The 72,089-nt window shown below is 38.9% G+C and overlaps 2 protein-coding genes across 2 annotated transcripts in view; one reads left to right on the top strand and one right to left on the bottom strand.

Annotated features, from left to right (window-relative positions):
• Nucleotides 1–4,586: 4,586 nt before the first annotated feature.
• ATP6V0D2 (ATPase H+ transporting V0 subunit d2) lies at nucleotides 4,587–46,819 on the bottom strand. Its single transcript, XM_077876376.1, has 8 exons — nucleotides 46,458–46,819; nucleotides 35,733–35,904; nucleotides 17,876–18,054; nucleotides 16,604–16,683; nucleotides 14,903–14,980; nucleotides 8,009–8,185; nucleotides 6,779–6,856; nucleotides 4,587–5,077 (listed from the first exon to the last, which is right to left on the bottom strand). Exons 1-8 carry the CDS (start codon nucleotides 46,585–46,587, stop codon nucleotides 4,916–4,918), a joined length of 1,056 nt encoding a protein of 351 aa, XP_077732502.1. The 5' UTR covers nucleotides 46,588–46,819; the 3' UTR covers nucleotides 4,587–4,915.
• A 19,991-nt stretch (nucleotides 46,820–66,810) lies between these two features.
• Nucleotides 66,811–72,089, top strand: part of PSKH2 (protein serine kinase H2) — a 22,779-nt gene continuing 17,500 nt past the window's right edge. The window contains exons 1-2 of the mRNA XM_077876132.1: nucleotides 66,811–66,989; nucleotides 71,439–72,089. The exon at nucleotides 71,439–72,089 is cut by the window's right edge and continues 16 nt beyond it. Of these exons, the coding sequence (XP_077732258.1) occupies nucleotides 66,811–66,989; nucleotides 71,439–72,089 (830 nt within the window). The remainder of the gene's footprint in view (nucleotides 66,990–71,438) is intronic.

The raw sequence follows: 72,089 nt of genomic DNA on the forward strand, positions 1-72,089 counted from the left end.
TCGACAGAGAGCTAATTTTGAAAGAAGTCATTTTCTCTGAATTAAGTGCTGACGTTTGCTTTATTTTTACAGGCATCCCTTTTCTCCTTGTTGCTGCCCTCCCATATTTTACAATTACTCCAGTCTTAAGTCAATTTATGCTTTCCATGTGGCTCAGGAGGGGGTTAGCCCATGCCCAGCTGTTTTTGATTTAAATACAACCCATCTCTCTCCGAAGTCTTGCCTGAAAATGGCCTCATCAGTGCAGGATAGCACAGGCTACTTCCTGAACATAAAGATATATATTTCCTTCCAGGAAATACACCGATTTAAATTTCCACCTGCACTTTCCGGATTTATAATATTTACCAAGGAGGTTATGCATCTGTCCTGCCCACTCGTTACTATTCCACTTGACTTACTTTTATTTGGCTTTAAGCAATAAAAGGTGACCAAGAAGATAGAAATGATTCATTTCTAGGTGCCATGAAGAAATGTGAGAGTACAGTTTTCTTCTATTTCACCAAAGATGAAGGCTTAAAAGTAATTTTTCCCATTTGATCATTCAATCCTGAAGATAAAACTTCAGGAAATATCAGCTGGTCAGAATTTATTTATTTATTTATTTATTTATTTATTTATTTATTTATTTTTAAAGATTTATTTATTCATGAGAGACACAGAGAGAGAGAGAGGCAGAGACACAGGCAGGAGATGCAGGCTCCATGCAGGGAGCCCGATGCGGGACTCGATCCTAGGACTCCAGGATCAGGCTCTGGGCTGAAAGCGGCGCTAAACCACTGAGCCACCCAGGCTGCCCAGAATTTATTTCTTTAAGATTTTTTTTTTTTTAGAGCAGTTTTAGGTTTACAATAAAATTGAGAGGGAGGCACAGAGATTTCTAACTTACTCCCTGCTCCCACTCATGCATAGATGGCCTCCCCCATTACCAACATCACTCATCAGAGTGGTACATTTTTTTTTCCTTTTTAACCTAGTGTGAACCTATACTAACACATCATAATCCCCCAACATCCATAGTTTACCTTAAAATTCATTCTTGGTGTTGTATATGACCGGTGTGTAGACAAATGCATAATGGCATATATCTGTTACTATAACATATAGAGTATTTCCACTGCCCTGAAAATCCTGTTTTGCCTCTTCATCTCCTCCCTCTCTCCTCTCCACCCCTGGTAACCACTAATTTTTTCTTGTCTCCATATTTTTGTTTTTTTCAAAATGTAATATAGTTGAAATCAGACAATATGTAGACTTTCAGATGCATTAAGGGTTTCTTTGTGTCTTTTCTTTTTTTAAGCTTTTATTTATTTATTCGTGAAAGACACTGAGAGAGAGAGAGAGAGGCAGAGACATAGGCAGAGGGAGAAGCGGGCTCCCTGAGATGAGCCCAATGCAGGACTCGATTCCAGGACCTCGGGATCATGACCTGAGCCAAAGGCAGATGCTCAACCACTGAACCACCCAGGCATTCCCCTCTGTGTCTTTTCATGGCTTGATAGCTCATTTACTTTCAGAGCTAAATTATATTCCGTTGTTTGGATCTACCACTGTTTATCCATTTATCTACTAAAGGGCATTCAGTTTCTTCCAAATTTTGGCAATTATGGATAAAGCTGACATAAGGATTTATGTGCAGGCTTTTGTGTGAACGTAAGTTTCAACTCCTTTTGAAACTTACAAACAGGTGTGATTGCCAGATTATATGGTAAGAGTATGTTTAGCTTTTTAGGAAATCACTAAACTGTCTTCCAAAGTAGCTGTACTATTTTACATTCCTACCAGCAATGAATGAGAGTTCCTGTTGCTTCACACCCTTGCCAGCTTTGGGAGTTGCCCATGTTCTGGACTTTGGCCCTTCTAATAGGTGTGTAATAGTATCTTATTGCTGTTTTAATTTTTATTTCCCTACGACATATGACATGGAACATTTTTTCATGTTTCTTTGCCACCTACATATCTTTATTGTTGAACTGGTCTGTAAAAAGTCTTTGGCTCATGCATTAATCAGGTTGTTTGCTTTCTTATTGTTGAGTTTTAAGAGTTTTTTCTAAATATATTTTGGATAGCAATATTTTACCAGATGTCTCTTTTGCAACTATTTTCTCCTAGTCTATAGCTTGTCTTGCAATTCTCTTGATATTGTCTTTTGCACAGCAGAGTATTTTATTTTATTTTATTTTAAAAAGATTTTATTTATTATTCATGAAAGACACAGAGAGAGAGAGAGGAGAGACACAGGCAGAGGGAGAAGCAGGCTCCGTGCAGGGAGCCCGACGTGGGACTCGATCCCAGGTCTCCAGGATCACACCCTGGGCTAAAGGCAACACTAAACCGCTGGGCCACCGGGGCTGTCCCCAGCAGAATATTTCAATTTTAACAAAGTCTAGCTTATCAATTATTTCTTTCCTGGATTGTGTTTTTGGTGTTATATCAAAAAAGTCATCACCATACCCAAGGTCATAAAGGTTTTCTCCTCTCTTAGCTTCTAGAAGCTTTATAGTTTCATGTTTTATATTTAGGTTATTACATAGGTCATATATTTAAATCATAATCCATTTGGGTTATTTTTGTGAAAGGTATAAGGTCTATGTCTAGTGTCTTTTTTTTTTTTTTTTTGCATATGGATGCCTAGTTGTTCTAGCACCATTTGTTGAAGGAACCATCTTTGGTCTATTGTATTGCTTTTACTTCTTTGTCAAAGATTAGTTGACTGTATTTATGGATCAGAATTTATTTTTAACCAATCTGCAGAGTTTTCATCCACTCTTCTTGCAAAAAATAGTAACATTGGTTAATGCATCAGATGAATATGGACATCATTTCAAAAAGTAGAGTTGGATGCTTTGGAGCATAATTTCAATTTAGTATGACAGCAAACTGATTGTGACCTCTGTCCCTCTGTCATCTCCATGATTGACATGACTGACCTTGCTGGCCAGATGAGGAGCCCTTTCTACCAAAGCTCATGGGCCTCCATCCTGAAAATGCTTGCTCAGCCAAACAGGATGCCCTTTCAAGAGATGGAAGGGTATACAAGTACTTCTATTTTATTTTATTTTTTAATTTTTTAAAAAGATTTTTTAAATTTATTTATGGGAGACAGAGAGAGAGAGAGAGAGAGAGGCAGAGATGCAGGCAGAGGGAGAAGCAGGCTCCATGCAAGGAGCCTGACATGGGACTCGATTCCAGGTCTCCAAGAACACACCCTGGGATGAAGGTGGCGCTAAACCGCTGAGCCACCTGGGCTGCCCCCTTCTATTTTATTTCTTAAATCAAATCCTTTCTCATCCATGACTTTCTAACCTGTTGTATTCTTTTATTCCTTGGCCTGTGCAATGGAGTTTTTTAACCTGGAGTCTTTGGACTTCTAGGTTGCACATGAATGGACTTTAGAGGATCCATAGTCTTTTCAAAAACTATGTAAAATTTGGGATGAATATGCAGATGTCTATTATTCTCAGGGAAAGTATCCATAGAGCTCATCATATTCTTAAAGGGTTATGTGAACTCGAATGATTAAAGCCACTGTTAGCATCTCATGTTAAATTCTATGACTCAGATAATCCTGATATTTCACAGTTATATCTAGCACAAGGGACAATTAATCTGCAAAACAGTAATTCTCTAAAATATGATTTACGTCTATGTATTTGCATTGTGGATATTGCATAACTTTCCTCTGATCTTTCTACTGAAAAGCCTTTGAGGCTTTGAAAATTTTATTCGATATCAATCACTGTCACCACACCAACAAGATGAAGCTTGTGTACAACCACGTGGTCTAGACACTGATAGCTGAGAGTCATGATTATCTACTCTTCCATGTCTCCATAAATCTTAAGAAAAATATTATTGAATTAAAAAATCTAATCATAAAGATTATTAAAATCTTAGCTATACACTTCCTTTTAATTTTCACTTATGTGTGGAATCTAAAAAAAGTAAAAAATTTAACTCCTAGAAATAGTGAGTAGAAAAATGGTTGCCAGAGGCTGGGGGATGGGGAAATATGGAAGAGTTAGTAAAAGAGGACAAGCTTTCAGTTATAGATGAATAAGGTTTGAGGATCTAATGTATAACATGGTGACTATAGTTGATGACATTATAGTATAACTGAAATTTACCAAGACAGTAGAACTTAAATATTCTCACAGGGGGTGGGGGTGGGGGGCTGGAAGACTACTACCTGAAGTGATGGATGTATAACTAACTTGATGAGGGGAATTCTTTCACAATGTATATGTGTATCAAATCATCACACTGTATACTTTAAATTCTTTCAATTTTGGGGTGCCTGGGTGGCTCAGGTGTCTCGGGATTGAGCCTTATATTGGGCTCCATGCTCAGCTGGGAATTTGCTTGAAGATTCTCTCCCTCTGCCCCACCCCCTACTTGCGTGGGACCACACTCTCTCTTTTTCAAAAAAAAAAAAAAGAAATAAAATCAATCTTGAAAAATAAAAAAAAGAAAAAATACAGTATTTTCATCACATGTGATCGATGCTAGCCTCATACAATCCTGGGTTTTTGTGGACCTAGGTGAGGAAAAAATAAAGTAGACAATATTGGGCCTGTGGAGAAGCATGGGAAAGCAAAAGTAAAACATTTTAATTAGATCTGATTGTTAATACAACCAAACAAGAATAGGAAAAGTACCATACAGTTAGTTAGAATTAATGTCTAAAGTCTGGTAAAGAGGAAGACATAAATGTGGAAACAAAATTTAAGGCTACTGGAAAAAAAAAAAAAACCACTTTGTTGGTTTACTATATTTCTGGTGGGTCTGCAGCTTGTGAAGGTGTAGTGTGAATTATTTTTGTGTAACCCAGATAATTGTAACACAATTCTTTTTATTTTCCTCAGAACCTCTTCTTCATATTGAAGATTTTCTACATTTGAGGCCCCACAATGAGTTATAAAATTGGAATGTAGCTGTTAATTTTAGTTCGATGTCTTTGTGAAATGCATTCTGCTATCCATACGATATTTCTCATTTCTTGTTCCTTCAGCTTTGTGTATGCGTAAAACACACCATAGTGGAATTGCCTGTTGAATGCCAGCACATTCATTTGTACCTGAGGAAGGAAAAGAAAAAAAAAAAACAAAAAAACTGACCGTCACTTATTGGGAACATACTACATTTTTGAAATAATATTAAATTGCAGACTGGCTTGCGCTTGTATAGTGATTATTTGTATTTAAATAGGCAATGTCCAAATTTGGTCAAATAAAAGAAAGCGGTGACAACTCATCAAGTTCTAAAGGGAACTTTAGAGTCATTCTACAGATAGACCATAGTAGTTTTAAAAGTAAGTTTATAAAAATATAAAGAAATAAAATAAAGGAGGTTTATAGAATCACAAGACAAACTCCAAATCTTCTCAGCACTGCTAGTGAAAAGATTCCTGGGAAAATCTTGGTGTTTGTATGTGAATGTAAGTGCGGAACTTTGTAGTAATACACAGAGTTGGTTTCTAGCTAGTGGGCACATCTCATTTAGGTAGACTATTCATTCTTGGCCACAACTTTGAAAATTCTAAAAAGTTTGTAGGCTGCCTAACTCTCCTCCAGGGCAATGCCACAGGCCTCTGGAATTTGGAATGAGTGACATTTTGAGCTTTCTTAGGATACTCTACAGCAACTTGACATATGGTTGATTTTTTTTTTTTTTCTGCAGAAGGTATATCAGTAAAAGAAAATTAAAAAAAATCATTCAACTGGGGTAAAGTCTGAACAATGGAACAATTCTTTTATTCTTTTCCATTTTGAAAAAAGTATGAGAGGTACTGAGTCCCTCATGCAGCTCTGAAAACGTCAAGCTAAATATTCAGGAAGTGGAGGTCCTTGCTTTCAGGAACAGATACTTCTTTTTCCTGCCAAGGGCAGCTTTCTTAACAGCCTTCTTTGAAGCAGTTGTGCAATAGTGTGGAATTTTAAAAACATCCCTAATATATGGGAATAACTTGCATTGTTTTTACTCTTTTTGTGACAGGCAGTAGAGAGCTGTTGGAAAATATTTAGAGTAGGACTTACAGGAAGGGGCCCAAACTGCTTTCCGGAGTCAGTCCTACCCTAAAATTTGGATAGATTTCAGGGTTCTCTGTCAATCAATTGAAGGGGAAGGGCCAGTGGTTTTAGAGAAATGAATAGAATATATTAGAAAAATTCTCTAGATTTGAGATACCTTATCTGGTATCCCCATCCACCTCAAAAAAAAAAAGCCCTTTTGTTGAATACTTTGGTAGCCCAGGAATTCACTATAAATGGAATAAGTACTCTTCTGCTTTTTAAGGAAAGAGAATAGTCTAGATGCTCCAGATGGATTTCCATACAAATAATTCCTAAGTGAGATAATTGTATTCCTAAATTATAATTGTAGACAAAGGCTTCTTAAGGAAGGGATGGATTAGAGAGTGAGAGAGGCACCTAATAGAGCATACACCTTGAAGATAGTCAATATATGATCATGAGAATGTCCTAGTTCTGATTCTTCAGTTAACTATGGAATAGCTGCATTCTTTCCAGAGCTTCACTATATGTACTATGGGTTTCTGGGTAGGACAATTCAGCAGAAAGCCATCATATGTGAACCCTGGGCCTCCAAGGCAGAGATATTAATACCCATTTGTTTGTCAAATTCTGTGCTTAATTACTGGAACTGATCAACTGTAAAAAGAAGCCCCCCAAAAGAAACCCCAAAGTAAGAAAACATCTAAAACCTAGAGCAAGAGAAAAAAAACATATATAAGCTAATAACATTTCCATGTATATCATACCTCACGCTCATAAAACACATCCTCCAATGTCTTTCCTCCATTGCCATCACCCACAGCCTCAAACAAAGGCTTGTATACCTAAAAAACAGAGACTATTTTTAAACAAATTCTCATTTCTTATAAACATAAAGATATTTTCCTAGCAATACAGAAATGATGTGTCTGTTCTTTAAAAAAACCTGTCCAAAAAGACTGAATGTTTTTTGTAGGCTCTTGGTCTCCTAAAAAAAATACCCAAAAATCCAGATAAAAGAGTACGGATGGATTTCTAGTCTAGTAGCTTATTCAGGCTTACAGGGCAAGAGGCAAAAGCAATTCTACTCTCAATGTACATTGTATGAGCTAATTTCTACATTAGGTTCTTAGGGCTAGTTGGGCACCTTACTGAGGATAAATGGATGCTCATGGCTTAAGCAGCATGGGTTTATGGGCTCTTTGAAATGACAGTTGGTAAAATTCATATGGAATTTCAAGTATGGAAGAGGTGGAAATTGAGAAGCTCAAAATTTAATATTATGCTAAAAATAGCCTCTTGTGATGACATGAGCTACTGCAAAGGTTTATGCAGATTTCTGATTTCTCTTTCCCCGAAGACTTCAGAAACCCATAAGAAAAGGTAAGAGTGTCACTTCAGTTCTGAAAAAGTTACCTGGAAGGCATATGTTACCATAAATCAGGAGGAATGGAATCAGGGGATGAGCTGAGAAGCTGCAGGCTCTTCAGAGAGCATTTGGATGTGGAATAAGGGAAGGACACAGTAGCCCTCCTTCCATTCCTTATTTCTGGCCACTGATTAAAGGGAATGGTAGAAACCAATATGTTCATATTCTCTCTTGTATTTCAAGTAGACATTCTGTACCTAAGCCGGTTTACCCAATGCGCACTTGAAAAGACTGCTGGGCCAGGCTATTTTATATAACTTTGCCATGAGCTCACATATCCAGAACACTGCACCAGTTCCTTGGGGAACTTGCTTTATCAAGCACTTCAAAAGACGTGCTCAGATGACTGTCCCTTGGAGATTTAAACAAGTACTTGCTTGGCAGGAACGTCCAAAAAAAAAAAAAAAAAAGAAAGAGAGAGAGAGAGAGACAGTTCTAGAATGACATTGCTTTCTACCTTACAAACCTAACTGTTTTAGAGAAGACATGTAAATTTGATGTGTGAACTTCTAAAGTCCATGTGATGAAGTAACGTGAGATGTTCAGGGCCCCTGGTCTAGTCACGTACTCCATAATGGTCTGCTACTCTTCTCATCTGATCAAAGTCTTCTGCTTGAGCCAACAGGCGCAATCCTTCAGGATAGAGCTTGCCACAGGTCGGGTAGAGGGTCTCCCGGTCATCCTTGCTCAGTTCGGTGCCAAAGGAGTTGAGAGTGATGATAAAAGCCCGTCTGTCAGCCTCAAACTGAATTGGCAAGACATAAAATCAGTGAAATCTAACCATGTACTAAATGCTATGAACAGAACATTTATAAGTAGACGAATTCATTTCCAGAGCGATTTGCTTTCCTTTCCGGATTTATGTCTAATTATAATATAAACATGTGTTATTAATGTTCCCTTAGCCTCTTCTTATAATGGAGTAACTTTGTTTGCCAGAGAAGGATCACACAGTGATAATGGCCCATGACTCTTGAAACCCCACTAAACTTCAGTTCCCAGGCACTCTGGGAACTCATGTGACTCTGTCACGTAGGTCCCTAGAGTCTCAAATGTCTCTTCCATAAAAATGGGAATAATACCTACTTGTCGGGGTCTGTTCAGGGATAGGACGAGATAATGTAAGCGGAAGTGCCTGTCAGGGTGTTCAGAATACAGAGTGCATGTCATAGATGTTAAACATCTCTTTCTGGTTATTGATGTTGGTCTGATTTCTTCTACATAATGAGATTTCATACTACTTGCCATTTGTTTGTACTTTGATGGTTGGGGTTTTCTTCTTGAAAGTCCCAGATTGGATATCAATAAATCTAACCCTGTAGCTCAGGATTATATGGCTCAGGACAAATTATCTTGCTTTGAGGACTGTTTCCTCACTTGTAAGATCATAGAGCTTGATCTCATGATCTTTCAAGTGGGTCACATATACTCACGTCCTGTCTTTGTGCTGAGTACCACTAGGCACTGGAGCAAACAGCTCCACGCCAGACCTATTTCCTCTAACCACTCAGTTTTTCTGGAAATTTCTTACTATTCCTTTGGTCTCCATATATATTCTGTCTCTTGGTTCTTCTCCTATCTTTTCTGCTCATTCCTTCTCAGTCTGTCCTTCATGGGATCCTCTCTGCCTTTCGTAGGAGTTTGTCACAGTGTCCTTGAGCTGAGAAACTCTTCTCTATATACCTGATACACCCTGCACTTACATTATTTTCAAATCTGGAAATTTTTTTTTTCCTACACTGTAAAATCTGAGGGAAATCGTGCCATTCTTGTTTTTATTTTTTAATATCTAGTACCTGACATGTAGGAAGATACATAACTGTTTTCTGAATCCAACAGAATGGCCTGTGATTCTACTATTGGAGAATGTTTTTCAATATTCTCTAATATTCTCTACAACGTTGCTACTCAAGGTGTGTTTCAAAGGTCAGTAGCTTTGATGTAACCCAGAAGCTTATTAGAAATGCAGAGTCTCCCAGTGCCTGGGTGGTTCAGTTCATTAAGTGTCCTACTCTTGGTTTCGCCTCAGGTCATGAAAAAAAAAGAAATGCAGAGTTTCAGGCCATAGCCCCGCCCTACTAAACCAGGGCTTGCATTTTAACAGGATTCCAAGATTATTTGTACACACACAATAGCTAAAATAAACTGCTCTGCGATATCCTTTGAGCAGCTTACTTTTGACTAATTAACAAATCCAGACTTGCCACAGATTTTACTGGAACTCTTGTTAGAACAGGTGTTTCCTATCAGGAGGGTGAGAGTTAGTTCCTTCTGATCCTTTTGATTGATCTCATGGAAAGTATGGGTGACCCAGAAGTCCGGAGTGGCCTCATTTGGAAACAAAGGCAGCTGCCTCTGGCTACTGAACGTAACCAGTACTGTCAGGAATTTTAGACTTTCCAGGGACAGAAGAAATGCAAGAGGGAGATTTCCTGGTGATCAGAAACCTTGAAATGAAAATTAGAGTGGGGGAGCAATAATAGAGTTAATTGTCCCACATGCCCTTTTATGTGTTTTCTAGCTCTAAAATGTTTTATTTTTTTCACTGCCCCCACTCCGCCCAGTTTTATTGAGAAATAATTGACATACATTGCTCTATAAGATGTTAGGATTTTCAGGAGAGAAGCAGGGTGGAATCAGCAGCATCACAGATATACCGGGCAGCAGAGGCCGTTCTGGAGGAGGATGATGCATGAAGTTATAAAGCATGATATTTTGGAGGAATGGTCAAGGCTCAAGACTAGGAAAATATATGAAGAAGTAGGCTGGACAGGTAGCTGTGAAGAGCACAGGACAGGCTTCACAGGCCATGCCAGGAGAGGACTTTGATACAATCAGGGATCTGAACATCCCCACACAACAGGTTATCTGAACACTCCAACTTCTTGTTCTTGTAAATACTTCTTCCTTTTGCCTACGTGTGTACTTCATTCCAGAACTCTCCATGTTGATATCTTACCTGCATTGGAGGCTCCATTAAATGCTTTTTTTTTTTTTTTTACAAGTAGCCCCTCTATTTCTTCCCTAGTTGAATATGATTTCCTTTGATTCCCTACTATACCTTAATTTCCCTTTTATTATAATCGTGTGTCTTAGTACTTTTTTCTAGTCTAGATGTTCTTTGTGTATGAGTATGTCTATTTATTTATTTATTTATTTATTTATTTATGAAAGACACAATGAGAGAGAGAGAGAGAGAGAGGCAGAGACATAGGCTAAGGGAGAAGCAGGCTCCCTGCAAGGAGCCCAATGTGGGACTCGATCCCGGATCCAGGGATCACGTCCTGGGTCAAAGGCAGACGCTCGACTTCTGAGCCACCCAGGCATCCCGAGTATGTCTATTCTTAGTGAAAACAGTTATACGGGGAGCTTGGGTGGCTCAGTCTCAAGTGTCTGCCTTCGGCTCAGGTCATGATCCAGGGTCCTGGGATCAAGCCTGGAGTTCGGCTCCCTAGCCTGCTTCTCCCTCTCCCTCTGCCACTCCCCTGCTTGTGCTCATGGTCTTGCTCTCTCTCTCTGTCAAATAAATAAAATCTTAATTAAAAAAAAAAGAACTATAATCTTGAAATTGTGTAAAGGGCTATATTTTGTTTGACCCCCAGGCAGACAGTTTGACATAACAACTGATTATGGAAGATAGTGAATGGGGTGGTATTAGATTTCACTTAAGCTCCCTCTATCATTTATAGAGGGTTGGCATCCTGTGTGGCACAGATGATGCCAAATGTCCCATGTCCTTTCCCTCTTCCTTACACTCATTCATTTTAAAACCATGACTTATTTTTGGGTGTTGTTGCAAAAGGTAATAGTGTACTGTTGACTTACTCAAAATCATTATCAGTTGCACATGATAGAATTGGGCTGATTAGGTCACACATTCTTGCTGGTTCATTATTAGAGGAAAGGAATACCTTGTGGGGGCAGTGTGTGGAGGGGTCAATGGCAGTGCAAGAGAGTGGAGTGAACTGGAATAGAGTCCAGGCTTGCTAGTCAGGAAGATAAAACAACTGTATTCTGTGCTTGTTTTCACTGTTTTTTTTTTTAAATTTTTATTTATTTATGATAGTCACAGAGAGAGAGAGACAGAGAGACAGAGACACAGGCAGAGGGAGAAGCAGGCTCCATGCACTGGGAGCCCGACGTGGGATTCGATCCCGGGTCTCCAGGATCGCGCCCTGGGCCAAAGGCAGGCGCCAAACCGCTGCGCCACCCAGGGATCCCTGTTTTCACTGTTTGATTAAACATATAGATTGTCAGAGGAGCAAAGACAAAACAAATAATACAAGGCATAAAAGCAAACAGTACGCTGCAGTGAACATAAGTCAATTTCTTTTTATTTCCTTATAAAGTCCCAATCTTGTAATTACGTCAAATTTTTGCATGCAAGGCCAGGTCAATGCTCTCTTTTACCATATTAAGTCTTTTGAAGTCAATTGAGATTAAATAAGAACATATATGGAAGAACTTTATGACTGCAAGTGCTCTGTTGCACAAATAAAATGGGGGGGTAATTACATGGTCTGATATATTTACATAAACTTGACAAATCTCTTCTGATCATATCATTAGAATCATTATAATTGCATGCTATGTGTAACTAATACCTCTATATAATGTATAAAGATAATGAAATGGACTTTTATCTTTAACACAGCTTGAATAAAATCTAATCTAATGTGGTAATATCATGGGCATAGGAAAGGGATAATGGGAACACTGGATATATAGCAGTTTGAGCAAACCCTTAGAGTGATAAGGATTCTTTTAATACTATGCTGTCCTTTCTCATTACTGAAGATTACAGATATAATTCTTACCTATTTCTGATTTTTATAGCACACACAATATGATCTTGCTTATAAATTAGCATTTACTTTTTAAAAAAATCTTATTTTTTTGAGAGAGCACAAGCAGGAGCAGCAGCAGAAGGAAAGGGAGGAGAAGGCTCCCTGCTGAGCAAGGAGCCCAAGGCGGGGCTCCATCCCAGGACCCCGGGATCATAACCTGAGCACAAGGTAGACACTTACCCGATTGAGACACCCAGGTGCCCTGAATTAGAACTTGCTTTTGCGAACGGCGAATTTAATGTAGAAGTAATATTGTGGATAAACATTGAGGATCTGGAGCTAGGCTATGTGGGTTCAAATTCTGACATAACCCCTTCTTAGCTGTGTGTCATCAGGTAAGTTACTAGACTCCTTTGTGCCCCAGTTGCCTGTTCTGAAAAATAGATACTAATCTCCCATGTTGTTGTGCTGGTTTTTTATTTTCACTGTGCTGTTTTGAAGTCCAAGTGAATTTAAGTATATAAGCACTTAGGATAGTATCTGGCACATAATAAATGTTAACTATTAATAGTGTCATTGTAGATCTTTTGTAAGGTTATGAGCTTTGCCATAGCTCTTATTTCACATATTTTGTGGGTATAAAGCACACAAGCCATTTCTAAACCACAGGAATTATGCCAGTAGAAATCACACTTTCGAGCCATAGATAATGTGGCTTCTTATAGTGTGGCTAGTAGTTAAAAATTTATGAGAAGGAAGGAGAGGGCTTCATAGGGCCAGCAGGTTACTTATGTTATGTGATCAGAATGAAAGAGACCAGCTCACTTTCTGACGTTTACTATACCATAAAAAATGTTATTTATTTATCAATGCCTACTTCCTGTGTAATAAAGCAAAAATGGTTTTTTTTAGAGTTTTCCAGTGATAAATTTTTACTTCAAGGACTGCTTTTGCTTGAAGAGTTAACAAAGGATAGCAAAGTGTCTTTAATTGTACAATTTTAATGATCAGATGTTTTGAGGGGAACTAATTTTATCATATGCAGTTTCAGAACATTAAAATATGTGCATATAAAAAAGGCTAGGAAAGAATGAAAATAAAATAAAATAAATAAAATAAAATAAAATATATGCATATGAAGTTATCCAGGTTTTTTGTTTTCCTTTTTGCCAAAAGGGCAGTTCTTTTCAGGCTTTTCTTGAAATCAGAAGTCATTGAATTATTTAATCTACCTACCAATGAAGTCACCGTGACAGTCTAATGTTTAAAGATATTCTTTAGACAAAACTTCGTATCACAGGACAAAGCAAAGGGCTTTTCTGTCTAGAATGGTATCTGCCCCTGCCCCCTTTTTAAATTCAAGTTGAAGCCAGCAAAAGAGATCTATATGAAACACAATACAAACTATGCCCAGGATGTCCCTAGGTTCTTCTGAACTCTGGCCTAATCTCTGAGATCGACATGTGCAAGCAAGAGGATCTCTGAGCACAGATGAAATCTGTGATGATAAAGAGGAATTAAAAAGATTACAGCATCATTTAGACAGGTAGAAAGCAGTAGTGGCATTTGATATATAACTAAGTAAGCATGCCAACTGTGAATCATCTCACCCAAAGTCTTCCTACCCAGAGATGGAATGCTCAAGGACTGTTTTGTTTTAGTGTCCTTTATTTTGGGATTATATTAGGAACAAGGCCCATAGTGGACTTTGGTTCCATGTTGTGAGAATTCCCAACTTGCCCCATGTTCCTTGTTGGATGGAAGTTGGGTTATTATTACAAGTACTCATAGTCTACCAATTGCTCATCGTATACCAAATTTTTAACTAATTATACTGTACTTTGTTCATATTATATCAAAATGAATCATGACCAAAATTTTATTTATTTATTTATTCATTTATTTTTAAAGATTTTATTTATTTATTCACGAGAGACAGAGAGACAGAGAGACAGAGAAACAGAGAGAGTGGCAGAGACACAGGCAGAGGGAACCCAACATGGGACCCGATCCCTGGTCCCCAGGATCAGGCCCTGGGCTGAAGGCTGCGCTAAACCACTGAGCCACCCAGGCCACCCAGCATTGTTCTTTTCGAATTCCAAAATAACTCTTTTATGTAGGAAACTTGGAAAATATCACTCTTAACTGAAGGCATCAAATGATATGTATGATTAAATATGTTTTGGTTATTTTTAGATAAAGGAGCTTTTCTCCTGCTATCTTTCTCTCTCAAACAAATAAATATTTTATTTAGACAGGTAGAAAGCAGTAGTGGCATAAAATATAAATAATTATATTATTTATAATAAATATAAAAATATATAAGTAATATAATATAATAATATAATATAAAATAAATTTTATTATAATAAATAATATAAAATAAATATTTTATTTATTTGTGTGAGAGAGACACAGAGCATGAGCAGGGAAGAAGGGGAGAAGGAAATGGAGAAGCAGGCTCCCTGCTAAGCAAGGAGCCTGACTCAGAGCTTGATTCCAGGACCGCAGGATCATGACCTGAGACAAAGGCAGACACTTAAACCACTGAACCACCCAGGCACCCAGCTCCTAGATAAAGGAGCTTCTAACTTAAAGAAATAAAAGTAAGATTATATAAATGAGAAGTATGTAAGCACGTTATTTGACATAAAGAAATTGAAAGACTTTCTTACCTCAAGAATGGGACACATGATTTCTGCAGTGACATCACCATGATTCTTACAAAATTTATAGAATGCCTCGAGGTAAGACTTAAAAAGAAGAAAGATCATAAAACAATAAAATGAAGATATTTTCCTTTGGAAATTTCTAGATCAGCTCTTCATGGCTTATTAAATACTTTAATGGTGGTTGAATTACTTGTCCCGTAGGGCAATATTTTATTAAAAATTTGATACAAACTTTTGCATTGAAGCATGTTGCACAGGTTTAAAAAAGAACAAAATTGTACTTATCATACCTTATGATTCCTTAACAAGCAAGTGCTTTTTGCAAGCACTCTTTGCATGGTTCTTGTGTTTATTTCACATGATTAATTTTTGATATTCTAATAAAAGTGCCAAACTCTTTCATGAACTCAACAAATAATTCTAGATTTGTTCCTGTGCTGACATTTAATTTCTCTTGGTGCCCCGGAGACATGTTTGGGATGGCTTTGAATGCAGAGGACATACTGGGAAGGCAGAGCTTGGGCTGAACAATTGGAATGATTGTGTTTGAATGTCAACTCAGTTACTTACTAGCTAAGTGACTTCTCATCTGAGAAATGAGGATAGCACATAGTTTTGCTGGCTGGATTAAGTGAACTAATGCCTATAATTTGCTTAGAAAGGTGCCTTCTGTTAGCTATACCTCAAGGATGCCTCCTCTAAGTCCATACATCTCTTTATAAAAAGGAAAATTGCCTGCAACACAGTGCTCTTGGAAGGACCATACTTTTAGCATAAATATTTATATATACACATATGGCATGACACTATATTCTCCATATATACAGTATACAGTATGTATTCCTTCAGTTACTCAGTGAGAGTATCAAAGATGCTATGGTTGTATGAGTGAAAATGGGCAGATTTTGCTCAGCCCCCAGGACACAGAGCTACTCAAATGGTGGTGGCATAGTACAGATAGCTGGCCAGGTTATGCAAGATGAAATTTAAGGACAGGGATAGATACTACGTAACACAAGGATCATTATGTATACTGGTTGGTTTTTATTTTTAAATTTTTTTTAAGTTCTTGTTTTTAAGTAATTTCTATACCCAACACAGTTCTCGAAATTACAACCCCGAGATCAAGAGTTCCATGCTCTACTGACTGAACCAGCCAGGCAGTGTTTTAAAAATGGATATGGTTCACCTTATTCATCTGTCCACCCACCATCCATCTATCCAGTTGCAACCTTTTTTGTCCCAGGCACACCAAGGCAAGGAGCTAGAAATGCAGAGAAGAATGAGAAGTGTAACTTCCTCTTAAGGATCTTGCTGCTTCAGGGGAAGCGGACACATATGTATTGAACTAGAAGACTAGGACTGTAAAAGCTGTATTCCAAGTATGCCAACCTTCATAATTGTAGGAGTTGGCTAATGGGCAAAGTAACTTTTTTTTTAATTTTTATTTTTTAAAAGATTTTACTTATTTATTCATGAGAGACACAGAGATAGAGAGGCAGAGACATAGGCAGAGGGAGAAGCAGACTCCCTGAGAGGAGCTTGATGTAGGACTTGATCCTAGGACCCCAGGATCATGACCTGAACCAAAGGCTCAACCACTGAGCCCCCCAGGTTTCCCCAAAGTAACTTTTAACAAAGGACTCTGGTTAGGATGTATTATGTAATAAAGAAAAAAAACATAATGGTTTGGGAAATACTTACTTTGTACAATTTATTGCGCAGTAATTCAATATTCAGTTCATCAAGGGTATTTTCAGACATACAGTCTTGAAAGAATGGAGCTGAAAGCAGAAATTATCACATAAAATAAATAAATGAAAAGCATGATTATAAACTGTAGAAAAGATTTCCTGAACACGTCGCCCTGTGCTCACTCCTGACTAGAGCATTAGAGTGGCAATCCACAGACTGGATAATGACAGAAAGAGTGATTATTTATTGAGCATTTACTGTGTGCAAGCTGTTCACTAAACATTGCTTATATTTCAACTTACTTGATCCTCACAACACCTTGGAACTGTTCACTTTATGGCTTCCTTTTTGAAGACCCTCTACCCCTCATCTAATTGTAGTATTTGTCATTTGCAACCCTACTATGTGCTAAGCATTGAGTTGTACTCAAACTGTGTCTTATTTAGTTTTCAAAGCTCTGTTATACTAAGATGCCATTATTTTTCAAATGAGGAAACTGAGGGGAACTGCACTGGCTCAAGTCACCAGGCTGAGCCTGGAATCAAACATCCATGATTATAAACTTACCCTCTTCCTACCATGCTCCCTTAGCATCACACATTTAATGATGACACAATTTGTTTTTTCTTTTTAAAATTTCTGCTTTCAACGGCAACTATTTTGACATATGATCAACTGCGAATTGCTATGAATTGCTACTACCCAGGTTTCCTGACAATAACGTGGATAAAACTATTCCATTAGCATTTTGAATGCTAGAACTATTATCGGTGCTAAATTATTATGGAATTAGCATTTATTTCATCATTGCTCCAGGTCATTTGACAGGCACCCCTGAGTGTCTCAGAAAAATGGCATTCCTACACTTCCTAAACCAAAATGCTGTCCATATGCAGCCTTATTTAGATAGAAGTTTAAAACAAAAGGATAAGAAATTAATCATATAAAACTGAGCTAGAAAATTAATTTTTTGAAAAATTACAAGTTCTATCATTTATTTACTATGATCTGTACAATGTACCAAGGTTTGGAGGTTGAGAGATGAGCTCCAGCTCCTACCTGGCTACAAATGGTTCTTATGTGACTCTGGGAAGTTTACTTTCATTTGTTGTCATCTGAAAAATGAGGGAGCTGGACTAGATTTCTTAATGTGTCTTCTGCACCTAGGAAGCTGTATAGTATGATGTTGTATCCATGGGGAAAACTATGAATTAAATGTACATTTTCTGATGACTATGATAACAAGCACAGGGAGCTATATGATTGCTTATGCTTTCATACCTAATGGTGTTTCAACCAGAACAGCATTAAAGAGATCAGAAGGTGTCTCCGCAATGTTGACAGCTTCCATTTCTGTGAAACGGCCCAATGGGTGGCACTTGACCAGAATTTCTTTCACCGATTTTTTTTGCAAGGCACCATTCATCAGTAGAATCACATTGTCTATCATGTAACTGCACCTGATTTAGAAGAAGTCTCAATCATTAGGAAATCAACTGTATGAGAATAAGAAGCATACCACAAGTGAAAAAAAGTATGTATAGTTCAGGCACATACACTCTTTCATTAAGGAAATATATGAGTCTTCTTTTAAACTCTGGGATTTGAGAGATGTGAATGGAGTAAAATGTCTCTCTGGGGACATCATAGTTTGAAAATCAATGTTGTAATAACTAGGCTGTAACCTTGGCTGGTGGGATAGGCAGAAGATGACCCCTACATTGTAACTGTCAAATGCCGTAAGGTGAGGATGAGTATGAAGTTGTGTGGTTTCTCAGAATGGACTATGGACTTCAAAAGTTGAGAAACACAGAGCTGGAGCATTTCATGCAATCTTCAAAACTGACTTTTTAAACCTATAATAAAGCTCATCATTGATTCAACATTTAAAATATTTTAAAATAAATATTTATTAAATTTAATATTAAAATATTTACTATTTAATTTATTAAAAAATTAAAATATTCTCTATTCTTTTCCTGCTATGAGCCCAAGTAGTGGACTTCCTAGCAGTTTCCCCCCTCCCCAGGTCCCCAAGAGTCCATAGGTCCATATTATATGTGATTATGTTGCACCCAGGATAGTCCAAGCAATGAGGCTGAAAAGTAAAAGAAACAATCCCTTACTTCACAGAGAATGTAGTTTGAGGGAGAAACTGGACAAAGAATCCATTACAACATAATGTAATGAAGCACCGATGCTAGGCAAATTATAAGATGGTGTGGGGATTCCGAGCTGGGCACCAAAGCAAAGATCGGACTTCCTAGGGGAGTGATATTCAGGCTGAAACTTGCAGAATGAGTAGTAGCTGTTCAGGCAAAGTGGTGGGAAATTGAGGGAAAGAAGGCTTCAAGGCAGAAAGAAGAGCATGCAAAAAGCCCCAGACAAGAGAATACAAGGAATTTTCTGCCAGAGACTGGGCCATGGAGGTGGGGCCCAGGCTAAGCATGCAGGGTTCTGATGGGCAAAATGAGTAATTTGGGCCTGGAGGGTGATGGAAGATATTAGATGCCTTTAAACAGAAAGGCGTGTTACAATCTATGTAGAATAATGATTAAAACAGAAGGAGTAAACAAACAGTGAGGTGCTCTACAGAAGTTTCTTTTTTTTTTAAAGATTTTATTTATTCATGAGAGACACAGAGAGAGAGGCAGAGACACAGGCAGAGGGAGAAGCAGGCTCCCTGTGGGGAGCCTGATGTGGGATGTGATCCCAGGACCAGGACCACAACCTGAGCCAAAGGCAAGCGCTCAACCACTGAGTCACCCAGGTGCCTCTACAGAAGTTATTATTATTATTTAATGAGGATAACAACTCTGTGATGACAATAAATACTGCTTTTATCTCCAGCGGGGCACACAATAACACAGCTAACAAATGAGAGAGCTGAGAAACTCAAGCAGTCTGCCTCTGGAATCTTTCTCTTCGCCTTTATACTATGATGTGTTTAGCTGTCAAGGATGATACATAGGTTTCTAGGTTTAACAGATTGTGAAACCCAAATTTATTGAGATGAGAGCATTGGAAAAAGAGCGGGTTGTCATGGGAGCAGATGCTTGAGACAGGATGAGTTTTGATGCCTGGGAAATATCTAAGAAGAGATGTTAAGTAGGCTTCAGAAGTCTGAGTCCAGAGGACAGCCAGGACCAGACATCTGGGGGGTCTAAAGGGGAAAGTTAATGGTGGAAGCAGAAGTCTTGGGGAATGGTTGGGATCACATTCTAGAGTGCACATAGAGAGTTCTGCCCTGAGAACCCTGGGTTAACCTCACCATTTGAGGACCTTGATGGAACCTGAGAAGGAATGACAAGATAATAGGAAGAAAACCAGGGGAGATAATTGTAGAAGTTCTAGGAAGAAGCGGTCAGAGCATCAAAGGCCACAAGAAAGTCAAGGTAGACAATGAAGTGTCCATAGGATGCAGTAACTAACAGGCCATCTGACAACAGTGAAAACACTTCCAGTGGAGTTTAGTGGAGGAGAAAGGGGAGACGGTGGCAGAAACATGATCTCATGTTTAAAGTGAGAGGGAAGTAAGGAAGTTTAAAAAGAAAAACAGAGTTCAAGCTACAAGCTGACCTTAAAAGAAAGGGAAGACAGTTCTATGGAGACCCAGGGGCCAAGGAGCTTTGGACTTCAGTTTTTTTTTTTTTTTTCAAATGGGAGAGAAGAGAACATGCTCCAGAGCTGAGAGGAAAGAGGGAGCCAGGAAGGTGAGGTTTTGGATCAAGGAGAGCGAAGAGGCAGCCAACTGAAGAGCTGAGGTCCTTCAGGTCTGACTGTGATGGGACTAACTGCTCCACAATTCAGGCTTGAAAAATAACTGGATAAAAATTAGCCCAGCCAGTTAGAAGCCATTATCACTAGAGCCTGGCTGCATGGGTCACAGACTTCGTTTGCAAGAGAACATATCCAGCAGGAAGAGAGTCTCCTTCATTGTGGAGCTTCTACAATTTACTTCAATAAAAGTTCTATCTGAAGAAGTTGAGAAGCAGGCAATTATCCCCTTTTAAAAGGCACATGACTCTAAAGTTTCTTCACCTCCCAAACAGCAGTACCAAATTTAGACATTATAGAATTTTAGACTCCTTTTTATCTCTTGAAAATGATATTAAAATGGAAGTGCTTATTTAACTGTCCCTTTATGGCTCAAAAGCTATTACCTGAGAGGGGAATTGCTAGCACTTAATAATCCTTAGCAGGCTCCAGACATTTAATTGTTCCCCACAGCACCTCGGCAATGTAAAAGCATATGAGCTGCCAACACTCCCAACTCGCAGAAGACTGTTAAGACTAAACGTTGACGGGCAACCAATGTCAATGCTGTGAGGAGTTAGCCCACATGGAACACTCAAGCCTATGTCTCTGCAGTGTGTGCATGTGGGTGTGCACATGCATACATGTGTACGTGTATGTATTGAGTTAAAAATTCTTTTTAGGGGTGCCTGGCTGGCTTAGTCGGTGTGGCAGGAGACTGATCTTGGGGTCATAAGTATGAGCCCATGTTAAGGGTAGAGTTTACTAAAAAAGAAAAGAAAAATTAAACCTTTTTTTTTTTTTTTTTTTTTTTACTATTAGTCTAGACTCTAAATTGTAAAGAGCAAGGACTATAACAACTGGATTCTGTTTTATTTCAACCCACTGTTTAAACGGCCTTGTTTCTACAATGGAGCAGTAACACCAGTTCTCATAGTGTTGTTCAGGAAATGAAATGAAAACCCAGGACAGCCCATGGCAGGAGGCCGAAGGGAGGGGTCTTTTTCCTGCCCCCTTCCTCATCCCCATCACACATATGCACTAGGTATATAATTATCATTGACTATCTTGGGTGCCAAGGGAATGATGTGCCCAGAAAACAGGTTACTTTCTCCAGGCTATAATCTTTATAGATCCTCAGGGCCACACATATAGTAGTTAGGAATAAAATCACTGCTGATATTGCTTGAGTAATTTTTGAGCTTAAAGACACTGGGGTATTCATCTAGTTCAAAGTCCTTATGTTTTAGATAATTGCATTCACATGTAGTGACAGAGCCAGGATGAGTTGGGTTAATTTTTCTCTTACTAGTGGCCTAGACAAACATTTTCATTTAATAGCCCCTTCTAAACATTTTATTCTATAACTCTAATATTGGCACCTGTGAAAATCACTTCAGTCACCTAGAATTTTGAGTGAATAACTCAATTAAAAAATTAGGTTGTAAAAATTATAGTTTTTAAAATGCTAGCCTTCTTTGAGGTTTTTTCTGTCAGGTATTACGTGCGTGTTCTTATTCAAGCCTCATGATTCAAGGCTCTAAGGACCATTATTATCATCACTATTTATTTAAATACCTTGACCGAGGTCACCCTGCTAGAAAGAGGCAGAGTTGGCACCCCAAAGCCAGAAGTCTTGCTCCGATTAGATTCAGAAAAAAAACAAAAACAAAACAAAAAAACAGCTCAAGGCAGATGATATTTTAATATTTCCTTTTGGTCTTAGTGCTATTCTTTCCCTTTTTGTTCCCAAACTTATTTAAGGATCTTGAAGCTAACTAAAACACATTTCTTGTATGCTAACTATCAAATTCTAAGCTGATACAACAGTTGCAGAGGTCAATTAGAGCCCTCACTGGTGAGTTAGAGGCATGATTCTTCAGCTCTAGTCAAAATCTCTCTGCCCAGCCTCAGATCCACTCTTTTACTTCCTTTTTGTGGCTATCACTGCCTGGTTTTCTCATACAACTCAGGCCCATGATCTGAAAGCCTGAATGTCTCCAGTATTTCTCCTTCTTCTGTAATCTCTATCTCTATCAGCAACATCACCACTTTCATTCCTAAAATCCTGTCATTCCTAAAAATCTGTCAATGGCTTCCTTTGGCCTCTGGAATAAAGCACATATTTCTCACCGTTGTATACAAAGCTTTTGATTACCTGGCTTCTGGTTACTTCTCCAGCTATGGATGTGAATAATATCATTTTTAAAAAAAGTATGCATTTTAGACAAGTGAATAGAACAGACCCCCTAAAAGCTCTTAAAAGGCAGGAAGAGACTTTGCAAGTTCGACTGAGGTAGGGCCAGGATGGAAAAAGGAGCACAAAGAGAAAGTGTCATCACAGAATGCATGGGACGAAGACATCGACAACTAAATACCATAGCAAGTTGTGAAAGGGCAGAAAATATATCCGTTAGACCTAGCAATTAGAGTGGGGGGGTACAATGGGGTAGGAAACTTTTTTAAAAAAGAAGTTTAGCATCAAGGTGTGGAAAAGGGTAGAGAATATCACCATCTTCATACAGTCGTTGTGTAAACTGACTCAAATCATACAACATTTTGTCAATTGTTAAATTGTCGCAGTAGAAGGACATCAAGCTTTGAAACAGAGAAACCTAATTCTTTTTTTTTAAAAATTATTTTATTTATTTATTCATGAGAGACACAGAGAGAGAGAGGCAGAGACACAGGCAGAGGGAGAAGCAGGCTCCCCGCAGGGAGCCCGATGTGGGACTCGATCCAAGGACCCTGGGGTCACGACCTGAGCCAAAGGGAGACACTCAACTGCTGAGCCACCCAGGCGTCCTGAGAAACCTAATTCTAAACCCAACTGTGTTACCTAAAAACCAGTTTAACAAGAGCTCCATTTCCTGTGGCTTAACATGGAAATATTTCTTCAACTTTCAATGTTTGGCATTTGGATTAGTAACACATATGAGAGCACTAGTAGAGGGCCTCAGATAAAGAAGGCGTGTGCAATCGTACACTCTTAGAAAAAGATAATAAACCAGACTTTGGAAGAAGGGGAACAGGAAATTATAAGCTACATAATCTTTGATATAAAAAATGTACAGTGTTTAAATTCTTGTATTTTCCAAGATTTCTACACCTCTGTAGTTTTACACCAAGTTCTAGCCAATAGAACCTTTTCTAAATTTACCCATTGCTCTTAGAAGCTAAGAGGCTATCAACTCTTTTGTGGTCTAGAGACAAGGAATTGAATGGTAGTCATGTGGAAGACCGGATCATCCACAAGACCATAAATTATGTTACTTGCTAGGATATTAAATATTAAATCTGACTTATACTTATTTTAGAAAACCTGTTACCATCCTGTTCCGTACATGAACTTTGTGTGGCCATTACTTCATGATGTTTCCTTTAAGATAGCTGGACTTCAAATAGTTTAATGTTTATCTCTTTGGGAATGTAATCCTTAATCTCAAACTATGTCTGTTAACTAGTTGTCATAAATGATAACTTTTTTTTATATATTAAAAGGCCTGAGTCCCTTTGTTTGATGGAGGCTCTTCAAGACTCAGTCTGAACTTCCCCATTGGGTGCGTCTGTATGTCTGGATAGTAGATAACTTGGTGAACTTGGCGATTACAACAGATTCATTATCTGAAAGCATTATGACTTGGATTTGGCTTTATCACAAGACCATATCCTGAGATCAGGACTTGATTGCTATGGGTTCCTATAGCAAGAGGCAACCAAGAGGCTGGGTCAGCATCCTTTCATCTGCAACACATAATATATAGCATTCTTGATACCAACAATTCTGTTTTAGGTGACCAGAACTGTGATATGTTTGCTAGGCCACACTTGTACAGAAGGAAAATACAGGGACAGGGACATGAAATACATAATCAATACAAAAACAATACGTAATTGTTCATGGAAAGGATTGGGCTATGCGTGAAATAGACTTGGTGTATTGGTGTATGCTAAGTTATTTCATTCCTCATGAAAGGAGCTGATCCACCCTTGACAGGCCCAACAGTATTTATTGTGACGAACAATACAGCCATGTTGGAAGTGTTTTCCAAAGTATTAATTTTCAAATGAAAATTTTCCCTGATCACATTGGTAAACATTTCTGTTACTACAGATTTATTTAATCCAATGCTAACTCCATTATCCTCACATGGGCAGTTCTGCTATTTAGTCTGACTTGCTAAATAGACTGTTGAGATTTAGAATATCCCCTATAAACATCTGCTGCCTCTTGAAATTTGGCTTTTTTGGGTAGCATTTCTTACTTCCCTAAAGTTTCCCTTTTTTAAATAGAAGAAGTGAAAATTAAAATAATTTTTAAAAGCAATTAATTTTGCTGTCATGCTCATTTTTCCTTCTCACAAAATAAAATACTGAAAGAAGTCAGCATTGCCTATAATAGCATGTTTTAGAACAAGAAAGCTGATCACTATGCATTTCCCAAAACTTTGGTAGCTCTGGAATCTTTAGAAAACTCTTTTCTCAATATTGTACTTCTCTACAATATTGATTTAACCCATCTATTTGGATTTAAAAATTCCTCAAACTTGTTTATCCTTTTCCAGTGTCTTTGTTTCTATTACTCTCTAGATGTATAAAACCTTCCTTCCCCACCAATTGCTAGAAATGGAATCCTTCCCATCTTTTAATGGTCATATTCAAATATCACATTTTTCATTAAGCTTTTAAAATATCTCCAGCTAGAAGTGATATCTTTTTTTTGTCTAAGTTTTGCATTTATATTTATCCTGGGGTGAAATTAATTATCAATGTATACTGGCAGTATTGATGGTGAACATGAATAGTTAGCTCATTCATTCACCAATATTTATTGCATATTTGAGGAAATAAGACCTGGACTCAAATATTAATTCTGCCTTTATTCAACTGTGTGCTTTTAGGTAAGTCATTTTGCATATTCATTTCAAACGTAGTTATTTACAGATAATTCCTACCAATCTTTATTATTTTTTGTGGCCTTCTAGAAGCCTAACCATACGTGTACAGAATAGGAACACAATGATGATGTTTTTCAATCAATGAATAAATTTTTCTTTATGTTCATTCAAGTACATTGACTCTGATACTGGTAAATAGAAGTGAAGGAGATAACTGGCTACCTCGTGTCTTAGCCTGAGGTCCCTTTCTAGAGGTCATAGCTGCCTATTCCTTGCTTTTTCTGTACTTTTCCATTGAGGAGAATTAGAACATAAGGGAGAGTACTCAACTGTCACCTCCTCTTTAGCCATACATGTAAATATTATGATAATTCCTAGGAAAACATCAGTGGAGTGGTTCTTCTTTCCAGTTACGTGGGTTTAAACAAGCTGTGTCTAGTAGAGCCTGTTCATTTGGTGAAGAACAGTTAACAGGCAGATCTCATCTTTATTAGATTCAAGACACCAGTAACAATAGATATTGGAGAATCTCATATCTTCTGATGAGGAAAGAAAAAAAAAGTGAGAGACTAGGAAAGTAACAAAACTTTCAGATATTGTTGGAATATGAGAGAGCAGTCTGCTAATATCTATCAAAATCTAAGACTGGCATATCTATTGACAATTTCACTTCTGGGAAACCATGCAAAAGAATTTCTGGCATGAGGAAGCAAAGATATATGTACAATGATGTTTGTTGCAGCATTACTTGGGATAGCAAGGAAATGAAATAACCTAGATGGACAAAGGGGAAATGGTTAAATAAATGATGGTAGACACGACACAATGGGATATAATATATGTGCTTCAAATAAAATCTTGTGTGCTTATGTAGAAAATTCTGATGAGATTATGTAAAAAAGACAAAGTGCAGACAATACATACATGATCTTGCTGTTCTAAAACAATAAAACCAGCTATGTGTACTTATATTTGTTTACATATAAACATATGCATACATATAAAACTTTTTTCACATAGAAAAAAATTATGCATCAAGCATGAGAGTTGGAGCACCTGGCTGGCTCAGTCAGCAGAGCATGCAAGTCTTGAACTTAGGGTTGAAAGTTGGAGCCCCACCTTGGGTGTAGAGATTATTTAAATTTGTTTCCTTATTTCTAAAATGCCAATAATATTAGTGCCACTCATACGGTTGTCATGAGAATTAAAAACGAATTTAATACATGTATAGTGATTATGTAAATGCTGGCTCGTAATGAGCACTAAATAAAATTTAATTTAAAAAACTCTTAAGAAACACAGGCATAGGCTTTTTTTTCAATTAAAAAATAGAAAATAAACATGATAAAACAAAATACAAGTAAGGCAGTGAATATCTGGACCAGTAGCACGGTGAATTTCAATCTTTCCAGGTTGGGAGACAGTCTCAAATTTCTTTCACTCAACAGTTGTTGGGGAAGGAACAGTGCTTTGGAAAACAGGCTACTGGGCTCAATCATGACCCCTGGTGGTTGATTATCATCCCCACCTGGAATGTGGACGAAGAACCAGGGAAAAAATGTCTACCATGGCCCTGATATATTTCTCTTCGAGAAGAACTGCTGTAGGGACAGCATCCTAAGCTCTTTTACATCCATTGCCTTGACATCCCTAACTGGCAGACACTAATTTGCTGATGTCCCGTGGCATCGGCAACGCAATAGTAGTGCTGGGTAAGCAGCACCATGTTTCTGCACCGGTTGCTTTGCCTCTTCCCAGCCACATCCACTTACAAACAGGGTCTCATCCTTCAAGTCTTTGGCTTTGGCATCACCTCCTTTATGCAATCTTTTCTTGCTTTCACCAGAGGTTATACTCTAATGCAAAAAAAAAAAAAATAGCAGCATTTTTTGGGAGTATGTGTATGTGGATATGTTCTAAGTGTAGATATATTCATACATTATGTATATATATTCATATATTATATATGTATATCAGCCAATTTCATGGGCCTGCAATCTATATAGTCACACAGGGTCCAACACAGAGAAGGGCCCCACACTTAGTTTAATTCTCTGCTGTTGCTCTCTTGAAATTACTAAACATTTTTTTTTTTTTTTTCTAACAAGGGCCCTGTATTTTCATTTGCACTAGTTCTCGCAACATCCTTAGCCGGCCCTGTTTTCAAATTATGCTCACAATTTTATATTGACTATAATTATTACTATTCTAGATGAGGAAACTAAGGCTTTGAATGATTAAGGAACTTTTGTTTTCAAAATCCCACAACTGATGTATTGTAGACTCAGGTTAGAGTCTACAAATGGTTACAAAAATTTCTCACCTGCAGCAGTGTCCCCTGGAGGGCTTATAAAAAGTGCAGATTCACAGACCACATTCCAGGACCTAATTAAACATAAGTTTTAGAGGCATGGTCTTGGGATCTGCACTTTAAGTAACTCTTCCATTGGCTCAGAGAACAAGTTTATGTTCAGTCACTCTCTAATTTTAGAACCTAGCATAGACCTTCTCTCCTAGCAGTCACTTAGTATATGGTATGCTGATTAAGTGAATGTCATCCAGTTCTAGACAGATCAAGTATTGCTATTGCAGGATAGCACCAGGGTTTTTCAACTCTCAAAGTGCTTGAGGCTTTTAAATGCTGGAGGCTTTATCAGCTTCTACAACTGAGACATTTTTGCTTCCTACTTGCTTTTGCCTTTGAACATCCACATGGAATCTGGCTATAAAACCTTAAAGATGCTGCAGTCCTTAAGATTTCGGAAGGATTTTTCTGGCCAAAGATTTAGAATCACAAATGCAAAGTGGTGTCCAATGGTCGATTATATAATATTATTGGGAATTTTATTGCTAAAATCGAAATTTAATAAATTAAATACTATGGGGACGTTGAGGTCAGGAAGACACAAAACTCGGCCCTTCTAAAATGTTCATGACTTTCCTGGAAGGCTATATAGTCATTTACAAATGTTAGAAACATTTTTGACCTAGAAAAAATTGCTGATATTATATATGGAAAAGTTAAGATTCAAAATTATATTTAGAGTGATTTTTGTTCTTTTAAAATGTATGAAAATAATGCCAAATGATGATGAGATTAAGGGTAATTTGTATACCTGTCTCTAATTTAGTAGGCTTCCTATTCTTTTTGGTTAGAAACAAAACCAAAATCCTTTATCTTACTGGCAGATTCTTTCTGTAGCTTAGAATTTCTAGAAATCATTGCCTATTTTCTCTCACTGATCATAAGTCAAGATGCTAAATTCTGTTAACACCTAATTCCCAAATGTATCTAACCACTGTCCACTCCTTTCTATCTTGGCTGCTCTTTCCAGTCCAGACTTTAAAAATATCTTCCTCTGGTTTCTGTTTCCAGTTCCACTCCATCAACGCACCTTTCACAGTATCAACAGAATCATCTTTCTAAATATGTAAGATCAGTCCCCTCACTTTTCAAGGCAGTGTAAGAGTTGAAAAGAAAAAACAAATGAACAAACAAAAAAGAGAAAGTAACCCCTGTGGCATGCTATCCAGTGATCTGATGTCACATATGAGCTTCTCTGCTTACCAGCTACAAGGCTCTTAAAATATGCTCCAGGAAATGGGCATAATAAAAAAGTTACCAATTATTGAACAAACACTCTGTACACTATAAGAACAGATACTGTCCCATTGGTTAGAGGAGAAACTAATGCCGCATTACATTGCCGTAGGCAGAGGGCCTGTAAGTGTTCAACCACTCTTCCAAATGATTCCCAGCAGAATATGCTCCACCTTATAAGATGGTGACTACTTGGTGAGGAGTATAGTCAACAGCACATAGGAAGCATGTCAGCTGGAAACCTTTCTGAAAAGCCTTGCTTTATTGACTTTAAATCATAGAGACAAAGTCGGAGCCCTAAGAATGTGCCTGGGAATTATATTACTAATTTTGTGACTGTAAGTGACGGGGCAACCAATTCATCCAGTTTTAGTAGTAGAAGACCTGAGAAACCCCTCCAGGTAAACCAAGGTGTACAGTCTCCTAATATATAGTGCAGTGACAAGCCTGTGGAAGGTTTATAATGCATCATCAAGATAGTCAAGAACTTTGATTAGCCTTTCTGAACCAATCTTGGAAGATTTCTTCAATGTGTGGTCCTTAACCAAGTAGTTCTTGGCTACTATTAGTCCAAGTACTTAAAGGCTATGTTTGACCTCGCTCTTGATTTTCCTGTATTCAGAAAATTTACATCCCCTGAGGTGAAATATTTTGAATATTGAAATATTATTTTTAAAAGATGGCTAGCCTCAAAAGGGATGAGAAGTTGAAATGCTGCCAGGAAGTGTTAAGTAGGAGGGAAGAAAAATAAAACAATTCAGTCCTATATTAAATAGTCTCTTCATTAAAATGCTATGGATTCATTCCTTTGTTTCACACAACTGTGTATAATTATAGTATACAAAACCCCCAGATCTTCCTGCTATTAAGCATTTAAAAATATCCATTCCAGATTTTCAAAATAAGTTTCACATATACGGTAATTATATCACACAAATGTGCAATGCTTAGACTGTATTTATTATAACAACTTAAATTTAGACCATCTACTAAGGTTGACTTCACATCTTCATAAGGATGCCTTGGGCAAATTCCTGATAGAATAGTAATCCTATTTGATGGAAGTTTGTGGGTGCTAGACACCTGACTTCACAAAACGTTCCAGAGAAAAATTAGAAAAGTAGTTTTAGAACTGTTTTTCAGGGATCCCTGGGTGGCGCAGCAGTTTGGCGCCTGCCTTTGGCCCAGGGCGCGATCCTGGAGACCCGGGATCGAATCCCACATCGGGCTCCCGGTGTATGGAGCCTGCTTCTCCATCTGCCTGTGTCTCTGCCTCTCTCTATCATAATAAATAAATAAAAAAAAAAGAACTGTTTTTCATATGTATACATCTTGTTAGAGTAACACAACTCTAGGTCCTGCACAGAGTATCTGGATGCTGCCTGGACTGGCAACTCACAGGATATGGTGGGACAAATTATGGACTGACATTTAGAAGACCTTGGTTTTGGTGCAGTTGAGCTATTAGGTCTCTGACAAGGAGGTAATGCTCATGAGAATAATTGTGAAAGCGACTTCCAAGTCATAAAGTTGAGGCACCATGATGAGACATTTTTAATCAGAGGTGCATATCAGAATAACCTGGGTGTCTTCCAAAAGGGTGCCTGCCTCACTCCAAGGCCAATAAGCTCAGAATTTCCTGGAATATGAATCAGGAACATACAAACTTTTTAAATGCCCACAGATGATTCTGAATTACTTGCTTTTTTATAAACTACCAGGGCAGTGCAAGATCTTTAGCTTTCTAGATTGATGGACCTGGAATCAAATCCATTCCAAATCTCTTAATTATAGTGTGACTTTAGAAAATTCATTATTTTATTGACCCTCAGTTTCTCTAATTTAAAAAAAATGGAGATGTAAACATCTTCTTTGCAGGGTTCCTGTGTGGAGATGTAAATAAAACATTCAAGTAAAAGTGAATATCTTTGGGGGTCTAATAAGTAACCTAAGATTGTAAGACAAGACAGATCAGAAGATCATAAAAGACAATAGCGAGTGTTAGAGACCATGGCCACTGAAGAATGCAAGCCTAGACTAAATATATTTTTAAAAATTATTTTAAACGCTGACCTTATTATACAAAATGTATCTGCAGGCATGACATCTAACCAATATTCAAGTGCTATATAAAATATAATATCCTGAGTTGTTTGGAAGTATCTACTCACTCTGTGTAAGGTTCTGCTAAATACAGAATTACATATTGAATCAACAAATATTCAGTGCCCATTACATACTAGCAAGTATAGATAGAGATACTAAAAGAAGTAATTCAAATAATTTATAGCCAAGAGAGTAGATAAATTAAAACATGTCCATGACTAACACCATTAATAGTACCAATACTACCTAGACCATCTTTTCATTTTCAGCTTTGTGTTAATATTCTATGAAAGGCTTTGTGACCACCTGTATTCTTAGTATATAGTTTTTAAACATTGCTAATGACCAAAAATATTTAGAATTTTAAGTAATTATGTTTTATTTTATTTATTTTTTAAAAAATTTTATTTATTTATTCATGAGAGACACAGAGAGAAAGAGAGGCAGAGACACAGGCAGAGGGAGGGAGAAGCAGGCTCCATGCAGAGAGCCTGACGTGGGACTCGATCCCAGGTCTCCAGGATCACACCCGGGGCTGAAGGCAGCGCTAAACCACTCAGCCATCCGGGCTGCCCAATGATTTTGTTTTAGAAACAGAGTACATTTTATCTTTTCAGTCTTATGTAGTTAATTTTTTAAAAGTGGAGCCCCACACGGAGTTTGAACTCAAAACACCACGATCAAGACCAGAGCGGAGACCAAGAGTCAGATGCTTACCTGACTGAGCCACCCAGGCACCCCTAGAAACAGAGTACATTTTATTTAACTAGATCAACATGGTTGTTTGCTGTGGAATAAACATGTTTGCTTAATTAATGCTAAGGCTTCCTCCAAGTTTAAGATTCTTTAGTTAAAACACTAACCGTGGAGTCATCGCATAAGAGGAAACATTGACCAAGTGACTCAGAGTCATTCTTAGAGCTAAAGTACTTCCTAATACATTTTGAGCATGTTTCTGTCCTAGGAGACCTGTCTATCAACCCAAAAAGTATGAAATCTGGCAGCCTTTTGACTCCATTAAAATTCAACTGTCCTCTGTCATTACCATGGGTCAGGTTTTCTGAACTCATCTAAAATCTGAGCAAAATATGTATACAAAGCCTACTGCCAACATTTGCCTTATTTTAATTTTAAAGCATGACTCCTCCATCTGTTGATCTGTGACTCAGGCAAGTTACTGCACTTAACTTTAGTTTCCTCGTTCTTAAAATGGTGATGATAAGAACTAAGATTTGTCAGGTTTAAAGGAGACAATGTTTGTAAAGCACTCAGCAGAGTCCTGGCATATAGTAATATTCCATAAATATTGTCTAGTATTTTGATTGTCATTTCTACTTCCACACAGATAGGGCCATCTTGTCTTCCCACTGAGGAATCTTTAATGATGTTTCCATAACTACCCTTGTCAGGGTAATTTTTTGGCAGGAGGCATCGCTGCTTAGAAAGCCTCTCTCCCAGGCAGCCACTGAAGATCTGATATGAACCTGGAGCTGACCCAGTCCAAGCCCAAGCACTTTGTTCCTCACCTCAGCCATACAGGGAGGTAAGAGTCCTATGAGCAAACCTGGCCTCTTCTTTTGTCTCTTTTACATTTTAGATTTCTGCTTCAGATTTTTATTTAAGAATATATATATTTAAAAAAAAAAGAATATATATATTTTTAAGTTGGCTCCACACCCAACATGGGGCTCTAACTCACAACCCCAAGATCAAGAGTCACATGCTCTACTGACTGAGCCAGTCAGGTGCCCCTTCAGATTTTTATTTTATTTTCTTTTTTTCAGATTTTTATTTTTAAGGAAGGGTCTTGCAGATACTAACACACACATGAAAAATACTCTTCAGTGTGATAAAGCCCAACTTCCTAAGCCTGCCATTGAAGACTGCATTTTCTGGTGGGCACCTACTTTTCTAACCTCCCTTCTCCATTTCTCCCTTCCCCTTTTGGCATGGCTCACTCCCACCAAAACTGACCTGTTATTCATCATGCATGCAGCGTCCTTCCCATCTACATACTTCAACCTCAGATGCTCCACCTTCTCCCTCTCTCCAAATTCTACTATTTTTCCAGGTTCAGCAACAATGTCAGATCTTTGGAAGGCTTCTCAAAGAAACTTCTTCTCAAAGAAAGTGCTTGGGCTTTGGATTGAGTCAGACCCAAACTTTCATCTCTGACTAGCTGTGTATTTGCAAATTCTTTAAGAAATCAGCACCTGGGGTCTTGTCTTTAAATAAAATCCTAACCTATATAGCACTGATGGGAGGTCTGATTGCACAAACAATGTATATCGGCACTAACCACATGTCTCAGGTATACCAACCATTACTTCCTGCCTCAAACCCATGGTCATCTCTTCTACTTGCTTATTTATGGACATGGAATCAGAACAACTGGATAGCTATTGGGGAAAAACAATTTGAGCTGGATCCCTAGTCTCATTCCTTACATTAAAATAAATTCTAGATGAACCAAGGTTTTAAATGTAAAAAACAAAACAAAACAAAAAGAGAAAAGAAAAAAGAAACATCAACAATAACAAATAAATGAAATAAAAGACAGGCAAATTTGCTATAAATTTGGAGTAGAGGGACACCTGGGTGGCTCAGCGATTGGGTGCCTGCCTTTGGCTCAGGTTGTGATCCCGAGATCCGGAATCGAGTCCTGCACGGGGCTCCCTGTGAGGAGCCTGCTTCTCCCTCTGCTTGTGTCTCTGCCTCTCTCTCGCAGTCTGTGTCTCTCATGAATAAATAAATAAATGTTTAAAAAAAATTTGGAGTGGAGGAGGGCTTTCTAAGCAGGATACGACAATCAGAAGCCAACGAATGAAAGGACTGATGATTATAGCTAATTTAAAAATTCCAATGTTTCTACAGGAAAAGAAAAGCTATAAAAATTAAATTATATCACACTGAGAAAATAATTTTGCCACATATATTAGGAAGAGCTAGCTTTCTTACGTTACCAAGAGCCGTTCCATAGCAACAAAAACTGCTGAATACTCCAATAAAAAAATTGGACAAAGTATTTGGTCAGGTAGCAAACACACATGATTAATAAGTGCAAAATGATGTTCAATTCTGCTAACTCAATTCTGCTAACAAAGAAATAGAAGTCAAAGCAAAAGATACAACTTCTAACTTATTGGATGGGCAAAAACTAAAAAGATAATATCCAATGTTGGTGATGGTGTAAGGACACAGGCTTTCTCATGCACTGTTTTGGGGGGTGCAAATTGGTGATACTTATATTAAGTACAACTTAGCAAAATTTATAAAAATTTAAAAAATTCCTTTGATTCACTATTTCTACTGCTAAAAATTTAGCTTAAAAATAAATTCAAGACCTACACAGTAATAAGCTAGTTGCAAAACTTTTTGCAATGGAAAAAAAATAGTTCTTTGTTAATAGATGCCTGGTGAATCGAGTCATGATATATACCAAACATGGAATTCTAGGCAATTATAAAGAGAATGATGCTGACAAGGATATTTCTAAGAAATATTAGGTGGTGGGGCGCCTGGGTGGCTCAGTGGTTGAGCATCTGCCTTCGGCCCAGGGTGTATTCCCAGGGTCTTGGGATCGAGTTCCGCATCAGGCTCTCTGCATGGAGCCTGCTTCTCCCTCTGCCTGTCTCTCTGCCTCTCTCTGTGTGTGTCTCTCATGATAAATAAATAAATATATATTAAAAAAGAAATATTAGGTGGGGTAAAAAGTGCAGAAGGAATATGATCCATTTGCATAAATTTGAATTATGAATTGAGGTCAGTTGAGTGTGTATCAATAAATATACTCAACTGTAAGTATTTTTCTAGAAAATACATATGAAATGGAGAAGCATTTACTTTTGTAGAAAGGAACTGAGTGGGGAAGAAAGGGGCATGTGGAATAGAGGAATATTTTAATTTTATACCTTTCTAAACCAGTCTAAGGCCTGAATCTAATATTCTCGACTTCGTATATTACATTGAAATGGTATATTCATAATAATCAGCTCATCTATTGTGGACATTTGTTCCCAGCTTCTCTGTTAGAACTGGAGAGGCCCAAAGTATTGAACACTGGATAAAATGTATTAACTGGATTACTAAAGGTACAATTTATTATTGTGTAGAAATTCAAACACTGTTTAGAATGAAAAGCCTTCATAGTGAAAAATTGCAACTACTGGTGATGGAAAGGAATAAAAATAAAACATGTGACTATGATGGGAGCTACTTCTGCTTGTTGCAAAGGGAATCAGGAAAGGGTAGTTGTAGCCTTAATAATAATTTGTGATGCTTCAGCTCCACCCTGACAAGTGATCCAAAAATGTCACATAATATTTACCTTCAGTATCAGCAGCCAGAATGTTTTAAATCAGCATGCTTACAATTTTTCTTAAAATGTAAACTGAAAACAGTGCCTTTAAACAAAAAAACAAACAATAAACAACAACAAACTAAACTTTACGCCCAACTTGGGGCTTGAACTCATGACCCTGAGATCAAAAGTTGCGTGCTCTACCGACTGAGCCTTCTAGGCAGCCCTGAAAACATGGCTTTTTGTGGAGGCTACCACCACCTACAAAATTATGTTTATAAATAAATGAAGTCTATCTTCTAACAATGAATATGAGGCTCGGTGAGCTTATCAGTTGCCAAAATTTGAATGTATTCAAATTTACAAACAAGAGAAAAAGGTTTTAAGCCTCATGCCAACCTAATGCCCCCCGACCTATAACTATTACGGGTTGTTTGCACTAATAGGGGATCAATAGGGCTTCCTGCTACCACTTACGTCATGTATGTAAAAAATGTGCTCAGCGGTTCCAGGGAATGATTCCGGAAATATTCAAATTCTCTGCATAGCTTTTTCCTCATCTCCGTGTCAATTTTGGAAACAGTAAGAGGATTTGTTTGATTAGCCAAGAAGTTGCCATAATCAGTGGTCTGGAGATGAATTTTCACATCTGAAATTAAATGAAACCTCAAATCAGATTAAATTTTGAACATGCGTTAAGTAGCTTTTACAACATTAATTGAATTTATTGTGACTTTATGATAATTTGCATATTAATTATCTTATTAGACCTTAACATAAAGTCTACGTATGAGTTAGCTTTGAGTGTTACTATCTAAAGCAATAGAAAATCAATGTTAGTACAGATATTCTAGTACAACAAAAAAATTCAATTAGTCAAGTAATCTAGAATTATTTAACACAGGTGAAAGCATTAACAACCACCTAGTCCTAAGTTTACCTGAGCCAGTTGTAGTCATTTGGAAAGAGCTGCTCAGAAAACTGTTGAGAAGGAGTCTAAAGCTTCATCTTGGTTTGATGGAAAAAAGAAGTTTCTTAGTAATATTCACCATGGGTATGGGAGGTGGAATGGGCAGTCTTCAACAATATCCTTTTATTATAGATGAAGAAATTGAGTCTCAATGAGGCTAAGTGGTGGGGTTTTATAGTAGTAAGGCTTGAATTAGGAGATGGATCTCCTTACTCTTGAAATTGAACATCATTTCCAGAAGACCATGCCAGGCATCCTGTAAATGGCAATGTTTTTGAATGCCAGGTAATTGCTGAAGCATTAAGTGGGAGAGAAGGAGAGGTTAAGAAATGAAGCCAGAGAAACAAGCAGGGGTTGTCTCAAGAAAGGCTTGGTATGACTTCCTTTATCCCGAGGATAACCGGATTTCATTGTTGGCTATGAACTTATTGCTGTGGTAGCTGATGAGAGAGTGGATTTGCAATTAGGCCTCAAGCGACTCTTATGTATCTGAGATTCAGTGGACAGGCATTCTTTCTTACTATCTGGAGGAGATTATGTGCCGGAAATATTCTTTACCTGACTGCAGAATTTATTTGCTCAATTAGCTATTTAGTTAACTTGGTTTTTAAAAATTATACTTTTTTTTTGGCGGGGGGACACGTCTTACTTGGCTTTTATTTTGGCAGCTTGGATTTTTATACAATTTGACAGGTTGCGTTCTCAACACTGAGGAATATTTGCCAACAGAAGAAATACAAATGTTATTTCTTTCAAAACCATGATATTTTGCTCATGTGGCATATGTTTCTTTTAAGCAAAATAACTTCCAAACCTTTTAGCTGCCAATGATATCCTGAAATTCAACATCTCAAGTATTTCAGATCCCACAGGAATCGTGTAATACTGTTGTCAATGGAGAGGCAAATGAAATAAGAGGAACCTTTTTTTCCCCAGCACCAAAACAATCCAAGGGACGCTTGCAGGGAGATTCTAAGAACATCTCAAAATCTGAAATGTTTGCTCTGAGCTGATGATAGACTGCTAACAATATCAGCAACGCTTATCGTTTTATAGTTTTCAAAATGGGTTCACATAATTTTTTTTCTCCATTTCCCCAACTGCTTATTTAAATAGGTACGTGATAAAAAGGACTTTGTGGTCAAATAAATTTGAAATAAACAGGCTTCTCAGCTGTAGGAATGGAAAGCCTTTAACACATTACTTTGAGTGATTTTTGAAAAGAGTATGGTACAGAACCTCCCGAGCCCACTAGAAAACAATGGAGCCACCCACGGAGCTCGCTTTGGAAAATTAGACTGCTTTTTCATCCAGAGAAGTGACGTTTTTTTTTTTTTCTTTTTCATTCAAATGAGGAAATGGAAATGTTTTCCAAACTGGGATCACTACAAACTAAATCAATTTAATAGGTCCCAAATGGCAAAGAATAAAAGTATTGGATTAGGCTTTTATAACAAACATGAGTGTATAACACAGAACAGCATATACATATGTGTGCACACAGGGTCATAGTGTAAAAATGTGTCTTCTGTGGGTTGCAGTCACTGGGTTCAGTGGAGTGATCTACTTGGCTCCTGAGGCAGGATAGTGATCTGGGACGTCATGATCACCTTCCATTAATTTGTTGGTCAGATCAGTTTTTAAAAATGAGAATTTTTTTTTCCCTGTGCAGCTTCCTGTTCGGGGCTCTCTAATAAAGTGAATGTCCAGACCTTTCACACTTCATGTAAGTTTTATGCCAAGGAAGCACCTGCAGAGGTACCTGCAGGGGGTGCTATCCTTGAGGCATCCCCTGCCTTTTCCCTACACTCTGCTGGCATTGAACTTAATAAGACGTAATCTGACCTTTCTGAGCCCAGTTTCTTCACCTACAAAATGGATATAGAACCCATGCTTTGGGGTTGTTGAGGGAATTAAACAAGATGATGTAGGTGAAGAGCCAGCATGTGGAAGCTACTACATAATACTACCTTTTTTTTTTTTCTTCTCATGTGTACCCACCCACTTCAGCAATAATTTATTTCTGTTGGCTAAAGACTTTGGTATTTTTTCTCTAAATCAGAATATTCTCAGCTGATGTATTGGCATTGGCCATCAGATCTTATAATTACTCAGATATTAATATATATACCAGTAACTATAAAACCGGAACTTCTCCCTCCATTTTTGCTAATTTACTGCCATCCTTACAGTGATAAAACTTCAAGTCCTTTTTGGTGCTTTCTTAAGCCAAATCCCCTGCCTTGTTCCTTCATGTCTTCTCTGGTTTCCACTCTTCATGCCCTTGGTTTAGAATGGCCACCTGACATCAAGATTACTGCTGTGAGCTCTAAATTGATTTTCCCAAGCTCATTTCTCCTCAGGTACTTACTCCCTGCCTCCAGTTTCATCTTTCCTAAGAATTCTTTTGAGTTAGTAATGACCCTATATGAATCTTGGAGTCATTGACAGTTGTAGGCAGATCAAAAAGGACTTTCCTAATATTTGTACTGTTTTACCACTGACAGAGTGGTTCTAATGGACATCATCTCTTAACCTTAACAAATATTCCTATTTTATAGATGAAGACACTGAGGCTCAGAAAAATAGCATGTTCATGTTTTCTATGCTTATGAGTATTTGACCAACGATCTAAACAGGTCCCTTGACTTCACTCATTTTCCTAAAGCTCCATAATCAGGTCTCCAAGGTCCTTCAAAGTTTTTCCCAGCTGAAATTCCAGCCTTATCTCCATGTATTCTAGTATTGCAGCCAAACTGGTTTACTCCTCATCCATGTTTTTATTAAGTACAGGAATCTGTAGTTCATTAATTTTCCCTGCTGGCCCAGAATGCCCAGCCACCTCAACCCTGCTTGCCCGCATTTCATTGGCATTTTTCTAGCCTTTAGTCCTGAAGATCTGCTTCCCTTTTGAATATATCTGCCATCTACAGGTTCAACTCATTCTTGTATTTTATTTATTTTTTTAAAGATTTTATTTATTTATTAGAGATACACAGAGAGATAGAGAGAGAGAGAGGCAGAGACCCAGGCAGAGGGAGAAGCAGGCCCCATGCAGGGAGCCTGACGTGGGACTCGATCCCCAGTCTCCAGGATCACAACCTAGGCTGAAGGCGGTGCTAAACCACTGAGCCACCCGGGCTGCCCCTCATTCTTGCATTTTAAAACTTGGATTGTTTTTACTTATTTATGAGATCCTCAACTAGAGAACTGTTTAGAGAGTGAATAATATCTTACTGCTTATCATATTCTCTACTATCACCTAATACGATTTTTATCACATAAACTACAAATATTGGTAGATTTATTTTGTGCTAAAAACTTAGGACCACATAGTACTTCATTATACAATTCCATGCATGTTAACCAGGGTTGAAACTCCTCATTTTGGTTCTTATTCACCAAACAAACTGGTGCTCTCTGAAGAACAGAATCAGCTACATAGAACCATATATATATACACAAAACACCACTAATCATAACCATGAGATGGGAAGAATTATTCCAGGAATTCAAAAGTCCAGCAAAACAGGGGAAACTAGTTCTTGTTGTACACACACTGTAGTTGAGGGAGGTACTTATGGTTTCCTAGGAATTCTTATGATTTAAAGTTTACAAAACATTTTCAGAATTTTCTGATGCTCCTGATCACTGGGAGTTAGGCCAGGGAGATATTATCTAAGTATCAGATAAGAAAGCCTCATGCTAAAAGTTAAGCAACCTGGCTTAATATCCTAGAGCCAGAAAGTAGAAATGCTAGGACTTGAACCCAAACATGCAGGCATTTCTAAGGTGAATTTTCAGATTCTTACCATGTGCAAAACACAGCTGTAGGCTAGGGGAACTAGCACAGTAAAGCATATAGCCTCTGCTCCTTTTAAAAAAATGGATATTTCTTTTTAAAATTTCAGGTTCATCGAAGTACAACTGACAAACAAGACTGTAAGGTATTTAAAGTGTACATTTGATATACATATACATTGTAAAAGTATCCCCCCCACCACCTATCTGGTTCCTTGGTGGCCTCACATATTGATAGTTTCTGTCCTTGAGAAACTTATAGTATAGGAGGCGATAGATTCATTTATTCATTTATGAGTTAAGCCCTTAACTGTTACTTCCAGGGGCTAGATAGTCAAGCGAGACAAGTGTCCTCCCAGCATGACGCATCTATGCATGTCAGAGAATCAGGTCCATTTCAAGGTACAATAGAGTACGAAGGTAAGGCCTGTCGACTGTACCCCAACAGGGCTGCAGTCGAAAGATTTACAGAGGAAGTAACTCGAGTGGAGACTGTAAAGAGGAATGAGTGTTCTCCAGGCAGACAGATTAGAGAATGGAATTTGTCACCGAAGGAATAAACTTCACAAAAGGTAGAAGAGTTTTGAGAAAATGCTTGCAAAGTAGAGATCAGCAAGACTGCTCCAGCCTTTTGAACCAAGGGTAAAGTTTATCCTGCCTGATGAAAGCCACTGAAGTATTTTTGAACAGGGACGTGATGGCATTAGATATGCATTTTTAATACAAGGTGGAAAAACTAAGTGCTATAATTGGAGGTTCAAATAGCATTTAAGGGAGCATGAAGAAAGCCCTTTGAATGAAGTCCTCCTCCTATATATATTTTTTCATTTAAAAATAGATAGTAGGTATAAATATAGATAGAAAGTGAAAGGTTGCCTGTGCTTGTCATCTACCACCACCCCCGCCCACTCATTCCTAGATGCAGGTAACTACTATTTTTAGTTTTGCTGGAACCTTTTAGTTTCTTTGTATCTAGACCAGCATATAGAAAAAATATTTTTAAATTTATCTGCCCTTTTACTAAAGAGTACTATGCCACACATAGTTCTTCCCCTTAATAGAATTTCCATATCAGTCCTCTTAAAGGGGTGTCGTCGTGTTGTTGTTTTTTTTAATAGCTACAGAATATTCTGTTATGTGAATGTTACATAAGTAGTTTAATCAGTTCCCTGCAGATGGACATTTGATTTGCTTCCATCTTTTGCTATTCTAAACAATGCTATATGAGGTCCCAGGCCAAGCATGTATGCATTTGGAATTTTGATAGGTCCTGCCCAACTGCCCACATTAAGAGTTCTTATTTTTTAATATTTTTATTCTTCAGAGTGGGAACCCTTGTAGGGCAGAGACTCTATCTTATTTAGTTTTACTTCCTCGACTCTGGCCAGAAATGATTAATATATTGTTGTTAAAATAATTCCTATTGGAAAGGAAGGAAGGTCATGTCCCCTAAAAGGGACATAATTGTTGGTGAGATATAATTAGATTTCCTCATTCCCTTAAAAGAAAATATATGGCAAGAGAGGACAAAGTGAAGTTTCAATCCACAAGGCCAGTGGACACTTCTCACCATATATTTTAGAAAAGATCAATGACTAAATTCTAGAGCTCTCAAGTATTAGTTTTACCACCTTGTCTTCTTTGAAGAGGAGAGAATATTTACCGCAGTCTTATTTGTAATTTTAAAAATTCTAATGAAAACAGCAATGTTGCCATGAAAAGAAATGAAGAGAACTTAAATGCATGTGATTGAGTGAGAGAAGCCAATCTGAAAGGGCTGCACGCTGTATAATTCTAACTATATCACATTCTGGAAAAGGCAAAACTATGAGACAGCAAAAAGATTGGTGGTCGCCAGAAGTGGGGTTGCGGGCCGGGAATGAACAGGTGCAACAGAGGATTTTTAGGGCAGTGAAAATACTTTGTATGACACCATAATGACGGATACATGTCATTATATATTTGTCCAAGCCCATAATGTATAGCACCGAGAGTGAACCATAACATAAACTATGGACTCTGGGTATTAAGATGCATCAGTGTAGGTTCATCAGTTATAACAAGTGTACTGTGGGCTGCAGTGGGGAATGCTGGCGGTGGCGAGGCTGCGTGTGGAGGCAGGAGCTATATGGGAAATCTCTCTACTTTCTCCTCAATTTTGCTGCTAACAACAGCAACAACAAAAATTGCTGCTAACTTAAAAGCTGCTCTAAGAAACAGAGTCTTAATATTTTTTTTTAAAAAGTGTTAATTCTTTAAAAGAGTATTTCATGTCCCTTTAGCAGTATTATTTTGCTGCAAAATCACTTTTAAAGACTTTAAAGTTTCCATGTGATACAGCCTCCCAGCACTACCAGTGGGACCAGGCCATGTGAACTAGCTTTGCTCCTTTGTTTCTGGGAAAGACTGAGTCACGGAGTGTTCTAGCAACTGATTCAGGTCGCTGTTAGTCAGGGGCAGACCTTGGAACAGATGAGTATTTCTGATCACACTGGCACAATTATATACCCAGTTAAGCAGTTATGAATTCTAGGATTTTTCAAAAAGCTTTTCTAGACAATCTTCATTTTCTCTTCTAAATTTACCTGAAACCTTATGTGTTCTCTCTAAGTAATTCTAAAGCAATTTGTTGGCGTCAGAACCCCTTTGAAGCCCAGAGAACTTGAAAAGACTAAAGGCAAATTTAATATTTGCCAAGTTAGCTTTTCTTTACCTACTCTTCTTCACCCATTGTTGGTACAGTGCACATTTTATGCAAACGGAAACAGAAACCCTGAAGTCCTTACCAGCTAGCCCCCCCAAAAAAATGACCTTGATTTTTTTTTTTTGACCTTGATTTCTTCTCTTCAACTCCTCCCCCCTTTTTTGGTAAGGAATAACTCCTTTTTTTTTTATTTTAAAGATTTTATTTCTTTATTCATGAGAGACACACACACACACAGAGAAAGAGAGAGGGGCAGAGATACAGGCAGAGGGAGGAGCAGACTCCATGCAGGGAGCCCAATGTGGAACTCGATCCCGGGACCCCAGGATCAATCACGCCCTGGGCCGAAGGCAGACGCTCAACCACTGAGCCACCCAGGCGTCCCTCAACTCCTTTTTTTAAAATTTTATTTTTAAGTGATCTCTATACCCAGTATTGGGCTTGAACTTATAACCCCAAGATCAAAGAGTCACATGCTGTACTGACTGAGCCAGCCAGGCTCCCCTCTTCTCAATTGGTAATCCAGCTCAGAAGATAGTTGAGTTTCTCTCCGTACATGTGCAGATGCAAACAGTGCATTGCTTTTCACAAATTATCTCCCAGCAGCCTATGAAATAATCGGGTAGGGCAGGCCTTATTATTTTCTATATCAAAATGGAACTAGCATCAACACAGACAATCATTTAGCTCCAGTTCATGCTCAGGAGGCACAGACATTTTAGTAGGAAAAGAGATGCAGATACGTCTATACTCCCTGACAAGAGTGTCAGACTAGACACAGTCATTCTAAGCCTCAGTATCCTCAACTGTTAACTGCAGACATGAAGTCCTCATTTAGATTTACTTTCTCAGCAGCCATTATAACCCGCAGTTTATTGACTCACACTTGATATTCCTGGGAGTCTCCAAACAGATTGGTACACAGATTCAAACAGGGGTGTGAAATGACTGGCTGAAAAAATATATTATTAGGAGGAAAGAAGGATAGAAACCTGAGGTATGGGGACAATAAACAATTGGTGTATGTGCCAGGGTTTCTTAACCATGACCCCTGATACTCCATGGAAAATTTTGTATGTTATGCATTTGTGTGTATTTTTCTAAAAAGATTCTTGCTTCAGGTCTTCAAAAGGGTCTGAAAACCTTTTTCCACTCCCAAATTGAAGCTGAGGGTGGTTTCTCTGGATTCTTTGGTGAGCAGGCTAAACCAGATTTTGTATCACGTTTTATGTATTGTTTGTGTTAAATTTGCATTCCTAAATTCGTTTAAAAGCTTGTCTGGTGGCGCTAGGCTGGCTCGGTTGGAGGAGAGCTGGCTCTTGACCTTGGGGTCCTGAGTTCGAGCTCCACATTAGGTGTAGAGATTACTTAAATTTAAAAAAATAAAAGCTTGACTGACAACTAAATACAAATCATTCTAGTGGCTTCTGTTAAAAAACACTCATTCTTCCCTGCATTCATTCACTTTTTCTTCTTTAAGCACATTCCCTCTCTCTTTTTTTTTTTACATTCTCTCTTTTTTTATTCAAGTAGAGTTGACATATATTATATTAGTTTCAGGTTATGACAATGATTCAACAACTGTATACATTATGGAATGCTCACCATGATAAGTATTAGTTACGCTCTATCACTCTACAGTTATCGCAATATTTATGTAGATTTTCTGTACATGATTAATATTCTCTAGTCATTAAGCTTCTAATTTAATATGTTGAAATGATTTAGGATTTGGGATTATATTGCAATTATTTGTAGACCACAGAATTATTTATCATCTGAAAGATTTTTTAGCTGTCTCCATTGCTAATGAAAGGAGAGCATCTATCTCCATTTGAACAGCTCCACCTTAATTAACTCTGGCTTTAACAAGTCAAAACCACAAGCAAATGACCCAGGACCTTCAGCCTCAGCAAAGTCACCTTCAGGTTTTTTGTTTTGTTTTTTGCTTTCAACACACTTTCTAGCAGTTTGATCCTTCTTACTTTGTTTCTTCTAGAATAATCTGGAAGTTTTAAAGCACCTTACTATTGACATATATCGATTTTATAAGTACATTTCAAAATGAACTAGTGTAGATATTTTTATAATAAAAATGCTGTATTATAGATGCAAAATGTTTGATAGAGTTTTGAAAAAACCATAGCTTAAAGATCATTTCCAAAGTAAAGGGAGAAATGAGGAGGTTTTAGTCAATGGGTACAAAGTTTTGGAAACACAGATTAATAAGTTCTAGAGATCTACTGTACAGCATAGAGAATGCAGTTGACACACACACACAAATAATAGAGGGCAGGAAGAAACTTTTGGAGGTAGTGGATAGATTTGTGGCATAGATTGTGGTGATGATTTCATGGATGCATACTTACCCCTAATCTCATCAGGTTGTAATACATTAAATATACACAGTTTTATGTATGTCAATCACACCTCAATAAAGTGCTTAAAAAAAGATAATTTCCATTCACATGTGCTTCACATTTTCTAACATATCTCTCAAGTATTACTTCATTTATTTCTCCAAACAAAGCAGGCAAAGCAGGCATCACCACTGCATTCTACAAGTGAGGACTCTGAGGCTCAGAGGTGGTGAGCCTTAGGCCACCTGTCTCCACTTAGCAGAAGTCAAGGTTAGTACTTTTGAATACAGGGCTTGGCCTCACCACCCACCCATCTCTTTTTTCTCAAGCTTCAGTTAGAGATAAACCTCAAATAAATCTTATTATCAATATATACTGAAAAACTACATATAGAATAAAATTCTCTAGACCAAATTTCTTAGCATTTTGAGGGGCAGGGGGAGCATGTGTCGTTGAGCAGTTTGATGAAGTCCTTCTCCAGATATTATTTATAAATATGTAGGATGAAAATACATAGGATTGCAAAGTGAACAAAATGTGTTAACTATAGTGATCAAGATGTTTTAAAATGTGTCACACTCTGTAACGCCTGGGTGGCCCAATTGTTTGAGTGTCCCACTCTTGATTTCAACTCAGGTCATGATCTCAGGGTGGTGAGAGTGAGCTCCACCCAGGGTCAGCTTAAAATTCTCTCCCTTTTGGGACACCTGGGTGGCTCAGTGGTTGAGCGCCTGCCTTTGGCTCAGGTCGTGATCCCGGGGTCCTGGGATCGAGTCCCACATGGGGCTCCCTGCAGCGAGCCTACTTCTCCCTTTTCCTATGTCTCTGCCTCTCTCTCTGCATCTCTCATGAATAAAAAAATAAAATCTTAAAAAAAAATTATCTCTCTCTGCCCCTCCCCCTTCTAGCATGTGTGCTCTCTCTCTAAAAAAAATTAAAAAATAAAACAGGCGTAACACTGTACTTTATTAAGACATTAAATATCAAGATTAAAGAATAAGTGCAATGCCAAGTTTAATTGTGAAATCATGAAAATATAAATATTTCAAAATATCTGTGAGAATCGTAGAGGGATATGAAAATATTGCATTTCTGTTGGTGACAAAGTACTAACTGACCACTGTGACTTGTTGCCTACATTCACAATAAAAGGAAATGCTAAATTTCACTTAGAGAAAATGGAAAAGAAAGATGTGATTTTTTTTTTCCCTTCCTCCAAGTGCATGGGCCGCTGAAATCTGGGCCCTGGGAATAAGAACCTGTTTTGGACTCTCAGGCCATAGGAGCACAGTCCCTTCCCCAGGCTTCCAATGGGCAGCATCATTTCCTTTTTCTCTTTTTTAAATGGTGGGAAGAGCAGGGCTTACCTTCCAGGGTCTCGCACTGGACCAGGTTGATGTAGTCCTGCTGGGTCAGGAGGCTGGCCTTGCACCCACGCACCAGGCCTTCCAGGTAGCCATGGTCCACGTTGAAGTACAGCTCGGCTCCCTCAAGCATGGGGAAAGAGATCACTGCCAAGTGGGGCTGACACAGCTCTGGATCCTGGTCGGCTCCTGAAGATTTGCTCTAGTCTGGAAAAAAGTGTGAGCTGTTATGAGGCGCTATCAGGAAGAGATCTATCAGCTGATAGTCAGTACTCAGGGTTTTTATGACTAGTTTCCTCTGGTTTCTGTGGATCTCAACAGCATGCTCAGCCCTGTTTTCACAGCAACAGTGAATCAGCAAGACAAGCCAAGGAAACCTCGACAGGGAGAAGTAGAGTAGGAGGGAGGGAGGGTCAGGGCTCTGCTCTTTCCCTCCCAGAGCAACTGGCCCCCTCCCAGCTTTGCCACTGGAAGGCCTGAGACACCTCTGTGTTTTGGGAACATTCCTCCCTCCATCTGAGTGCCTGAGCTTTCCATTGTGAATTGCATTTGTCCTAAATTTCTTGAGGATTGTTAATATGAAAGAAGGGAGGGCTTTTCTTCTTTTTTTAAAAATTAAGTTTTGTAAATAGATCGGTTGTGAGCCGGCAATTTGAAGAATCCTGAGAAGCAAATTCAGCAATGCAGTTGTTTGTAAAGCAAATGTTTAGGAGCTCTTAACCCTTGCAAAGGCAGATAGTTGTTTACCCCCCAGCCCACCCCTCCCCCTGCCCCCGCCCCTTGTCCCCTGCCCCCAGCCCCAAGTCTGGGAGCAGAGCCCAGAAAGCAATCCTGAAGGCAAATACACAGAGCTGGGATCCTATAATAAGCCACTACCTTTGCAAAATGGGACCGTTTATAAGACACTCTTTATTTTCTTTTTCCCATTTAAACCTCACAGTCAATGGAACATATATCTGGGCAGATAGTATTATCACCCAAATCACAGATAAGAAATCAGATCTCAACATCCATGAGGCACCTCAAAATGCACAGGTGGTAATACAGTACGTACTTAATTAAGCCAGGACTTAATTATTGAGTTTCATGCTCCAAAAAGTAGTGCTTGTTCTTTTCTATACTTAGCTCAAAAACTGTGTCAAATACCTTGAACACTATTTTACATATATTGTAATTCACTTTCATATATATTGTGTTAAATTCTTAGCTGAATTTAAAGTGCCAGAAATTCTCTAGTCTGTCTCCGTATTTTCTTTTCTTTTTTTAAAAAAAATATTTTATTTATTCATAAGAGACAGAGAGAGAGAGGCAGAGACACAGGCAGAGGGAGAAGCAGGCTCCATGTAGGGAGCCCGACATGAGACTTGATCCCGGGACTCCAGGATCACGCCCTGGTCCAAAGGCAGATAGATGCTCAACCACTGAGCCACCCAGGCGTCCCTCTGTCTCCATATTTTCAAACTGGGATAAGCTACATAAGATTGAATCACAATCACAAATTCTGCTTTAGTTGTTGAAAATCACAGAGAGTCAGACTTGAGTTAGTACAGTGCTCAGCACTTGAGAGCATTTAATAAATAGTAGAAGTCCTTTTGACTACCATCCATCATTATCCAACCCTACCCCCAACATTTCCAGCATCTCCAAGCTCCCTGAGTATGTTTTAGGTTGAATCCTATGAACTTCTAACTCTTGTAGCTCAAAAAAGTGGTTGTCTGTCAGTAATTTTATACAGTTCAGTTTAATACAAACCCACAATTAAATAAATTATAAATCAAACTCATCATCCTCTGATTATTTTATTATTATTTATGCACTTGAGATTAAGTCTACTGTATATATTTGGTAGATAACCTATATAATCGTTTGCTGCTGTGTATTCCTTTTCAAGCAAGGTTTAATGGTGTCATTATTGTAGCTTGAAGTTGACCATGGTGGGAGTGATTAGAACATGGAAATAGGCAAATGGTACAAATCAGGGCTTGGTGATTTGTTGGTTGTGAGTAAAGGAGAGGCAAGGTTAGGTAGGGAGAGATAAATAGGGGGCTATGTGATCAAGCTCATGGAAATCCCCAAAATACTGAGGTGTAAGGAAACCAGAGATAAGGGAACAGAACAGGCTAGACCACCTGCCCTGGGTGGTGGGGTGGGGAGGGTGTCTTTTTTATGACAGTCTTCTGTGACCAACAAAGAATGCCCAGACCTTAAAGAAGTAAGCCATTAGGGATCCCTGGGTGGCTCAGTGGGTTAGCGCCTGCCTTCAGCCCAGGGCGTGATCCTGGAGTTCCGGGATCGAGTCCCACATCAGGCTCCCTGCATGGAGCCTGCTTCTCCCTCTGCCTGTGTCTCTGCCTCTCATGAGTAAATAAATAAATTAATTAATTAAAAAAAAAGAAGTAAGCCATTAAGGACGTTATCATGTGTTCTTAATCAAACCAAGACAACACAAGAATGGTAAGACCACAAGATCTCTAAATAAATAAAAGACTTGTCAGTGGAGGCCCACGTTGCTAACCCTGTCAGGATCTCTCTCACTCCTGAGAACTTTCTCTGTATTCTTGCTTAATAAACTTCTATCACTTTACTTGCTCTGCTTTGTCCTTGAGATTCATTCTTTGACTCCGTGAGACAAGAACCTCGCTCTCCCACTTCATTTGTTTGTCCAGGCTTGAGAAAATGTTAGTAATGCAAACTAAACTTTAAAGTATGTGGTACCTCTAGACATTACATTGTGAATTGTAAAATTTGGAGACATAAGTCTTTCAGTTTTCAAAGATGATTTTCTGATTTAACAAAGATAGCCCTCATGTAATAAGGAACAAGTGTAGTTCGGATACATGTCTTTACTGATTCACTTTCATCCTACTCTTTAATGTAAATAAAAATATCCAGCACCATTCATGTTGGAACTACATTTATTTTGTCAAACCAAAGATTGGCTACAGATACTCGAGTTGAACAAAGATCAAGGAAAGCATTCTGTGAAAATCAATCGATTATATGGAATTTACAACATGCAGCATTATTTCATTGTTATTTGTAGATCGGGTGGTACGCATCCTTTATATTAGTAAAATTTATAATAAACATATACACACATATTTTGGAGGGAGAGCCAATTGTTAAAACATTTATAGTACAACATACAATCCTCATAGTTTTGCCCAGAGCTATCTTTGCATGTCAACATGCTCAAAAAAGACTTTTGTGTATGTGTGTGTGTAAAAAGACTTTTACATTTATATGTAGAGCCAAGTTCCAATGACAGATACCGGGGGCTGTTCGTTGGCTGTAGAGCATGCGACCCTTCATCTCAGGGTTGTGGGTTTGAGCTCCATGTCCGGTATAGAGGTTACTTAAAAAAATATATTTTAAGGACTAAAAAACAATAAAAAAAAATGATATATGTCAACTTCCTTTTCAACTGCAAAATTCATGAATGAGGCAGGCCAAGTACTTCTTCACATTATCCTTCAAACTTGGCACAAACAAAAATGTCTCATTCCTGCTAAAGGTACTTGTCAAAGATGAAATCCAACTTGTGAGAGATGAGAGGGAACCCAGCACAGTGACATGTATCTGGAGTTTCTTTATAAATCTGTCCCCATGGTGCAAACAAAAGAAAAATGTTTATTTCAGTGTTTAAACTACCAACGATGTTGAGGAGACCAGCTTGGACTGTGGCAGAGTAAGGGTGTAAGTAACTTCATCTCTAAGCACCAGTATTTCCATGTGTAAAATGAGCATAATAATACTTGCCTCATAGTTTATTGTAAAAATTAAGTGAGATAAAATCCTTAGAATGCTTAACCCAAGGGCCCCTGGATGGCTCAGTGGTTGAGCGTGTCTGCCTTTGGCTCAGGTCATGATCCCAGCGTCCCAGGATCGAGTTCTGCATCAGGCAGGTTCCCTGCATGGAGCCTGCTTCTCCCTCTGCCTGTGTTTCTGCCTCTCTCTCTCTCTGTCTCCTATGAATAAATTTTTAAAATCTTAAGGAAAAAAAAAAAAAAGAATGCTTAACACATTTAGGCATGTGTACTAAGTAGGTAATAAAAGAAACTCCTGCAATGGCTTCTCCTCTTCCTCCTGTTACTACCAACCACTGTTATCTTAACCCTGTACCACTAGATCCTCAGTCCAGAAACAGTTTTTTACTCACCTTTCTGTCTCTCAACTGCTAAGTAGCATAGCTTGAGGGGGGCTGTTTGCTGGAAGAAGCAGCACTGGACTTCTAGAATGACCTAACTTGCTCGTATAGTCGTTAGCTCTGCCTTTCTCTAGGAAACCCTGTATTTGGTAAGTGTATTATTTGAGGAATGAGGTTATCTTGGGGGGGGGGATGTTTACAGCATGATACATACATGTATATGCTTATCTATAAGATATATAAGATTTATTGTGACTTTCTCTCAATTTTAAGAGCTCTCTCAATCTTAAGAACTTTCTTTGCTTTTCTTTTTGAAGATTTTATTTATTTGAGAGAGAGAGAGAGAAAGAGAGAGCACAAGTGGGGGAGCAGCTGGCAGAGGGAGAAGAAGAAGCAGGCTCCCTGCCAAGCAGGGAGCCCAATGTGAAGCTCACTCCCAGAACTCTGGGGTCTCCACCTGACCCAAAGGCAGATGCTTAACCGACTGAACTACTCAGGTGCTCCATCAATTTTAGGAGCTTTTAAGTGTCATTAGCTTCAGAGCATTTAGAGGATCAACTTATTTTTCCAAGAAATAGAGATACCCCTTGGAGAGGTACAGTGTCTGTTGCCCTGAAAACAAAAACTTTCTTTCTAGATATAGTAGGTTTTTTAAAGGACAGTGAATAAGCAAAGGAGATCCAGGTTGCTTCCCATGAATAGTCTTTTGGATTGTTGTGGTGCAACTGACTAAAGCAGGCCAAGGCCTTGCTAAGCTCTGAGGTAGTTCTCCAAGTGGACAGCCACACCCACTCCTGAGTGGTCCCTGGGAAGGCCTTGAGCGGTAGAGCGTTGGGTAGGATGCACCTTGGGGTGGAGAAAGGATGCCATCCTCAATGATCAAGTCAAAGGCCAAGTCAAAGTCTTTTCCTAAAGCTATAGTACTGGTGGGTTGGTTTAAATTTTAAAACACTAGGTGTTCCATAAGAAGAATTATAACTACCATGTAAGCATCACCCAGCTTCAGTAATAATCCACTCACAGCCAATTTTGATTTAGCTATTCCAGGTATCAGCAAGCTTTTTCTGTATAGGGCAAGATAGGAAGTATTTTAGGCCATTGTGGGCCATACTGTCTGTTGTAACTACTCAACTATGCCATTGTTGCAGAAAAGCAGCCAAAGACTACACATAAATAAACAAGCATGACTGTGATCTAATAAACTTCATTTACAAAAACAGGTGGTGGGCCAGATTCGGCTTCTGGTCCATAGTTAGCCACCACCTGATTTACAACCTTGTCCACTCACTCCTCTCCCTGAATTATTTTCAAGTAAACCCAATATATCATATTTTTTTGATGCACAGATTTCAGTATCTCTAAAAGATAAAGACCCTTTTACAATATAATTATAATTCTATTATAATACTAAGGTTATTTATTAACATTAAATATCCAATGTTCAAATTTTCTCAACATTCTTTTTTGTTTTTTTTTTAATTTGATTTGTTTGAATGAAGAGACATTACACTTGGTTTATATGTCTCTTAACTTTCTTCTAGGTATACTTCCCCTCCCATTAGTGCTATTTTTTGTTTAAGAAGCTGGGTCACATGTTCTATAGACTTTTCCACAGTTTGGAATTTGGTGATTGCACCTGAGGTGTTATTTAACTTGATGCTCTGTCTCCTGTAATTCCTATAAATTGGTAGTTAGATCTGGAAGCTAGGTCTTTTTTATGTTAGATTGTTTTGTAAGAACACTTCACAGTGGTATTGAATATTTCCATCAGCATGCATGTAACATCTGTCTCTCTCCCTCTTTCTGAAAAATTTTTCTTATTTTTAAGTAATCTCTATGTCCAACATGGAGCTTGAATCTATGATCCTTGAGATTAAGAGCTGCATGCTCTACCAGCTGAGCTAGCCAGGCCCCTCATATTTCACTTTTTAAAAATGTCATCCGCTATTTGTGATTATTACCTAGATCCATTATTTCATTTGAAGTAACAAAATGGGTTTTTTTGTTTTGTTTTGTTTTTTTAGTTTATCATTCTGTCTTCATTGATTAGCTGGACTAGTATAAAAAAGAAACTTTTAGTATCAACTACTGGTTACCCTTAGCATTCTTTTTTTCTTAAGATTTTATTTATTTGAGAGAGAGAGAGAGAAAGAGAAAGAAAGAGAGCATGAGTGGGGAGAGGAACAGAGGGAGAGAATCTCAAGCAGACTCCCTGCTGAGTGCAGAGCCTGATGCAGGGCTTGATCTCACGAGATTATGAGATTATGAGATTATGAGATTATGACCTGAGCCGACATCAAGAGTTGGGTTGCTTAGCAGACTGAGTCACCCAGGTACCCCTAATGTATAGTTCTTATATAGGAAAGTAGGATGAAATCTTAATTAACTACTACTTACCACTTTTCCAAATAATGAGTTTGTCACCTAGCCTCCTCCAAAAGTAACTGGTGTTTTATTTTAATAAAAAATAGTATTTAAAAAAATAGTATTTTTAATTTTTATGTATTTTTAAGATTTTATTTATTTGTTTGACAAAGAGAGACAGAGAGAGAGAGAGAGAGATAATGAGCAGAGGGAGAAGCAGGCAGAGAGAGACAGAGAAGCTGGCTCCCCGCTGAGCAGGGAGCCTGACCCGGGGCTCCATCCCAGGATGTTGGGATCATGACCTGAGCCAAAGGCAGATGCTTAAACAACTGAGCCACCCAGGCACCCCCAAAAGAGTATTTTTAATTTATTAATTTATGGATTTAAACATAACATGTTCTTTTGCTATAACCCTGGTAGTCTTTGATAGCTTCCTTGCTTTCTGTAATGACAGGATGTTCCATGCTCATTTTGTACAATTTTTGCCCAGACTTGGAATCAGCCATTCCTCCCAAAGTTCTGGTTTAACATTGCAGTCCTTCCTGTGTGTTCAGAAAAAGGCAAACTCTCTGCAGTGTGGTGGGCAGTGCAGCAGGTGGTGTGATGGCCCCACGCTGCTCACTGGAAGCAAAGGTCAGAAACCAGGGGTGGCCGATTTCTAAGAGCAGATGTGCTCAGTAGAGGCAGTGCTCTTGCAGATGTGTTTGCCATTACCTTTCGTTAACATTCTCCTGCAGTACTTCAGCTTTTCTAATTAGACTTGTCAAAACAAAACAAACCCCCCATGTCAGCCCAAGAAAAACATTATCCTGGGAAAAAAAAAATGAGTTTGAAAGCCACATGAACCGAACTCCTGTGTATGTTCTTCAAGAATCTCAATTTGATTAAAGTGAATTACGGTGAGAAAGAACAGAAAGCCTGTGACTGAATTCAGCACAGGAATGCTACAGGCAAACCAAGATTGCTCCCCTGACGTTGATTCAGAACAGCTATCGTGTTACCCGGCAAGAACACACTTCTGGTTTAACTTACCTCATATAAACAGGAGAATTTGCAAACTGTCATCAGGATCGTTGACTTTTCTGGGCTACTTCAGTGAGAAGGATTTTTTATGTTTGGGATTAGAAGTGGAACCATCTACATTTTGTTGAGTTTGGATAATTCAAAGTTGTAAGGGTATTTTAATATTTTCTTCTTCCTTTTTTTTAAAAAAAAGATTTTATGTATTTATTCATGAGAGATACAGAGAGAGAGGCAGAGACATAGGCAGGGGGAGAAGCAGGCTCCATGCAGGGAGCCCAATGTGGGACTCCATCCTGGGACCCCGGGATCACGCCCTGAGCCAAAGGCAGACGCTCAACCGCTGAGCCACCCAGGTGCCCCTATTTTCTTCTTCCTGAAGAGGAAACTAAAAGTATTTCAGGTGTTGGCTGGCTATGAAGTTTCTTCTGTCAGTGATTTGCAATGTGCTATCTGCTCTAATGATTCACCTTTTGTACTTTAACAAAATAATATTTTTGCTTCCATATATTAATTAAACCTATACCTAATACAGTACATGTCTTCCTTCATAATACCTCACTGTTCCTCAGTGACCCTATTTCATTTCTTATTGCAAAATTTGCTCTATGGCAAAAATTGTTAATCTGATTAGAAAAGAACAAAAATCAATCATCACTCATAGTATCCAGATACAATATTTACACAAGTGTAACTATGCAAAGTTAAAAAGTTCACAATCTTGGAATGGCTATTTGTTTCCAAAGCTTAAGGACACTAGCTAGTACTTTAATCCAAATTCCATATTCTGAGTAATAACCTGAGAAAGATGATCACTTCCTCTTACATTTTGTTCTTTTTTGTTTTCTTTTATGCTCATCAAAGCAATGCGTACTTCTTGTAAAACTTAACCCATTATAGAAATATATAAGATGAAATTTCCTCTAATACCACCCTGAAGAGATAACCCCTGATAATAGTTTGGGTGAACACTGGAAAAAGTTACTTAAGCTCTAAACTATTTGCCGCTATGCTGTCAGAATTAATTTTCCAAGGAGAGGATCATTTTGCTTTGCAACCACAAGAGGTCACCATAACATTATAGTAAGCCTCTTTTCATTTGCTTTCCCTTACCTGTTAATTTTTTTCATTTGAAAAATGTCACATCAAAATTTAGACAAGTGACTTCCAGTTACTTATGTTAAAAGATATCTTTTAGACATCCCACTAATTTCATGAAGTCCAACCATGACCTATCTCTTACTCCTTTCTCCAAGCCATCGTTGGTCTTCACAAATGCAAGCCTTTCTTTCCTTCTTTCTAGACTTTTTTTTTTTTTTTTAACTTTTTCAGCAGTTATTTCACAAACTGGATTGATTTGCCCTTTATATTCACAGCAGCTTATCTTGTCTTCAGCATCCCTGAAAGATGTTCTGGGGGACGCAGGGGAAGAAAATCTCTGTGGACAAACAGGTTTCAGAAATGCAATAGATAAGTATATCCCACCCTGGCCAAAGTGCATATTAACATAAAAATTCTCTGAGATGTCTTTTGGTGATTAAAGTTGTTTTACTTTAAAACAGCATTTTTCAAACAATTGGTTGGACCGTAGCTCACTTTCTTTGGGGAATTCATGCCTTTAACAACCTGAAGTAGCATTCTTCGGAACATTTGGGAAATTCTGATTTATAACATGAAATATTTTTAAATGTTTTAAAATTCATTTTGTACTATTATATGAACAATCTATCTGTAACTTGAAGAAATTTTATATATATATATATATGAATTCACATGTATTTTAAAATGTAGCAACCTTACAATGTTTTCTTCTCTCCTGTAAATATTTGCCATTTTTAAATTTTTTCTATCTTGATAGCAAAGATCCCAGGACCTGTCTTGCTACAGCGGTAAGCTTATGGTAATTACATGAATGATGGAAAATTCACCACTAGATATAATAAATGGTATTATTATGCCAAGAATATATTTCTATGAGAAAGTATGAACTAAGGAAACTAAATTATTATAGGAAGAAAGGTCATTATTTTACATGATTATAAGGCTAGAAAAATGTCACAGAAGAAAGATTTATAGTCAGAAAAAATTTTAACTGATAAACCTTACAATCAGAATAGGATGGGACCTTGGATGTCATTTGATATAATGTCACACCAACTCCAGAAATAAGGAGGAACTCATGGCTTTTTGAAGCTAATCATTAAATTATCAGATATTTCCAAATATTAAAATATCTATTTCTTAGAAAAGAAAAACATGCTCCCATAGAACTCCAATCCACTAGTCTATTTCAGCAGGATAGGTTCCTTTTTTAAATATTTGGTTCACCAAATTCTCTTAAAAATTATTACAAAATGGCTCTTAAAAATATTTGAAATTATTTTTTTTTCTGGAAAAGAAACCTCTTGATGTAAGAGTGCTTCAAATGCCACATGGAATAGAATTATAAAACATATAGGGAAGTGACCGAGAACGTGGGAACATAAGAAACAATCCTTCTCATCTTAAAGAAAGGGAAGCTCAGCTTCTAAAGAGTTAACAATAATAAAAAAAAAAAAAACAGACATGAGAAATCAGTAATGGCAGAACTGGATTTAAAACAAAGCTATTCTGAATTCAGGTTTATGATTCATTCCATTACTTTAAAAGTGATTTATAAAACTGTTCGTAATTTTACACAAATAGGAGTTTATTATTCAGTTGACCTTAGAGCTATAGTCTGCAATGGAGTTATTTGGGGAGGGGGGGGGACACCCTATTTCTCTATTTACACCACTAGATGGCAGGTTACTAAATGACACGCGAAAAGCACAGGACCTCCTATAAGTCTAGAGAGGTAAACAGGGTCAATGAAGAGTGGTGACTTGCAAAGTCACCAAAGAAAGGAAGTGAGAGGATTTAGGTGAATGGGATTTGCTTGCTGAGAGTGAGGTCATCGTTTCCCCCACTTTACTTGGAAAGCAGTGAGAGCCAGTTCCAATGAGTCTTGCACCCCAGGACACAATTTACTTTGGGAATCTCACATCTGTGTGGTGAGTGGAAAGTGAGGAGGTGTTTAATCAAAAGTACTGAGGCTGATTTGCACGGTGCATTTCAACATCAGAATGTTTCCACTGTAGATGGCCTTTTGGAGTACAATGCAAGAGGCAGAAACAATAAAGGAAAAGCGCTGAAAGATTTTTACACAAATATTTTTTTTTTTTTTTTTACACAAATATTTAAAATACCTTTGTGATGGCACGCTTAGCTGGCTCAGTCAGTAGGGCAGGAGACTCTTCATCTCAGGCTTAGTGCTTACCTGAAAAAAAAAAACAAACAAAAAAACAAAACAGCAATCCTGTGTGATGAAGGGGATGATGGAAGCACATTTCAGTGTCCTCCATGCAATGGAACCAAATATTCAATAATAAAGGAATGCTTAATTATGTGATAGAGTACATACATGATAGCATGCTGGTCAGCCATTTAAAATCATCTTTTAGATAAATACATGTTTTTTTGATATAGGAAAATAAGGATAGTGACAAGCAGAAAAAATGTTGCATTGCATTATATACACCATGATATTTTTAATAAATAATAAGATACAAACATGGAAATGAATGACATTTATATACATCTATAAGTTAAAGCTGTTTTCTCTCTCTCTCTCTCTCTCTCCTCTCCATCCCCCTCCTCCTGTGGTTGCTACCTTATACCCTTATTTCCCTGAAGGTAAGGCATTTGGGGGGGAGGAGTCTATGAATTAACTTTTTGTTATGAGTTATAGCACAGAATATCACTATGAATCTTTTTTTTTTTTTTTTGGCTGTGAATCTTTGGTTTACGTTTTAATGACTTTTTAATTTGAATGCCTAAAATAGTATTTTCAAACTGTGCTTTGTAGACCATTTGCATTGGGTGCTTGTTATAAATGCAGATTCTTGGGCTCTTTCTCAGGCTCGATGAATCTGAAATTTGGGGAATGGTATTCTGGACTTTGCATTTTAAACTAGCTCCCTAGGTTATTTTTATGCATATTTAAGTTTGAAAATAAACGGGAATGGCTGGGATCAAGGGTGAGAAAAATGAGAGCAAAAATATTTGAACTAGTGAATGATTTTAAGCTTATTAGACTTCTTGTCTGAACTATTTTTCTGACAAATGGTTATATACTCAACATCTTAAAAAGAACATATGTACAGGGACAAACCAATGATGTAATTTTAATAACCTGAGATCTTCCCACCTGTCCCCCCCCTCCCCAGAAATTGACCACGTTAAAGCACCAGCATGATTTGGAAATTGAAGTGAATAAACCGAGAAAGAACGTCTTGAAAAACAAAACAGCGTTTCAGAAATAAATGCTGGAGGAATAAATGGAGGAATAAAATCTGGATCTAAACATTCTCTGCTATTCCTGAAGCCAAACAGCACCTGACACATTTGGACACCAGAAGAGTTGATAATAGAGTGAAGAAAATTAGTCTTGAAAGCTTTCACAGCTGGCTTCAGCTTGACCACAGGCTTGTCTTGGGCAGAAGGGCTTTGTCTTGCATTCTGGGCCTAATGTTTGGAAGGAAACTGTGACTTCCAATTTCAATCCACAGCAGGTTTCCCCAAAATGTTGGCGTGAAAACACTGGTCACAGACTAACAGTTGGAGAGAAAAGTTTTGCCAAGAATGCAGTGGACGGTGTTCTAGGAAGAGAAAGCTCTTTCCCTGGAGAGAATTGTAGGTAAATGAACAATATCTTGTAAGTGTGGAAATGCCTTGGAGCCACAAGTCAATCACGATCCAGGTTCTTTTCCCTGTTAACTTCTTTTAAAGAGTTTTGTTTGGCTTAAATAGTACAGCAAGGAAACCCAGGGCATGTTTCAGTAAATAGTAACAAAGCGTTGATTTATTTAAATTAGAAATCAGTCCCTAAGCCCCTGGTGTTTGAAATATTTATGAAAACTTTGCAAAAGTTCTTTGAGTATGAGTTTTGATTTATGTTTGTTAAAACGCTCATCTGAAAATGGCTCGTCTAGTGAATTCAAATACTGCTTTCGTTTCATAATGATTGCATTGACACTTGGCATCTGAGGCAGGCATGAGAACTGCACCTTGAGAAGTTCTTACTTCTGGGAACTTGACTGAGGTCCAGCCTCTGAGCTTTGAAATCCACTGCTGCATTTGCACAGAGGCCACTTGCTCCCCCAAGATCGGTGTGAGGGAAATACTAACACCTGTTCCTGAGAGATGGGGAGGGGGGTCTCTTCTCAGCTGACTTTGGCTCAAGGACTTCCCAATGACTTTCTGCATGGCACTTGAGGACTCAACCTTTTTTTGATGGCTCTTTTAGTTTTTTTTTTTTGGCTCCCTCCCTGTTTCCTTTTGCACAATCATTTCACCGAATAAAATTCTTGCACGTTTAGTCCTATTTTGACATCTGCTTCTCCCAGAGTCTGGAATAACACGGTCATCTCTTTGGTGGTTTCTTTCTCAGAATTGCATTCTGATTGGAGGTTAAAGTGGTTGGATTTGAAGTGTAGGAGTAGAGATGCATTGGTGGTTGTTGTTGTTTTTCATAAATAATTCGGAGCTAGGAAAAAAAAAGAAGGGGATCCCTGGGTGGCTCAGCGGTTTGGCGCCCGCCTTTGGCCCAGGGTGTGATCCTGGAGACCTGGGATCAAGTCCCACATTGGGCTCCCTGCATGGAGCCTGCTTCTCCCTCTGCCTGTGTCTCTGCTTCTCTCTGTGTGTTCCTCATGAATAAATAAATAAAATCTTTTAAAAAAAGAAAAAAAAGAATATGGAGCTAGGATCTAGACTGCAGTGATGGAAAGTTACAATATGTCCTACTCTGCTGAGATGCTGCTGGTAGTCGTTTATCCCCTTTGTATTTCCATTCTCCTCTTAAGTATCTTCAATCCTCTTTGAAATTTTCATTCCTCTATCTCCTAGAAACTGCACATTTTCCTTGCAAGGGATTTTATTTGAAATCACGTGAGTTTGTAGTTATCTCAACTTAATTTTGTTTTATTGTTTCTGTAGTTATCTCAGACCTTTGAAAAGTGTATAAGATGAAGTCCCTAGAGAACTGCAACAGAAGTAAATATACAGGGGCATCTAGGTGGCTCGGTTGGTTAAGTGTCTCACTTTGACTAAGGTCATGATCTCAGGAGTCCTGGGATGGAGCCCTCCCCAATTCTGGGGAGAGTGCTTCTCCCTCTTCTTCTGCCCCACCCCCCTCTTATGCTCCCTCTCAAATAAATAAAAGAATTACCTTTTAAAAAGATGAATATAAAAGGCTTACCGTGGCAAAATCAAAGAATTTGATTACAAAGATATGGATATAAATATATATATTTTTTTAATTTTTAAAAAAGATTTTATTTATTTATTCATGAGACACACACACACACACACACACACACACACAAAGGCAGGCAGAGGGAGAAGCAGGCTCCATGCAGGGAGCCTGATGAGGGCTTGGTCCTGGAGTCCCGGGATCGAGCCCCACATCAAGTCCTCTTGATCCCGGGACTCCAGGAACAAGCCCTGGGCCAAAGGCAGGAGCTAAACCACTGAGCCACCCAGGGATCCCTATAAATATATTTTAAAATGTATAAACATACAGATGTACCTAAATTCATATTGATTCAGACTGATAATAGATTTAATTGGCTGCAGACTGAATCAACAAGTATTTATAGAGATCTTCCCTTTTTTTCTAACAGTTGGATGGGCACAGTGGTCTGGGTCCTCAAGAGACTTACTGTCTAGTTATGATGAGACTTGATCACATGAAAGAAGAAGGCGTAGAAGCCCAGGCTTAAAAGAGGTTTGAATATTCATCAAGTGCAATCACTTTGAATATTTTCTTCCCCCGCAAGGCCAGGTGCTTGCAAGACTATTTAACTCCACATAGAGAGAGAGCCTACCATTTCATCCCTAGTTATCTTTGACTTTCTAAGTTCCTCTTTCTAGTGCAGTTTCACCCTCTGGTCTTAGTTCTGCCCCGGAGGAAGCCAGTTTTCAAGACGGCCCCCTCCAATGCCCACCTCCTAGTAGTCATCACACCCTTGCGTGCCTCCTGCACAAATGGTACCAGAGTTGCCGTGTGACCAAGAACAAATGGCAACCGTGATGGGATGTCACTTCTGAGATGAAGCTGTAAGAGACTGCAGCTTCTGTTTTGGGTCCTTTCCTACTCATTCACTGGTGCATGCTCACTTGTTTTCCTTCCCTATTGTGGGGGAAGCTGGCTGTTGTGTAGAGAGGACATTCAGGCAACCTGTGGAGAAGCATGTGTGATGAGGCTGTTTGTCCAACAGCCAGTGGGGAACTGAGACCTGCTGATAGTTCCAGACATAAAGTTGGAAGGGCATGCAGGCTCAGTCGAGCCTTGAGATGCCCGCAGCCTCATTAGACAGCTTGACTGTAACTTCCTGAGACCTTGAGTCAGATGCACCCAGCTAGGGTGTACCCCTCCTAGACACTTGCTCTTCAGAACTGGGAAAACACAGAGGCTTGCTGTTTGAAAGCTGCTAAATTTGGGGGGAATTTGTTATGTAATAAGAGATAACTAATACTACCCCTTAAAGCCATTTACTTACATTCATTTTTAATATAATATATAATAATTATATATAATATATAGCAATAATGATATTTACTGAGTTTCCAAGTACTGTTCTCAGCACTTTACATGAGTTAAGTTATTCACAACAACCCCATGAAATTTATATTTTTATTATTTCAGGTTCCTTTTTAAAAAAATTATTTATTCATAAGAGACACACAGAGAGAGAGAGGAGAGAGAGAAAGACACATGGGCTCCCCTGTGGGGATCCTGACATGGGACCCGATCTCAGGACCCTGGGATCACGACCTGAGCCAAAGGAGATGCTCAACGACCCAGCCACCCAGGCGTCCCTATTTCAGGTTCCTAGATAAGAAAAATTGTGTGTGTGTGTGTGTGGGGGGGGTGCCCAGAGGGTTAAGTAGCCTTCCTAAGGTCATAGAGCAGGTTAAGAGTGTTACTGGGACTTGAAGGTGGGAGTCCGACTTTCTGAGCCAAGCTCTCAGAAGGTTGCATCAAGCTGTAGGCTGGGGCTCTAGCCATCTCAAGCCTCGGTGGGAGCTGGAGAATCCGTTCCCAAGATCGCTCACATAGTTGTCAGCAGGCCTAATTCCTTACTGTTTATTAGCCAGAGGCTTCCTTCCTCGCAACAGGAATATATCTCATTAGCGAGTTTAAAAATGAGATCACACCATATAGGGCTTTCTTTTTTTTCACTCACCAACATATTGTAAAGATTTTTCCATATAACTAAACGTTTCTAACCATCAATTTTTAAAGGCTTTGTATACAAACTCCCACCTTGAAAAGACAGATTTCTTTAGGCAAATCAACTGAAATTGTGAAATACTTTCCCGCTTTAATTTATGCAGTAAAACAGGGAAACTTGATTCACCACGATGGCTGTCAGCTACTATAGAAAAAGTGAAATTTGTGTTTTTGACAGCAGAGCTCTTACGTACAATATAGTACTATATACTAATATTTACCTTCTTTTTTGTAATTACAAGATAAAGAATGTTTAAAACTTGATATTCTACAAAAATTAAGTACTCTTTATTTAGTGCCAAATGCAATGAATAATTCATTATTGTAGCGAAGGAGAAACATTTCAGTCATTGAAAATTTCTTCCTGACTTGCCTGGATTATGGTCTTTCTTCTTCTTCTTCTTCTTTCTTTTTTGGTAAGGTGTCATGAGAGTGAGAAACGTCTGCCAAGGGAAGGGGGGAAGTTTCTCCCATCTCTGACTTTCACACAAAGGCATCCTACTTAGAGACTCTTTTATTATTTGTTCGGGGGAAACAAAGCTCATCCAGCAGGTTTGCGCTGCTGCTTGCTTGCAGTCGCATCGCCGTGTATGTGAAATTGGCTTAAAAGAGCCCCAAGCGAGTTGCCATTACAAACACAAATCCTACACCTTGGGAAAAGGAAGTCAATCAGATGAATACCTTCAAACTGATGTTTCAGGCATGAGATCACTTCAGGGAAAATGGATCCCAGCAGGGAGTTGGGGTGGGGGGGCTCTAAAGAGAAGTTAAGACTTGAAAAACAGCCACAAAAAATTGCAGCTATTCCAAGAGGATTTAACTTGAGATAAAACAAATTCTTCATGTTATCTGTTTAAAAAGTCATTTGATTATAGATGCATATATACATAGACATTTTGTTTTTGAGATACAGGAGGGTATAGACTTATAGGGCTTCCCAGTGCATCACTCCTTGTGATATCTTTAATTTCTTGTTTTGCTCTCCTTTACTGAAGATTGGTAATAGACTGGAATACACAATGTTTATAATTTTTTTCATGTTTTCCACCAACATCACTCACGTAAGAGTTATGTGAATTTTCTCTAAATTCTAATCTAAGTCTTTTATTATTATTATTTTTTCTAATCTAAGTCTTTAATTGGTTTTGATTTGGCATAATTCTTTACATGCTCTCAGTGGAATACTCTTGAAGAGTTGGATTATAACCTGTGGAATATAGCTTTCACAGGTCAAGTTACAGAAATCTATTTTTGAGGTATAAGCCAGAGCGTTATTGTAGGAAGTTTCTGCAGGTCCAGAATCTGTATCGCCCAGAACAATATTTAGGATTTACCCTCTTTTTTTTTTTTTTTTTTTTTTTTAAGATTTGGCTTCTAATTCTGATTTTTATCTATTTTATTTTTATTTTTTTAAATTCTGATTTTTAAAAACTAGTTGTAAGACGGAACCTGGCATTTATTACAGCAATATATTCCATACTGTTATGAATATTATGGCTGACTACTTCATAAGAATTTGTGACTTTTGGGCAACTGGTGGAAGTTAAGAATGAGCTAAGTTTTTTTTTTTTCTTTAGCAGCTGGAGGGTCGATTCATCTAATGCTCTTCAGAAAACACCTCAGGAGTAGAATTTAGCTCAGAACCAGGAGCCAAACACCATTTCCATTTATTCAGCTTGTATGAATGTTACAGGAAGTAACTTATAGGCGCTAAACATTTGATGTAAAAATAAAAATTCATTTAAAACTGGCCTTGAGTCTAAAGTTCATTTTAACAATTTTATTACTTCAACTAGGATAAAATATATAATTAACTATAAATAATGTATAAATAGCATGTAAAAATAACTGTGTTTGAGAAGTCTCCCAAATAATGAAGCAATTATGCACAATACAGGGGCACCTAGGTGGCTCAGTTGGTGAAGCATCTGCCTTCAGATCAGGTCAGGATCCCAGGGTCCTCGGATGGAGCCCTGCTGGGGCTCCCTGCTCAGCGGGGAGTCTGCTTCTCCCTCTCCCTCTGCCCTTCCCCCAAGCTCATGCTCTCATGCTTTCTCTCACTTTCTCTCAAGGGAATAAATAAAAATCTTAAAAAAAGAGAGAAGAATACACATAGAAGGCTGTAGTAGGCTGTTTTTCTGCATATAACTTTAGGTTAACAATCTTTCTCAAGGCTAACTTAGGCTCCAAGAGCATACTTACCCGTGATTTTAACATTTCAGCATTTCAAAACTTGGCACAAGCCTTAAAGTAGAAGTTTTGAATGCATTAAGTAGTTAATCTTTTTTTCCTCCGGGCACAAGATTTATTTTTGCCAATAATACTTCCAGTTACTAGTTGGTGCTTCCCAAAAGAGAACTAATCAATGGTTCTATTACTGTTTTCCTTCTTAAAGACTTTAAGATCAGTGACCCTATTGGCCAATTTTCAAAGAATGTGGTTCAGGCTTAGTGAGAGGCTCTTGACAAATCTCTTCCTGCTGTGCAGCCAGTTGTGGCCAGGACACAGAGCTTGCGCAGCCAGCACAGCACCCAGACCACAGAAGGGCTGCCTCATAGCGACCCGGCGCCTTCCCTGCTGCCCAGGCTCAGCATTTAGAGTAAATGCTTCCTATTTGCTGGGCCACACATATCCAAACACCCCATACACTAGGGCTCTCTGGGTAACGAATACTGCTCTTCTTCTTCTTCTTCTTCTTCTTCTTCTTCTTCTTCTTCTTCTTCTTCTTTTTTCCAATATTATTTATTTATTTATTCATAGAGCCACACAGAGAGAGAGAGAGGCAGAGACACAGGCAGAGGGAGGAGCAGGCTCCACGCAACAAGCCTGATGTGGGACTAGATCCTGGGTTTCCAGGATCACACCCCGGGCTGCAGGCGGCGCTAAACCACTGCGCCACCCGGGCTGCCCCATGGAAAACTGTTCTTTAAACAGCACCTTGACATTTTACTTCTGTCCATTTGTTCCCTTTTTCTTTTCATTTCCATTTTGCTTTATGTTTTTTATTCTGCAACTTAGTTTGAAAGCTTGAGACCCCCGCAGCAGTTTAAAACCTGCTTAAAACCAATCTTCTCTCTTTGTTTCCCAGTACTTGGAAAATCCTGGGGGTTCTTTATCAAGAAAAATTCATTTTTGGGTAGTTTAGCTCCCTTTGCAGGATAGGCTCATTTTTCTCTCAGTTACCCATAAGACATGTCTTAAATTTTCCTTCAAAATAGAGTTCTTCTGGGCAAATTCGCGGCTAACTGACTCATCAGAGATATTCTGTTAAGTCAAACTAAAAATTAAATGAAGTTATAAAGCAAATTGAAAGAGTGCCACATTGGAAGTTTGGGACTGGGCCTCCGGTTCCGCCTCTACAACTTGCTAGGGGTGCCTCATCTTGATTAGCTTGGTCTTGACTGAATCTCAGTTTCCACACATCTTTTACTTAACATTTAGCAATGTAAATTATATATAATCAATATGTTGATAACTAATCAATACATAAACTAACATTTATCAAAAAAGAAATATTTATCAGATATATACAATATGCACACCCATACATGTAGGGATAGTTATGAAAGCAAAGTTGAATTATCTAAAACATAAGATTATATATAGTATAATAACTATATTCATAATATAATTATATTAGATATTATGTGATAATATTACACAGTCTCCACATAATATAAAGAGAGTATATCATTTTCTCCTTCTTCTTCTTTTTATATATTTTGTTCTTGTAGTTGCATTACGTGTTGGGCTGGGTTCTAGACATCTGGTTTTCTCCCAGTTTTTCTCTTTGCAATGCCTCATCCAGAGGGAAGGCCCTTCCCGCTGTAGGAGAGTTAGTGCAGTACCAGAAAGAAACTAGTGTGTTTAATAAATGCAATAGGGCAGCCGGGGTGGCTCAGCTGTTTGGCACCGCCTTCTGCCCGGGGTGTGATCCTGGAGACCCGGGATCAAGTCCTATGTCGGGCTCCCTGCATGGGGCCTGCTTCTCTCTCTGCCTCTCTCTCTCTCTCTCTCTCTGTGTCTCTCATGAATAAATAAATAAAATCTTAAAAAAAAATAAATGCAATAGAGCAGCCTCTTATTACATACTTCAGATGTCACAAGCTCTTAGAGTTTAAACCATATACGCATTCAATGTTCCTGCCATCTGGATATGAGCTCGGCCCTGGAAACAGGAAGATCCTTGAGAGATGATGAGATCCTTCATTGACTCCCATCATTTTGGGGGCTCACATCTCCACTTTGCAGATGAGAAAACAGGCCCAGGCTTCGGCCTCTCCGCGGAGGTAAGGGGTCGCTGACCCCTCCAGGCGGCCTACTGGCAGCCAGACCTTTTGCAAGCTTGTTTTCAGAGGCCCGCGGTGGGGGTTCCTTCCAAGCGGGCCCGGGGGGTGGGGTGGGGCGGATGGAGGTGCCCCCGCCCCCACCCCACCCCACCCCACCCCACCCCGGGGCTCGGGGTTAAGCGCAGCCCCGCCCGCCCGGCCCTTCCCAGCGCGACGGGCATGGGCTGCGGCGCCAGCACCAAGGTGACCCCGGGGGCGCCCGAGCGGGTCCCGGGCGGGCAGGAGCGCGAGGGCCGCGGCAGCTCCGGGGGCCCCGGGCCGGAGGCGGTGGCCGAGGCGGCTCGCAGGATGCAGGTGGCCCGCTTCCGCGCCCACTTCCACCCCCGCGTCCTGGCCAGGTAAGGTGCAGGGCCCCGCGGCGGGGCCCGGGCGGGGAAGGCCCCGAACCCTCCCCCGGAGGCCTGATTAAACCCCAGGCGGGCTGCTTTGGGATGCAAGGCCCCTGAGGGCCCTAAGTTCTTTCTCTAACCCCTTTGAGATGTAAAAGTCTTGCAGGAAGGTCTTTCCCGAGGACCGGAGCACCCTCCCCTTGAAATGCAATCAGGGGGCCGCTTCCTCCCGGTCTCTGCCCACCTTGGGCCAGCACCTGCCGGACCGGCTCCCTCCGCAGGCCCTTCCTCTAGGACTCCTCTTCTACTAGCTCGCCCAGGGCTGAAAACTGGCCTCTGGTCTCAACGGGGCTGAAGCCAGTCCCCCTCCCCTGCTGCCATAGCTTGGACTCCAGTCCTGATAGTCTTGGGACAGAGTCTTCCTCATGGTTTTTAAACAAGTGTTGGGGCAGATTCTGTTTGACCCTCTGAGCAGGGAGGGCAGAGGAGTGGGAGGATTCCAGACTGAAAGTAGAGGAGGGACAGGAGCAAGGAAAGAGGGAAAATCTGGGACTTCAGAGCTGGGGAAGGAAGGAGAGGGCCCCCCAAGCCCTACATGGCTGATGGGGGCCTTGCCACACATACGCTGGGGCTGGGTCCAGACAGGCCTGTTTGTGAACGATCTTGACCACATTCTGGAAAAGGAGATCGTAATTCATAGAATAAAAATAAGGTTTTGAGTCAGCCAGACTTGAGATCCACTCCTGTGTCTTTTATCATATGTCTGGATGACCAGAGTGTTCCTTAGCCTCTCTCCTTCCTCAGTTTTGGTCTCAGTAAAATGGGAATAATCATAATATCTACCCCATATAAATGTTGTGAGGATAATTAAAGTGATACATTCAAATTGTGCTGCTTAGTTCATGAGTCAAGTTTTTTTTTTTTTTGAAGACTTTATTTATTTATTCATGAGAGACACAGAGAGAGAGGCAGAGAGACACAGGCAGAGGGAGAAGCAGGCTCCATGCAGGGAGCCTGATGTGGGACTCGATCCTGGGACCCTAGGATCATGCCCTGAGTCAAAGGCAGATGCTCAACCGCTGAGCCACCCAGGCGTCCCAAATCAAGTCTTTACTGAGCTAAGGTGCACATAAGACCTAGCTGACCCCTATGTACGAAATGAGCAATGATGATAGGTTGGTTGGTCTGAAAAAATAACTTCCACAGAGTGTATCATGGCAAACATACAGAGGAAGAGAATCATGAAATCCTCTTCCACCCTGCAGGGCTTGGTGGGTGGCTCATCTGGCTTCTCAGGGACATTTCCAGCTCTTGAATTGTATGCTCACTTCCCCGCAGTGCTGTGAATAGAGTCTGTGCTGAGCCACTTCTTGGCCTACGGGGGAACTTCTAATACAAGGAGACCTTGTGGATTAGTCCAGTAGCTGCTAAGCATGGAGACAAAGTTGTCTGATCCAATTGTACCTAAATCAGAATGGACATGGGAAGGATCTTATCACTTCTGAATTGGTTAGATGGCATCTCTGGTCATCTGTAGCCAGAGAAATGAGGCTGCTGTGGTCTAGTCTTACCCACTCTCATAACCTCCATGTGCAGGGTAGTCCCAGTTCTTTAGAGTGTGCAGGGGTCATAGACGGGGAAGGTCACAACATTGTAAGGGCTCTAGCGACTGACTCAAGGCTTTTGACCTGATGAAGAGTTAACCCCCAGATGATAAAGTGACTTGTTCAAGTCAGTGGCAGACTTGAGTCTCAAATACTGTTGTCTTTCTTCTCCATTGTGACTCTATTTATAACTCTTGCAGAATAGAGATGATAGAATTTAAATCTGACTATATGTACTTTCTTCTTGGGAGTTCATTATAATTGCTTCTATCAAATAGGTTGTGATATTATTATTGTTTCCGTGTTTCATTTTTGTATGCATGTTCAAAAAATTCCCAGTCTGTAGCAGCTGAAGTTAGAGTCATGATTTCAATTCTGAGGATGATGTAAAATTGCACCACCTACAAAATTAACTTTGAGGGTCGGGCGGTGGGTAGGAGCAGAAGAGTGGAAGGGGAAGGAATGGAATGGCCTTGTAAATGCCTTCTCCAATGCTTGATTTGATCCTTAATGTTTTCGAAATATAAGTGATAATTTGGAAATAATATGTATTTAGTGAGTGATTCTTTCATTCAACATTTATTGCTGTACCCTCTGGGCCAGGTGCTGCACAAGATATAGCCACTCAAGTCATAAAAATAGTCACCATCCACGGCCATCAAGCAAGGCTGCAGTTACAGGAGTTTGTTATGGGACATTTGTTGTTCAGTCTGAAACCATTTATTTCCAGTACTCTACATTTTGGCTTTAAGCCTACGGTTTCCTTCAATGCCAGATGACTAGCATTTTTTCAAGTATTTGGTATATGAGGGCCCCTTAGCAGCATTGAATAAAGCTCCTTTTATTTAAACAAAAGAGTGTAGTTCCTCAGAGATGGTAATGCAGCTGATAATGGATGATTAATTCCATGAACAAATGAATTTGCCTGCAGTTTTGAAGGCGTAGTGAAAAATTAGTACTTGCAAAGTGCTTTCATCCACATTAGAGGTAAATGTAAATTTTGGTCGGTCTGCAAAGCAGTAGCATTTGAAATGCCTGTGATTATCTTCAAAATCAACCTGAGCGTGCACGTGAATGAAAAAGCAAAGTTGGAAAGAGAAGAGGCAACAGAATCTATTTAAGATGAGTAAATTGCTGTCTGTTTTGATAAAGTAATTGGCCAGAAAATTAAATGCATTGCATAGAACAAAGCTGTTTTCTGTAAGCCAGTGCAGCCAAATGCCATTTTTATTCAGGAAGCATAGAAATATAAGGAACAGAGAGGTAGCGGGGAAAATTACTGGAAGAATGAACTCAGCAAAAAAGAAGTAAGGCTATTTACAACACAGATTTATATTTGCATTTGAATCTCTGGTACTGAGTGTGCAGTTGAAAGCATTACCTTTCCCTGCACACTCCCCTCAGCACACTCCACTCCCTGGCCTCCTCTCCCAGGAGAAGTTTTAATAAAGGGGAAGAGCAGCAAATTATGATAAAAATAAGGCGACCTGGGTTCTCATCCTCACTCTAGAACTTAATCAATCTGCTAACCTGATCTTCAGAGTTCCTCATTTGTAAAATGAGGGGTTGGATTCGGTCATTCTCCAATATTCTTTCCAGCTGTAAAAATCATGATTCTAAGTGATGCACTTTCTCAACATCTCTCAGATAGGCAGTTAAACTTGATAAAATTCTTAAATTGGCGTAGACGTTTACACAGATAGTTCAAGTGTAAGATCACCAGCCTTTGAAATACTAGCTGAGAGATAATGACTTTACACGTTAACGTGTATCCCCTGATAAAATTCGGTTTCTTGGGTAGAAAGTGTAAGTGTAGGGAATAAGCTGGGAGGAAACGGTGGCTCAAACACCACCCCCATCAGACGTGTTTATCAGTGATCATCTGTCAAGGTTGCTATCGTGGGCGCAGTAGGGCATGTGTGCTCACAATCAAGTAACCTGAAGAAGACTCTTTGTGCCCTGTCTTTTGATATGATTTCCTACTTCTTATGAGAGAGAGGCTGTAAACAGGACTAGGTTTCTTTTCTGTACTCTTTCCACCTGGGTTGGTTGTTGTTTCAGAATAGTAAAAACAAGGGCTGGAGGGAGGAACGAAAATGGTAGAAGGTTGTCCCAAAGTTCAAGGGAATTTTGGTGAAACACACTTGAAGGGGTTGGATTTAAATCCTATCCATTTCAACTACCATGTACATGGCCTTGGGAAATCACTTAACTTATGTTATTCTTCATTTCCTTATCTGAAAAAGGGGGATAGATAGTATTACATTAGCTGATAGGGACATTGTAAGAAGAATTTTTTTTAAAGATTTTATTTATTTATTCATGAGAGACACACAGAGAGAGGCAGAGACACAGGTAGAGGGAGAAGCAGGCTCCATGCAGGGAACCCGATGTGGGACTTGATCCTGGGATTCCAGGATCACTCCCTGGGCTGAAGGCGGGCGCTAAACCACTGAGCCACCCAGGGATCCCAAGAATTTTTTTTAAAAAGTAAATTTTTAAAAAAAGTAATTAAAAAAATTTTTTTTACTAAGTAAATTTTTTAAAAAATATTTTTTTAAAAGTAAATTTTCTGGCATACAATAAGTATCTAATTAAATGGTAGCTGCTGTTATTAAGATGGTTGCCTTAATAGTTATCTTTCTGCCAACTGATTGCTTTAACATTGCTTACCTCCATTTCAAAGATGAATCTGGGGGGGGCTTTCAAATATAATAAATATAATTAAGCAATAGCGAGCAAAGAATCAGATAGGGAGATGTAAAGATGAAAAGATGATATAAAGCACCAACTCAGATAATTTTTAAGAAACATCACTTCAGAGGATAACAGATTTGGCTTTTCTTCCCAATAGATACGACATCAAGGCTCTTATTGGGACAGGCAATTTCAGCAAGGTTGTCAGGGTGGAGCAGAAGACCACCAAGAAACCTTTTGCAATAAAAGTGGTGGAAACCAGAGTGAGGGAAGGCCGAGAAGCGTGTGATTCAGAGCTCACCATCCTGAGGCGGGTGAGCCACCAGTACATTGTTCAGCTCGTGGAGATCTTTGAGGCCCAGGATCGAGTTTACATGGTGATGGAGTTGGCTACTGGAGGAGAGCTCTTTGACCGACTCATGACTCAGGGATCCTTTACAGAGCACGATGCTGTCAGAATTCTCCAGATGGTTGCTGATGGTATCAGGTATCTGCATGCATTGCGAATAACCCACAGGGACCTAAAACCTGAAAATCTCTTATATTATCATCCGGGTGCCGAGTCAAAGATTTTAATCACAGATTTTGGTTTGGCACATTCTGGGAACAAAAGTGGAGACTGGACAATGAGGACACTCTGTGGGACCCCAGAGTATGTAGCCCCCGAGATTTTGCTAAGGAGACCTTATACCAGTGCAGTGGACATGTGGGCTCTTGGTGTAATCACGTATGTTTTACTTAGCGGAGTCCTGCCTTTTGATGATGAAAGCCATACAAGACTTTACAGGAAGATTCTGAAAGGCAAATA

Source organism: Canis aureus, chromosome 28, assembly GCF_053574225.1.
Source record: "Canis aureus isolate CA01 chromosome 28, VMU_Caureus_v.1.0, whole genome shotgun sequence".
In the NCBI taxonomy this organism is placed as follows: domain Eukaryota; kingdom Metazoa; phylum Chordata; class Mammalia; order Carnivora; family Canidae; genus Canis; species Canis aureus.

What these genes read in the sequence shown, in the direction of transcription:
- ATP6V0D2 (XM_077876376.1), bottom strand. Translation starts at nt 46,587, where the DNA reads ATGCTTGAGGGAGCCGAGCTGTACTTCAACGTGGACCATGGCTACCTG. An exon ending in TCTGGTTGAAACACCATTAG is followed by an intron (nt 16,684 to 17,875) that starts GTATGAAAGCAT and finishes TTCTGCTTTCAG; the next exon opens with CTCCATTCTTTCAAGACTGT. An exon ending in TCATGTGTCCCATTCTTGAG is followed by an intron (nt 8,186 to 14,902) that starts GTAAGAAAGTCT and finishes TTGCCAATTCAG; the next exon opens with TTTGAGGCTGACAGACGGGC.